This window comes from Ranitomeya imitator, chromosome 3 (genome assembly GCF_032444005.1).
Source record: "Ranitomeya imitator isolate aRanImi1 chromosome 3, aRanImi1.pri, whole genome shotgun sequence".
NCBI classification, from domain to species: Eukaryota; Metazoa; Chordata; class Amphibia; order Anura; family Dendrobatidae; genus Ranitomeya; species Ranitomeya imitator.
Window position 1 is genome coordinate 345333759 of NC_091284.1, and position 72089 is coordinate 345405847.

At 47.4% G+C, this 72089-nt stretch overlaps 1 long non-coding RNA gene across 1 annotated transcript; it reads right to left on the reverse strand.

Moving 5' to 3' along the window:
• Positions 1-28374: 28374 nt before the first annotated feature.
• LOC138672086 (uncharacterized) lies at positions 28375-32819 on the reverse strand. The gene is made up of 2 exons (XR_011319569.1): positions 32766-32819; positions 28375-29158 (listed from the first exon to the last, which is right to left on the reverse strand). It is a non-coding gene; the product is annotated as an uncharacterized lncRNA (long non-coding RNA).
• Between the last annotated feature and the right edge of the window lie 39270 nt (positions 32820-72089).

Sequence of the window (72089 nt, forward strand, 5' to 3'; positions counted from 1 at the left end):
AGGCAGCCCAATGAGCTACAGCGCTGAGGGGAAAAAAATGTAGCCTCCACTGTCCCTGCTAACAAAAGGTGGTGTTGGACAGTGGAAATCGATACAGCACAAGCGGTTTCGGGGTTAATGTACCCTGCCTAACGCTATCCATGCTTCTGACGAAGCGGCAGCAACCTCTCCCTATGCTCAGATCAACAGCAGTAAGATGGCGGTCAGTGGGAACGCCCCTTTATAGCTCCTGTGATGCCGCAGAAAGCAAGCCAATCACTGTAATGCCCTTCTCTAAGATGGTGGGGACCAGGAACTATGTCATCACGCTGCCCACACTCTGCGTCCACCTTCATTGGCTGAGAAATGGCGCTTTTCGCGTCATTGAAACGCGACTTTGGCGCGAAAGTCACGTACCGCATGGCCGAACCCACACAGGGATCGGGTCAGGTTTCATGAAACCCGACTTTGCCAAAAGTCGGCGACTTATGAAAATGATCGATCCGTTTAGCTCAACCCTACTAACTATTATTATAAAGTAAATTAAGATTGACAAGCTTCAGTAATATGAATTGATGTTTTTGGCATTAAAATAGGCACTCTAGGTGTTTTCCTGTCCTCCACTCACTGCCCACTTTGATTCCCCATTGACTTGCATTGGGTTTCGTGTTTCGGTCGGCCCCCGACTTTTCGCAATAATCGGCCGATTTCACCCGACCTGACTTTTGAGAAAGTCGGGTTTCACTAAACCCGACTCGATCCTAAAAAAGTAAAAGTCGCTCAACTCTAGATAAGGCCCTGATGCCGGTGGGCTTAGCTCACCTTCCATTTTGCGGGTGACAGATTCCCTTTAAGTCTTAATTGGTTTCATATTGATTGCCTTAGAAGTCTTTGTGTAAAATCTCTTTGAGTTTATTGAGTTTATTTTTTATGTTTAATAAAAATTAGAAAAAATGTCCCAATTGCTGGGGTACAGCAAGCCACGAATATGGAACAAAATGGAAAACGCTGTGTAAAAGCACTCGGCAGTCTCTGTAACCCCAGCTGCTTCAATAGATTGAGATCATTCAAGCTGGGCCTCTGCTCCCCTGACAAATAATTTAAGGCCGGCGTCACACTTGCGAGTTTTACGGACGTAAGAGCGCAGAAACTACGTCCGTAAAACTCGCAAAAAATACGGCAGAAGGCATTCAGCCGAAACGTACGTAGGGACTGAGCACTTATAGGTATGTGGAACCTCTTATAATTATTTAGACCTTATTTATGTCATCTATGGCGCCACTGGTGTTGGAATAGCAGCGGTTATAACAGGGCACTGTCTGCACTTTAGTGGTTTTTTTACCATCGCTGCTTTTTTCTGCTATATGAAGTTTACTAGTCCCAGTGTGGTAGTGTGCAAATACTAATAGCGGCGGTTATAACAGGGCACTGTCTGCACTTTAGTGGTTTTTTTACCATCGCTACATGAAGTTTACTAGTTCCAGTGTGGTAGTGTGCTATATTAATAGCGGCGGATGTAACAGGGCACTGTTTGCACTTTAGAGTTTTTTCACCATCGTTGCTTTTTTCTGTAGTGATATTTTTTAGTATTTCCGCAACTCATTGGCAGTTCCTAGTATATTTTATATGTTTTTGCATCTTACATGAACGTCTGGTATTACCTTTTTTTAGGGACCTAGGTTTTTTTCTACTTCCAATTAGCACTGTTGCACTTTATATTGGCACACCTTATACCTTATGTAGAGATCTGCAGTGTGGCTTTGTGCAATATAAATTCCTAGTGTTACCCTTCTATATACCTGTATTATATTAGTGGTACTGAGTGTATTATATTTGTATGTGGTTGCATAAATTTTGACCCAGGTTTAATATTATATTGGCACTGTTTCACTTTATATTTGCACATATATTTTTATTATTTTTCTTTTTTCTGTTTACTTTTTTTACATCTTTTTACAAAAAAATTTTTTTTACATAATACACTATATATATATTTTATATATATTCTCGAATTTTGTGGCACTTTTTACACATATCATAGTTGGGTAGTGCAATATACACATATCATTTATTTTTATATATAGTGGTATTTATTAATTTGGTATATATTTCTCCTTTTCAGTACTTGTAGTGTATAATATATTTTATATCTGGGTATCTATTATTTTGTTCACATCTTGTATACCAGATAGGGTCTATTTTTTGAGGTATCTTATCATACCATTATAGTGTGCTCCTATTTTTATCAGCTTTAATTTTGTATGATATTATTTGTTTATATTTTGTATTATCAATAAAATTAATTATTTTTATATAAGTCTTTGTATTGCACGTTTTCTTTGGGATGATTTATGACATATATATATATATATATAGATAGATAGATAGATAGATAGATAGATATAGATAGATAGATATATATATAGACAGTATATATATATTTTCTTTTCTTTTTGGGACACATGGATCACTTCTATAGCGGTATGTTGGTTTTGCAAGCCTGCGAGAAAACCACGCAGTACGGATGCCATACGGATTACATACGGAGGATGCCATGCGCAAAAAACGCTGACACACCCTGCCTACGGAGGAGCTACGGACCACTTTTTTCGGGACTTTTCAGCGTATTACGGCCGTAATATACGGACCGTATTGTTTTACGCTGTGTGTGACGCCGGCCTAAAAGCCTATTCTTTGGATCAGTGGTGTTCTACTGTTTGCCTAGACTGGATACAATTGTAGCAAATTCTCAGAATTAGCATGTGTGACAATAGTTGAGAAATTTAAATACAAATGTAATGTAAAGTTGCTGAACTTTTCATTATACATAGTGATTCTTTCATTTTTTTCCAAAGTTCGTTCATGTAAAGCCTCAGTCCTAATGGTCTTATTTTAGTGAACCCATGCTGACAATGACATAACCATAATGTATTTTAACACAATACATTGCTTAATAGCAGTCTTTGGAATTTTTAAAAAAAGTTTTCCTGTAATACCATGAAGTCTTCTAAGGTTGTAATCCATTAGCTCTCATTTTCTTCTTTTTATAAATATTAGTAAACGTCAGTCATAGGGTAGACTAATTGTAGGAGTTTGGAATATATGTAGCATAAACCTATATGCACAAGTTATGTAGGTGCCAGATTCCTGGTGCATTAGAAAAAATCCAGTTTGTGTATGGTTTTCACTGGTAATATTTACCATAATATGACAAAATGTCTCTATGAAGACAGTGTAAAAGTAAATTGACCTCTGGAATTGCTAATAAGTCCCCCTGTCTGGTCAGTGTCAAATCAAATGTATTTAAAGGGAACCTGTCACCCCCAAAATCGACAATGAGCTAAGCCCACCAGCATCAGGGGCTTATCTACAGCCAGGGCTGCCACTAGAAATTTCAGGGCCCCATACTGGCAAAATTTCCGGGGCCCCCTTGAGACTCCGCCCAGGCTCCACCCCAGCCCCGCCTCCACATTCCACTGTCCCACCACTCTTTCTTGGAAAAACTCCACTTTTCACCTATCACACATTAACAGTTCCCATCACCAGATCACACATATAGCCGGCAGCTTTAGTTTTGGCCAAAAGATTTTTTAAGCCACCAAAATGACAAGGTAGACACTTTTGGCCAGGCCTTACTCTACTGTAACCTATTAAATATTTGTTAAAATATGCAATACAATTTAGGTATATTTTTATTTATTTTTCAATTTTTAAAATGACCTATAATACCACATACAAGGAACAAATACCACAGCATCATGACCAGACACCATATCACCACAGTGACCTATAATACTATCTACAAGGCACGAATACCGCCACACCATGACCAGATGACATATTACCACCACAGTGATCGAATAATATCAAATACAAGGAACAAATACCACAACATCATGACCAGACCACATATTACCACCACATAGTGACTGAATACTACAATACTGATCAATAATAAAAAAAAACACAATACGATCACCATCAGTGCCATTATACACAGGAGATCTGTACTTAGTATGCAGTGTCTGTGTACAGGTAATACAGTGATCACCAGTGACATTATACACAGGAGCTCTGTAAATAGTGTATAGGTAATCCAGTGATCACTGGTGACATTATACACAGGACCTCTGTATATAGCATACAGTGTATAGTGTCAGTGTATAGGTAACACACTGTCTCACCAGAGACGTCTCTAGGTGAAGTCCTTCATCTTTCATCCAGCACAGACCGCCATCACTTCATCCAGCCAGGACTCGTCTCTGCAGGAAATAACACGGTTATCTCGAGTTCCACTTGCAGAACACATTACTTAATTTTCCCAACTTCTACATTACACCACATGAAGAAGGCGACATAGTATCACTCTACACAGTAACAGGACCGCCCCCCAATTTAGAACAGTATACTCAAAAAATAAAATAAATATATCACTTCAGTAATAATATCCCTTAATTAGCCCCTATGGTAATAATATTCGCCATCCTAGCCCCCGTGTGTCTCATTCCTGGTGTCAGCCATATGTTCTCCCATCCTGCCCTAATGAGTATCCATCCTGCCCCATATGATCTCCCCATCCTGCCCCATCTGTATCCATCCTGCCCCATGATCCTGCCCCATCTGTCTCCAATCCTGCCTCCAGTGTCTCCAATCATGCCCGTATCACCATTCTGCCCCGTCTCCAATCATGCCCTCTGTGTCTCAATTCTGCCCCATCTGTCTCCAGTCATGCCCCAGTGTCTCCAGTCATGCCGCCATGTCTGTCATCCTGCCCCCTGTGTCTCCAATCATGCCCCGTTCCTCCATTCTGCCCCTGTGTCCAGCAATCTGCCCCTGTGTCCAGCAATCTGCCCATGTGTCCAGCAATCTGCCCCTGTTTCCAGCAATCTGCCCCTGTGCCCAGCTTTCTGCCCCTGTGCCCAGCTTTCTGCCCCTGTGCCCAGCTTTCTGCCCCTGTGCCCAGCTTTGTGCCCAGCTTTCTGCCCCTGTGCCCAGCTTTCTGCCCCTGTGTGCAGCTTTCTGCCCCTGTGTACAGCGTTCTGCCCGTGTCCAGCTTTCTGCCCCTGTTTCCAGCTTTCTGCCCCTGTGTCCAGCTTTCTGCCCCTGTGTCCAGCTTTCTACTCGTGTCCAGCTTTCTGCCCGTGTCCAGCTTTCTGCCCTGTGCCCAGCTTTCTGCCCCTGTGCCCAGCTTTCTGCCCCTGTGTCCAGATTTTTGCCCCTGTCCAGCTTTCTGCCCCTGTGTCCAGCTTTCTGCCCCTGTGTCCAGCTTTCTGCCTGTGTCCAGCTTTCTGCCCCTGTGTCCAGCTTTCTGCCCCTGTGTCCAGCTTTCTGCCCCTGTGTCCAGCTTTCTGCCCCTGTGTGCAGCGTTCTGCCCGTGTCCAGCGTTCTGCCCGTGTCCAGCGTTCTGCCCGTGTCCAGCGTTCTGCCCGTGTCCAGCTTTCTGGCCCTGTGCCCATCTTTCTGCCCCTGTACCCAGCTTTCTGCCCCTGTGCCCAGCTTTCTGCCCCCCCCTGTGTCCAGCTTTCTGCCCCGTATCCAGCTTCTGCCCCCCGTGTCCAGCTTTCTGCCCCCACTGTATCCAGCTTTCTGCCCTCCTGTGTCCAGCTTTCTGCCCCCTGTGTCCAGCTTTCTGCCCCCCTTGTGTCTAGCTTTCTGCCCTCCCTGTGTCCAGCTTTCTGCCCCCCCGTGTCCAGCTTTCTACCGCTCCCCTGTGTCCAGCAATCTGCCCCTGTGTCCAGCAATCTGCCCCTGTGTCCAGCAATCTGCCCGTGTCCAGCTTTCTGCCCCTGTGCCCAGCTTTCTGCCCGTGTCCAGCTTTCTGCCCCTGTGTCCAGCTTTCTGCCCATGTCCAGCTTTCTGCCCCTGTGTCCAGCTTTCTGCCTGTGTCCAGCTTTCTGCCCCTGTGTCCAGCAATCTGCCCCTGTGTCCAGCAATCTGCCCGTGTCCAGCTTTCTGCCCCTGTGCCCAGCTTTCTGCCCGTGTCCAGCTTTCTGCCCCTGTGTCCAGTTTTCTGCCCGTGTCCAGCTTTCGGCCCATGTCCAGCTTTCTGCCCCTGTGTCCAGCTTTCTGCCCCTGTGTCCAGCTTTCTGCCCCTGTTTGCAGCTTTCTGCCCGTGTCCAGCTTTCTGCCCCTGTGTGCAGCTTTCTGCCCGTGTGCAGCTTTCTGCCTGTGTCCAGCATTCTGCCCGTGTCCAGCGTTCTGCCCGTTTCCAGCATTCTGCCCGTTTCCAGCATTCTGCCCGTTTCCAGCTTTCTGCCCCATGTGCGCAGCTTTCTGCCCCATGTGCGCAGCTTTCTGCCCCTGTGTGCAGCTTTCTGCCCCGTGTCCAGCTTTCTGCCCCCCCTGTGTCCAGCTTTCTGCCCCCCTGTGTCCAGCTTTCTGCCCCCCGTGCCCAGCTTTCTGCCCCTGTGCCCAGCTTTCTGCCCGTGTCCAGCTTTCTGCCCCTGTGTCCAGTTTTCTGCCCGTGTCCAGCGTTCTGCCCGTTTCCAGCATTCTGCCCGTTTCCAGCATTCTGCCCGTTTCCAGCGTTCTGCCCCATGTGCGCAGCTTTCTGCCCCATGTGCGCAGCTTTCTGCCCCTGTGTGCAGCTTTCTGCCCCGTGTCCAGCTTTCTGCCCCCCCTGTGTCCAGCTTTCTGCCCCCCTGTGTCCAGCTTTCTGCCCCCCGTGCCCAGCTTTCTGCCCCTGTGCCCAGCTTTCTGCCCGTGTCCAGCTTTCTGCCCCTGTGTCCAGTTTTCTGCCCGTGTCCAGCTTTCGGCCCGTGTCCAGCTTTCTGCCCCTGTGTCCAGCTTTCTGCCCGTGTCCAGCTTTCTGCCCCTGTTTGCAGCTTTCTGCCCGTGTCCAGCTTTCTGCCCCTGTGTGCAGCTTTCTGCCCCTGTGTGCAGCTTTCTGCCTGTGTCCAGCATTCTGCCCGTTTCCAGCGTTCTGCCCGTTTCCAGCGTTCTGCCCGTTTCCAGCGTTCTGCCCCATGTGCGCAGCTTTCTGCCCCTGTGTGCAGCTTTCTGCCCCGTGTCCAGCTTTCTGCCCCCCCTGTGTCCAGCTTTCTGCCCCCCTGTGTCCAGCTTTCTGCCCCCCTGTGTCCAGCTTTCTGCCCCCCCCCGTGCCCAGCTTTCTGCCCCTGTGCCCAGCTTTCTGCCCCCCCCTGTGTCCAGCTTTCTGCCCCCCCTGTGTCCATCTTTCTGCCCCCCCCCCCGTGTCCAGCTTTCTGCCCTCCCTGTGTACAGCTTTCTGCCCCCCGTGTCCAGCTTTCTGCCCCCCGTGTCCAGCAATCTGCCCCTGTGTCCAGCAATCTGCCCCTGTCCAGCTTTTTGCCCCTGTGCCCAGCTTTCTGCCCGTGTCCAGCTTTCTGACCCTGTGTCCAGCTTTCTGCCCGTGTCCAGCTTTCTGCCCCTGTGTCCAGCTTTCTGCCCGTGTCCAGCTTTCTGCCCCTGTGTCCAGCTTTCTGCCTGTGTCCAGCTTTCTGCCCGTGTCCAGCTTTCTGCCCCTGTGTCCAGCTTTCTGCCCGTGTCCAGCTTTCTGCCCCTGTGTGCAGCGTTCTGCCCGTGTCCAGCGTTCTGCCCGTGTCCAGCGTTCTGCCCGTGTCCCCAGCTTTCTGCCCCCCGTGTCCAGCTTTCTGCCCCCCTGTGTCCAGCTTCTGCCCCCCGTGTCCAGCTTTCTGCCCCCACTGTATCCAGCTTTCTGCCCCCCTGTGTCCAGCTTTCTGCCCCCCCTGTGTCCAGCTTTCTGCCCCCCTTGTGTCTAGCTTTCTGCCCTCCCTGTATCCAGCTTTCTGCCCCCCGTGTCCAGCTTTCTACCCCTCTCCTGTGTCCAGCAATCTGCCCCTGTGTCCAGCAATCTGCCCGTGTCCAGCAATCTGCCCGTGTCCAGCAATCTGCCCCTGTGCCCAGCTTTCTGCCCGTGTCCAGCTTTCTGCCCCTGTGTCCAGTTTTCTGCCCGTGTCCAGCTTTCTGCCCCTGTGTCCAGCTTTCTGCCCCTGTGTCCAGCTTTCTGCCCGTGTCCAGCTTTCTGCCCGTGTCCAGCTTTCTTCCCCTGTGTCCAGCTTTCTGCCCATGTCCAGCTTTCTGCCCCTGTGTCCAGCTTTCTGCTCCTGTTTGCAGCTTTCTGCCCCTGTGCGCAGCTTTCTGCCCGTGTGCAGATTCTGCCCCTGTGCGCAGCTTTCTGCCCCTGTGTGCAGATTCTGCCCCTGTGTGCAGCGTTCTGCCCGTGTCCAGCGTTCTGCCCGTTTCCAGCTTTCTGCCCCTGTGCGCAGCTTTCTGCCCGTGTGCAGCTTTCTGCCCCCCGTGTCCAGCTTTCTGCCCTCCCGTGTCCAGCTTTCTGCCCTCCCTGTGTCCAGCTTTCTGTCCCCCCTGTGTCCAGCAATCTGCCCCTGTGTCCAGCAATCTGCCCGTGTCCAGCTTTCTGCCCCTGTGCCCAGCTTTCTGCCCCTGTGCCCAGCTTTCTGCCCGTGTCCAGCTTTCTGCCCCTTTGTCCAGCTTTCTGCCCGTGTCCAGCTTTCTGCCCGTGTCCAGCTTTCTGCCCGTGTCCAGCTTTCTGCCCCTGTGTCCAGCTTTCTGCCTCTGTGTCCAGCTTTCTGCCCCTGTGTCCAGCTTTCTGCCCCTGTGTCCAGCTTTCTGCCCCTGTGTGCAGCTTTCTGCCTGTGTCCAGCTTTCTGCCCCCCCGTGTCTAGCTTTCTGCCCCCCCTGTGTCCAGCTTTCTGCCCTCCCTGTGTCCAGCTTTCTGCCCCCCTGTGTCCAGCTTTCTGCCCCCCCTGTGTCCAGATTTCTGCCCCCCCTGTGTCCAGATTTCTGCCCCCCCCTGTGTCCAGCTTTGTGCCCCCCATGTCCAGCTTCCTGCCCCCCCTGTGTCCAGCTTTATGCCCCCCCTATTTCCAGCTTTCTGCCCCCCGTGTCCAGCTTTCTGCCCCCCGTGTCCAGCTTTCTGCCCCCTCTGTGTCCAGCTTTCTGCCCCTGTGTGCAGCTTTCTGCCCCCCTGTGTCAAGCTTTCTGCCCCCCTGTGTCCAGCTTTCTGCCCCCCTGTGTCCAGCTTTACTGCCCTGCCCCCCCCCCCTCCCCCGGATCGCCGCTCTCAATAAAAAAAAAAAAAAAACAAGTTCTGCTTACCTGCCGCGCTCCTACTCTCTCAACGCAGCTGAAGCGTGCACTCGCCGGCGACTAACAATGACGTCAGACGCCGGCGACCTGCACGCTGCGGCTGGCGGCTGTTAACTATTGACGTGCGGGCGCGGGCCCGCACGTCAATAGCGTTAAACAGCTGCAGCGCCGGCCGCCGCTAAGGGCCCGATTCAGCCTGCGGCTGCCAGTGGGGGCCGGGTGAGCAGATAAGAGGGGGCCCGACGCGGGCCCCCTCTGCTCACCGGGCCCCATACGCCAGTCACGGCTGTAATGCCCTGATGGCGGCCCTGTCTACAGCATTCCGGAATGCTGTAGATAAGCCCCCGATGTATTCTAAAAGATGAGGGGCATCTTCCCCCATGAATAAAAGTTCATTTTAGTCAATAGATCTTTGAATAATAATAATTTCCACAATTGAATGTGTTTAATTAAAATGTCTGTACTGCACTAAATGTGTCCCTGCTGTGTACTGTATAATGGCTGTGTCTCACCATGCAGGAACATGGTCTGATCATACCACAGCTCCTGGGCAGGGAAGGAAGTAAAACAGAGGATACAGACAGGAGAGCATGGGATCACAGCTGATTCTTTCTTTGAAGGAAAATATTCTTTAAAAACATGCAGTGAAATGATGCATGATGAGAGCATTATACTGCCTCTGTACAAATCCCTAGTTAGACCGCACATGGAGTACTGTGTCCAGTTTTGGGCACCGGTGCTCAGGAAGGATATAATGGAACTAGAGAGAGTACAAAGGAGGGCAACAAAATTAATAAAGGGGATGGGAGAACTACAATACCCAGATAGATTAGCGAAATTAGGATTATTTAGTCTAGAAAAAAGACGACTGAGGGGCGATCTAATAACCATGTACAAGTATATAAGGGGACAATACAAATATCTCGCTGAGGATCTGTTTATACCAAGGAAGGTGACAGGCACAAGGGGGCATTCTTTGTGTCTGGAGGAGAGAAGGTTTTTCCACCAACATAGAAGGAAGTAGATCTGGGGATTTATTATGATGGAATATAGGCTGAACTGGATGGACAAATGTCATTTTTCGGCCTCACTAACTATGTTACTATGATTTCACAGAAAGAATTAGATACAAACCAATACTGTCCTGTCTGTATACTCTCTTTTGCTTCCTCCTTGCCCAGAAGTTGTGGTATAATCAGGCCATGTTACTGTATGGTCAGACATGGCCATTACACAGTACACAACAGGGGCACATTTATAAGATTATCTCGGCACAGGAACATTTTATTTAACACATTCAATTGTAAAAGTTATTATCATTCCATGATCTGTTGATGAACTTTTGTTTGTGGGAAACCCCCTTTAAGGCTATGCTGACACTGAGTTTTTTTTCCAAGTGTTCAAGTATCACAAGTTTTCAAGGCTTCCAGAAAACTCTCATTTTTTGAGAGGTTTTTGAAGAGTTTTTCTTTTCTTAAGGTTGTGTTCACATGTAGCGCTTTTTTCTGCTGCGGTTTTGGTGCAGAAAATGTACCCGTGCATGTGATTTCATGAAAACTCATGTACCACACTGGGCATCTAAACATGCTGTTGAACTGTGCATTTGTAATTGTTTTTATTTTCCTCTGTAGGCTTCTATAGGGAGCCTGAAAGTAAATGCATGTAAAAATTTGCATATAAAAAATGCAGTTGATTTTAAGCGCAGAATTAAATATTTTCTGTTTTCTGTCATTTAAAAACATTTCTTAAATCTGTACCAAAAATGGATGAAATATGTGAGAAAATGCAATGAAAATTCAGCAAAAAAGAAACTAATAGAGAAGATGGTAATTGTAGTTTTAAGCAGATACCTTTAGAAATCCTGCTCATAAAAAAACAGCTGAATAAAACACAACATTTATGCTATTTTTATGCATTTGATACTATTTTGGAAGAGTTTTTTTTTCCTGAATAGTTTTAACAGCTTTATAATAATACAGTGCCTGCTTTGGGGAAGTTTCCTTCAGAATTCTCATAAGGGATTGCTCACTCTGCATTTTTGCAATAGTCTTTGGTACAGAATCTGAGCAGAAATTCTCCAAATCCTGCTCAAAACTCAAAAACGTGAAATTTTCACTCAGCTTTAATTCCACAAATTCAGCAAAAAGATCAAAACCTACTTAAGGAGATATACTGTATATACTTGAGTATAAGCCTCTTTCACACTTCCGTCTTTTGTCTTACGTCGAAATCCATCAAATTTTGAAAAACATTTTCTGCAGGATCCTGTTTTTTCCCATAGACTTGTATTAGCGACGGATTGTGATGGATGGCCATCCGTTTCATCCGTCGTGCACAGGATCAGTCGGAAAATAGCGGTCCGTCGTGGAGAGAAAACGTTCAGAGGAACGTTTTTTCTGCACATTGTAAAATCGCTCAGCGACGGGTCCTGTGCTGTCCGTCGTCAGCTATAATGGAAGCCTATGGGCGCAGGATCCGTCGCTGACGGTCACACACAGGAATCCAGCGACGTATCACGTTTTTTCCCTCTGAGCATGCCTAGAAGGATTTTCAAGGCAGGGAAAAATTCTCTCTCTCTCTATTTTCACAAAGTCCATCGATGCATCATTCCACTGCACTATGACGCACATCCAACGACGGAAATGTGAAAGAGGCCTTAGCCCCTCTCGGCTTATACTCGAGTCATTCCCAGGGGAGGGGGAGCGGCAGCTGTCTAATCATACTCACCTGCTCCTGGCACGGTCTCTGCACGCCCCTGGTTCTCCGGGCGCCGGCAGCTTCTTCCAGCATTGAGCGGTCACATGGTACCGCTCATTACAGTAATGAATATGGGCCCGACTCCACTCCCATTGGGGTGGAGCTGCATATTCATTATTGTAATGAGCGGTACCATGTGACCGCTCAATGCTGGAAGAAGCTGCCGGCGCCCGGAGAAACAGGGGCGTGCAGGGGCCATGCCAGGAGTAGGTGAGTATGATGGGGCAGTGCGCGATATTCACCTGTCCCCCGTTCCACCGTCAGGCGCCGCTCCATCTTCTGCATCCTTTGCAGTGATGCTCAGGTCAGAGGGCGCGATGACACCCTCTGCCTGAACAGTCAGTGCAGAGGACGTGGAAGACACAGCGGCGCTTGGCGGTGGAACGCGGACAGGTGACGGTGACTATAGCACGTGCCGGGGGCCTGAGAGATGAGATGTGAGCATGTCTTTTTTTTTTTTAATCGCAGCATCAGCATTTGGGGCATAATAGTCTATGGAGCATCTTATGGGCCATAATCAGCATTTGTGGAGCATTATATAACGCAAATGTCTGTATGGAGCATCTTATGGGGCCATAATCAACATTTGTGCAGCATTATATGGGGCATATTTTAATATGGAGCATCTTATGGGGCCCATCATAAACTGTATGGAGCATTATATGGGGCTCCTGATTCAATATGGATATTCAAAAACACTTAACCTACTGATGTCTCAATTAATGTTACTTTTATTGGTATCTATTTTTATTTTTGACATTTACCGGTAGCTGCTGCATTTTCCACCCTAGGCTTATACTCGAGTCATTAAGTTTTCCCAGTTTTTTGTGGCAAAATTAGGGGTCTCGGCTTATACTCGGGTTGGCATATACTCGAGTATATACGGTAAGTTAAAAAAAAAAATAGCAAAGTGGATTTCCCATAGAAATAGATTGTAAGACTCCAGGTTTAGCACACGTTTTTTACAGGTGGTTATGTACCGTAAACCACCTGAAAAAGCACTAAATTAACCAACGTTCGTGATCATTTGTGTTGTATTGTAATAATGACTTGCATATACACATATGTTCAGTCTTTACAGCTTCTTTTACCTGCTTTATATTTGCAAAGATGCAAATCTTTTAAAACACATTACCTGAAAAAAAATCTCATCCTCGCATTGAATACGGATCACTGTTCAGGAACTTTTCTGCGTATCTTGGCCGTAAAAAACGGACCGTATTTTTATACGTTAGGTCTGACCCCGGCCTTATAAAAACATGATAAAAACTTATGTAAAGAAAATGCACACAAAACGCAATTAAAAATGCAAGTTAGCTAATTTACTAATTAGATGTAGAAATGGTGCAGAAATTCTGCATCATCAAACATGTGATGTGCAGTCAGATAACTGAGTAAACCAAATCCTGCGCTGCATTGAGCAGTGGGTTGGACACGATGACCCTTGAGGCCCCATCTGACTCTTAACATCCTATGATTCTATGATAAATCATGTGTGCTTTGTTCATCTTGCTATTGAAAATTGCTTATTTATTGCAAATAGATTATTGAAATCCAGATGCAAAATGCTTATTTGCTGCCAGAAGTTCCAGTAATTTGCCAATTAAACTAGTCATATGGTACATATTATGTGAATAGTTAAGTGCTAATCTTTAGTCCTGCACCCAAAGGCCCGGAAATCCAGATGGTCTAGTATTTGTGACATAATCTCAGGGTCCAGAGGAAGAAATCGAAGCTGCAAGAATTGTGGAAAGCGTTACAATGCATCTTGAAAAATTGACGTCTCCAACACAATTGACATCATTGTAACAATGAAGGGAAATGTAGAAACTGGGATTTCATAAATCAATCCTTTACACAATTACTAGCAAGGAGCTTTATCCTCTTTGTCTTAAAATAGCCCTTTATACACCCTGTTACGATTAGGTAATTCAGAACCACAATGGACCTTGAAGTTCAGAGCACACAAAGTGACCTGACAACAACCAAAAGACATAGGACGAGCTCTGCTGACCGCAATCCCTAATCCTATCCAACCACACTAGAGGCAGCCGTGGATTGCGCCTAACGCTCCCTATGCAACTCGGCACAGCCTGAGAAACTAGCTAGGCCTAAGATAGAAAAAAAAGCCTACCTTGCCTCAGAGAAATACCTCAAAGGAAAAGGCAGCCCCCCACATATAATGACTGTGAGTAGAGATGAAAATACAAACGCAGAGATGAAATAGATTTAGCAAAGTGAGGCCCAACTTACTGAACAGACCGAAGATAGGAAAGATAACTTTGCGGTCAACACAAAACCCTACAAACAACCACGCAGAGGGGCAAAAAGACCCTCCGCACCGACTAACGGTACGGAGGTGCTCCCTCTGCGTCCCAGAGCTTCCAGCAAGCAAGAAAAACCAATAAAGCAAGCTGGACAGAAAAAATAGCAAACAAAAATAACACAAGCAAAACTTAGCTTATGAAGAGCAGACAGGCCACAGGAACGATCCAGAAGGAAGCAAGATCAACACTAGAACATTGACTGGAGGCCAGGAGCAAAGCACTAGGTGGAGTTAAATAGAGCAGCACCTAACGACTTCACCACATCACCTGAGGAAGGAAACTCAGAAGCCGCAGTACCACTCTCATCCACCAACGGAAGCTCATAGACAGAATCAGCCGAAGTACCACTTGTGACCACAGGAGGGAGCTCTGCCACAGAATTCACAACAGTACCCCCCCCCTTGAGGAGGGGTCACCGAACCCTCACCAGAGCCCCCAGGCTGAACAGGATGAGCCATATGAAAGGCACGAACAAGATCGGCAGCATGGACATCAGAGGCAAAGACCCAGGAATTATCTTCCTGACCATAACCCTTCCACTTAACCAGATACTGGAGTTTCCGTCTCGAAACACGAGAATCCAAAATCTTCTCCACAATATACTCCAACTCCCCCTCCACCAAAACCGGGGCAGGAGGATCAACAGATGGAACCATAGGTGCCACGTATCTCCGCAACAATGACCTATGGAATACGTTATGGATGGAAAAAGAAATTGGAAGGGTCAAACGAAAAGACACAGGATTAAGAACCTCAGAAATCCTATACGGACCAATGAAACGAGGCTTAAACTTAGGAGAGGAAACCTTCATAGGAATATGACGAGATGACAACCAAACCAAATCCCCAACACGAAGTCGGGGACCCACACAGCGTCTTCTCCTGGGACAAGGTCAAATTGTCCACTACATGAGTCCAAATCTGCTGTAACCTGTCCACCACCGTATCCACACCAGGACAGTCCGAAGACTCTGCAACCTGCCCTGAAGAGAAACGAGGATGGAACCCAGAGTTGCAGAAAAACGGCGAAACCAAGGTAGCCGAGCTGGCCCGATTATTAAGGGCGAACTCAGCAAAGGCAAGAAGGACACCCAATCATCCTGATCAGCAGAAACAAAGCATCTCAGATATGTTTCCAAGGTTTGATTGGTTCGTTGGGTCTGGCCATTAGTCTGAGGATGGAAAGCCGAGGAAAAAGACAAATCAATGCCCATCCTAGCACAAAAAGCTCGCCAAAACCTCGAAACAAACTGGGAACCTCTGTCAGAAACGATGTTCTCTGGAATGCCATGTAAACGAACCACATGCTGGAAGAACAATGGCACCAAATCAGAGGAGGAAGGTAATTTAGACAAGGGTACCAAATGGATCATCTTATAGAAGCGATCACAAACCACCCAAATGACCGACATTTTTTGAGAGACGGGGAGATCCGAAATAAAATCCATAGAGATATGTGTCCAAGGCCTCTTCGGGACCGGCAAGGGCAAAAGCAACCCACTGGCACGAGAACAGCAGGGCTTAGCCCGAGCACAAATCCCACAGGACTGCACAAAAGAACGCACATCCCGCGACAGAGATGGCCACCAAAAGGATCTAGCCACTAAATCTCTGGTACCAAAGATTCCAGGATGACCAGCCAACACTGAACAATGAACCTCAGAGATAACTTTATTCGTCCACCTATCAGGGACAAACAGTTTCTCCGCTGGGCAACGATCAGGTTTCTTAGCCTGAAATTTTTGCAGCACCCGCCGCAAATCAGGGGAGATGGCAGACAAAATTACTCCCTCTTTGAGAATACCCGCCGGCTCAGACAAACCCGGAGAGTCGGGCACAAAACTCCTAGACAGGGCATCCGCCTTCACATTTTTAGAGCCCGGAAGGTACGAAACCACAAAGTCAAAACGGGAGAAAAACAGCGACCAACGAGCCTGTCTAGGATTCAACCGTTTGGCAGACTCGAGATAAGTCAAGTTCTTGTGATCAGTCAAGACCACCACGCGATGCTTATCTCCTTCAAGCCAATGACGCCACTCCTCGAATGCCCACTTCATGGCCAGCAACTCTCGATTGCCAACATCATAATTTCGCTCGGCAGGCGAAAACTTCCTGGAAAAGAAGGCGCATGGTTTCATCACCGAGCAATCAGAACTTCTCTGCGACAAAACAGCCCCCGCTCCAATTTCAGAAGCATCAACCTCGACCTGGAACGGAAGCGAAACATCTGGTTGACACAACACAGGGGCAGAAGAAAAACGACGCTTTAACTCTTGAAAAGCTTCCACAGCAGCAGAAGACCAATTGACCACATCAGCACCCTTCTTGGTCAAATCGGTCAATGGTTTAGCAATACTAGAAAAATTACAGATGAAGCGACGATAAAAATTAGCAAAGCCCAGGAACTTTTGCAGACTCTTCAGAGAAGTCGGCTGAGTCCAATCATAGATGGCCTGGACTTTAACAGGGTCCATCTCGATAGTAGAAGGGGAAAAAATGAACCCCAAAAATGAAACCTTCTGAACACCAAAGAGACACTTTGATCCCTTCACAAACAAAGAATTAGCACGCAGGACCTGGAACACCATTCTGACCTGCTTCACATGAGACTCCCAATCATCCGAGAAGACCAAAATATCATCCAAGTATGTAATCAGAAATTTATTCAGGTACTCTCGGAAGATGTCATGCATAAAGGACTGAAACAACGATGGAGCATTGGCAAGTCCGAAAGGCATAACTAGGTACTCAAAATGGCCCTCGGGCGTATTAAATGCAGTTTTCCATTCATCGTCCCGCTCAATACGCACAAGATTATACGCACCACGAAGATCTATCTTGGTGAACCAACTAGCCCCCTTGATCCGAGCAAACAAATCAGATAGCAGCGGCAAGGGGTACTGAAATTTGACCGTGATTTTATTTAGAAGGCGGTAATCTATACAAGGTCTCAGCGAACCATCCTTCTTGGCCACAAAAAAGAACCCCGCTCCCAATGGCGACGATGACGGGCGAATATGACCTTTCTCCAAGGACTCCTTTACGTAACTCCGCATAGCGGCGTGCTCAGGTACAGATAAATTAAACAGTCGACCTTTAGGAAACTTACTACCAGGAATCAAATCGATAGCACAATCACAATCCCTATGCGGAGGTAGGGCATTGGACTCTCATCAAATTGGCTCATCAAATACATCCCGGTAATCAGACAAGAACTCTGGGACCTCAGAAGGGGTGGATGACGAAATAGACAGAAATGGGACATCACCATGTACCCCCTGACAACCCCAGCTGGACACAGACATTGATTTCCAATCTAATACTGGGTTATGGACTTGTAGCCATGGCAACCCCAACACGACCACATCATGCAGATTATGCAACACCAGAAAGCGAATATCCTCCTGATGTGCAGGAGCCGTGCACATGGTCAGCTGGGTCCAGTACTGAGGCTTATTCTTGGCCAAAGGCGTAGCATCAATTCCTCTCAATGGAATAGGACACTGCAAGGGCTCCAAGAAAAACCCACATCGCCTAGCATACTCCAAGTCCATCAAATTCAGGGCTGCGCCTGAATCCACAAATGCCATGACAGAATAAGATGACAAAGAGCAGATCAAAGTAACGGACAAAAGAAATTTTGACTGTACCATACCAATGGTGGCAGACCTAGCGAACCGCTTAGTGCGCTTAGGACAATCGGAGATAGCATGAGTGGAATCACCACAGTAGAAACACAGCCCATTCTGACGTCTGTGTTCTTGCCGTTCAACTCTGGTCAAAGTCCTATCGCACTGCATAGGCTCAGGTTTATGCTCGGATAATACCACCAAATGGTGCACAGATTTACGCTCACGCAGGCGTCGACCGATCTGAATGGCCAAAGACATAGACTCATTCAGACCAGCAGGCATGGGAAATCCCACCATGACATCCTTAAGGGCTTCAGAGAGACCCTTTCTGAAAATAGCTGCCAGCGCACCTTCATTCCATTGAGTGAGCACGGACCACTTTCTAAACTTCTGACAATAAATCTCTATCTCATCCTGACCCTGACACAGAGCCAGCAAATTTTTCTCTGCCTGATCCACCGAATTAGGTTCATCGTACAGCAATCCGAGCGCCAGGAAAAACGCATCAATATTATATAATGCAGGATCTCCTGGGGCAAGGGAAAATGCCCAGTCTTGAGGGTCGCCACGTAATAAAGAAATAATGATCCTAACTTGTTGAACTGGGTCACCAGAGGAGCGAGGTTTCAAAGCCAGAAACAGTTTACAATTATTTTTGAAACTCAGAAATTTAGCTCTATCTCCAGAAAACAAATCAGGAATAGGAATTCTTGGTTCTAACATAGAATTCTGAACCACAAAGTCTTGAATATTTTGTACTCTTGCAGTGAGATGATCCACACATGAAGACAGACCTTTAACCCCTTCCCGACCCATGACGCCACATAGGCGTCATGAAAGTCGGTGCCAATGCGACCCATGACGCCTATGTGGCGTCATGGAAAGATCGCGTCCCTGCAGATCCGGTGAAAGTGTTAACTCCCATTTCACCCGATCTGCAGGGACAGGGGGAGTGGTAGTTTAGCCCAGGGGGGGGTGGCTTCACCCCCTCGTGGCTACAATCGCTCTGATTGGCTGTTGAAAGTGAAACTGCCAATCAGAGCGATTTGTAATATTTCACCTATTATAACGGGTGAAATATTACAATCCAGCCATGGCCGATGCTGCAATATCATCGGCCATGGCTGGAAATACTAATGTGCCCCCACCCCACCGATCGCCCCCCCAGCCCCCCGATCTGGCCGGTACACTGCTCCGGCTCCCCTCCGTCCAGTGCTCCTCTCCCCCCGTGCTCTTGTCCGCTCCCCCCGTGCTCCAATCACCCCCCGTGCTCCAATCACCCCCCCTGCACTCCGATCCACCCCCCCCCCGTGCTCCGTTCCACCCCCCCGTGCTCCATTTCAGCCCCCCCGTGCTCCGTTCCATGCCCCCCGTGCTCCGTTCCACGCCTGCCGCGCTCCGATTCTCCCCCCATGCTCCGATCCCCCCCCCCGTGCTCCCCCCCACCCCATCATAATTACCGATCCTGCCGGGCTCCGTCCGTCTTCTCCCTGGGCGCCGCCATCTTCCAAAATGGCGGGCGCATGCGCAGTGCGCCCGCCGAATCTGCCGGCCGGCAGATTCGTTCCAAAGTGCATTTTGATCACTGAGATAGATTATATCTTAGTGATCAAAATAAAAAAAATAATAAATGACCCCCCCTCCTTTGTCACCCCCATAGGTAGGGACAATAAAAAAATAAAGAATTTTTTTTTTCCACTAATGTTAGAATAGGGTTAGGGTTAGGGGTAGGGTTAGGGGTAGGGTTAGGGGTAGGGTTAGGGGTAGGGCTAGGGTTAGGGTTAGGGGTAGGGTTAGGGCTAGGGTTAGGGCTAGGGTTAGGGCTAGGGTTAGGGCTAGAGCTAGGGTTAGGGTTTCGGTATGTGCACACGTATTCTGGTCCTCTGCGGATTTTTCCGCTGCGGATTTGATAAATCAGCAGTGCTAAACCGCTGCGGATTTATGGCGGATTTACCGCATTTTTTTCTGCGCATTTCACTGCGGTTTTACAATTGCGATTTTCTATTGGAGCAGTTGTAAAACCGCTGCGGAATCCGCAGAAAGAAGTGACATGCTGCGGAATGTAAACCGCTGCGTTTCCGTGCAGTTTTTCCGCAGCATGTGTACAGCGATTTTTCTTTCCCGTAGGTTTACATTGAACTGTAAACTCATGGAAAACTGCTGCGGATCCGCAGCGTTTTCCGCAGCGTGTGCACATACATTTAGAATTAGGCTATGTGCACACGGTGCGGATTTGGCTGCGGATTCGCAGCAGTGTTCCATCAGGTTTACAGTACCATGTAAACATATGAAAAACCAAATCCGCTGTGCCCATGGTGCGGAAAATACCGCGCGGAAACGCTGCGTTGTATTTTCCGCAGCATGTCAATTCTTTGTGCGCATTCCGCAGCGTTTTACACCTGTTCCTCAATAGGAATCCGCAGGTGAAATCCGCACAAAAAACACTGGAAATCCGCGGAAAATCCGCAGGTAAAACGTAGTGCCTTTTACCCGCGGATTTTTCAAAAATGATGCTGAAAAATCTCACACGAATCCGCAATGTGGGCACATAGCCTTAGGGTTAGGGTTGGAATTAGGGTTGTGGTTAGGGTTGTGATTAGGGTTATGGCTACAGTTGGGATTAGGGTTAGGGGTGTGTTGGGGTTAGTGTTGGAGTTAGAATTGAGGGGTTACCACTGTTTAGGCACATCAGGGGTCTCCAAACGCAACATGGCACCACCATTGATTCCAGCCAATCTCGTATTCAAAAAGTCAAATGGTGCTCCCTCACTTCCAAGCCCTGACGTGTGCCCAAACAGTGGTTTACCCCCACACATGGGGTATCAGCGTACTCAGGAGAAACTGGACAACTTTTGGGGTCCAATTTCTCCTGTAACCCTTGGGAAAATAAAAAATTCTGGGCTAAATAATTATTTTTGAGGAAAGAAAACGTATTTATTATTTTCACGGCTCTGCATTATAAACTTCTATAAAGCACTAGGGGGTTCAAAGTGCTCACCACACATCTAGATAAGTTCCTTTCGGGGTCTAGTTTCCAAAATGGGGTCACTTGTGGGGGGTTTCTACTGTTTAGGCACATCAGGGGCTCTGCAAACGCAACGTGACGCCCGCAGAGCATTCCATCAAAGTCTGCATTTCAAAACGTCACTACTTCAATTCCGAGCCCCGGCATGTGCCCAAACAGTAGTTTACCCCCACATATGGGGTATCACCGTACTCAGGAGAAACTGGACAACAAATATTGGGGTCAAATTTCTCCTGTTACCCTTGGGAAAATTAAAAAATTCTGGGCTAAATAATTATTTTTGAGGAAAGAAAACGTATTTATTATTTTCACGGCTCTGCATTATAAACTTCTATGAAGCACTTGGGGGTTCAAAGTGCTCACCACACATCTAGATAAGTTCCTTTCAGGGTCTAGTTTCCAAAATAGGGTCACTTGTGGGGGGTTTCTACTGTTAAGCCACATCATGGGCTCTGCAAACGCAATGTGACGCCCACAGAGCATTCCATCAAAGTCTGCATTTCAAAACGTCACTACTTCACTTCCGATCCCCGGCATGTGCCCAAACAATGGTTTACCCCCACATATGGGGTATCAGCGTACTCAGGAGAAACTGAAAAACAACTTTTGGGGTCCAATTTCTCCTACTATCCTTGGCAAAATAGGAAATTCCAGGCTAAAATATCATTTTTGAGGAAAGAAAAATTATTTTTTATTTTCATGGCTCTGCGTTATAAACTTCTGTGAAGCACCTGGGGGTTTAAAGTGCTCAATATGCATCTAGATAAGTTCCTTGGGGGGTCTAGTTTCCAAAATGGGGTCACTTGTGGGGGAGCTCCAATGTTTAGGCACACAGGGGCTCTCCAAACGCGACATGGTGTCCGCTAACAATTGGAGCTAATTTTCCATTCAAAAAGTCAAATGGCGCGCCTTCCCTTCCGAGCCCTGCCGAGTGCCCAAACAGTGGTTTACCCCCACATATGAGGTATCGGCGTACTCGGGAGAAATTGTACAACAAATTTTATGATCCATTTTATCCTACTGCCCATGTGAAAATGAAAAAATTGAGGCGAAAAGAATTTTTTTGTGAAAAAAAGTACTTTTTAATTTTTACAGATCAATTTGTGAAGCACCTGAGGGTTTAAAGTGCTCACTAGGCATCTAAATAAGTTCCTTGGGGGGTCTAGTTTCCAAAATGGGGTCACTTGTGGGGGAGCGCTAATGTTTAGGCACACAGGAGCTATCCAAACGCGACATGGTGTCCGCTAACGATGGAAATAATTTTTCAGTCAAATGGCGCTCCTTCCCTTCCGAGCCTTACCATGTGCCCAAACAGTGGTATACCCCCACATGTGAAGTATTGGTGTACTCAGGAGAAATTGCCCAACACATTTTAGGATCCATTTTATCCTGTTGCCCATGTGAAAATGAAAAAATTGAGGCTAAAAGAATTTTTTTGTGAAAAAAAAGTACTTTTTCATTTTTACGGATCAATTTGTGAAGCACCTGGGGGTTCAAAGTGCTCACTATGCATCTAGATAAGTTCCTTGGGGCGTCTAGTTTCCAAAATGGGGTCAGTTGTGGGGGTGCTCCAATTTTTAGGCACACGGGGGCTCTCCAAACATGACATGGTGTCCGCTAAAGAGTGGAGCCAATTTTTGATTCAAAAAGTCAAATGTCGCTCCTTCCCTTCCAAGCCCTGCCGTGCGCCCAAACAGTGGTTTACCCCCACATATGAGGTATCAGCGTACTCAGGACAAATTGGATAACAACTTTCGTGGTTCAGTTTCTCCTTTTACCATTAGGAAAATAAAAAAAATTGTTGCTAAAAGATCATTTTTGTGACTAAAAAGTTAAATGTTCATTTTTTCCTTCCATGTTGCTTCTGCTGCTGTGAAGCACCTGAAGGGTTAATAAACTTCTTTTATGTGGTTTTGAGTACCTTGAGGGGTGCAGTTTTTAGAATGGTGTCACTTTTGGGTATTTTCAGCCATATAGACCTCTCAAACTGACTTCAAATGTGAGGTGGTCCCTAAAAAAAAAGGTTTTGTAAATTTCGTTGTAAAAATGACAAATCGCTGGTCAAATTTTAACCCTTATAACTTCCTAACAAAAAAAAATTTTGTTTCCAAAATTGTGCTGATGTAAAGTAAACATGTGGGAAATGTTATTTATTAACTATTTTGTGTCACATATCTGTCTGGTTTCACAGAATAAAAATTCAAAATGTGAAAATTGCGAAATTTTCAAAATTTTCGACAAATTTCCGTTTTTATCACAAATAAACGCAGAATTTATTGACCTAAATTTACCACTAAAATGAAGCCCAATATGTCACGAAAAAAAATCTCAGAACCGCTAGGATCCGTTGAAGCGTTCCTGAGTTATTACCTCATAAAGTGACACTGGTCAGAATTGCAAAAAACGGCAAGGTCTTTAAGGTCAAAATAGGCTGGGTCATGAAGGGGTTAATGTCCATCACTACACCTGTGTCCTGAACCACCCAAATGTCTAGGGGAAAAAAAAGGCAAAACACAGTGCAAAGAAAAAAAAATGGTCTCAGAACTGCTTTTTTCCCTCTATTGAGAAGCATTAGTACTTTGGGCCTCCAGTACTGTTATGATTAGGTAATTCAGAACCACAATGGACCTTGAAGTTCAGAGCACACAAAGTGACCTGACAACAACCAAAAGACATAGGACGAGCTCTGAGACGTGGGAACTCTGCTGACCGCAATCCCTAATCCTATCCAACCACACTAGAGGCAGTCGTGGATTGCGCCTAACGCTCCCTATGCAACTCGGCACAGCCTGAGAAACTAGCTAGGCCTAAGATAGAAAAAAAAGCCTACCTTGCCTCAGAGAAATACCCCAAAGGAAAAGGCAGCCCCCCACATATAATGACTGTGAGTAGAGATGAAAATACAAACGCAGAGATGAAATAGATTTAGCAAAGTGAGGCCCAACTTACTGAACAGACCGAAGATAGGAAAGATTACTTTGCGGTCAACACAAAACCCTACAAACAACCACGCAGAGGGGCAAAAAGACCCTCCGCACCGACTAATGGTACGGAGGTGCTCCCTCTGCGTCCCAGAGCTTCCAGCAAGCAAGAAAAACCAATAAAGCAAGCTTGACAGAAAAAATAGCAAACAAAAATAACACAAGCAAAACTTAGCTTATGAAGAGCAGACAGGCCACATGAACGATCCAGAAGGAAGCAAGACCAACACTAGAACATTGACTGGAGGCCAGGAGCAAAGCACTAGGTGGAGTTAAATAGAGCAGCACCTAACGACTTCACCACATCACCTGAGGAAGGAAACTCAGAAGCCGCAGTACCACTCATCCACCAACGGAAGCTCATAGACAGAATCAGCCGAAGTACCACTTGTGACCACAGGAGGGAGCTCTGCCACAGAATTCACAACAACACCCCAGATCAACACCTAAGAAACAGTTTGCAGCCCTTCCAGCGCTGCACGTCTACAGTGCCTGCTCCCATCATTTTTACGTGATGCTCAGCGGCTCTCTGCTGTCCATACTGAGGGGCGACACGCACAGCTGTAGACGTAAAAACAAGAATTACTGAGCATAGCATTCATTTTCAGTAATGTAAGGGTCACAGTAATGAGAAATTGTACATAAATCTATACATCAAAGGCTTAAAATCATTCTAACAAGGGATATGTTGAAAAAAACAATAAAAAGCAATAAAGTTAATACTCAAAAGATGAGAAAAATTCTGGTAATTTTAAATTTTAGCAAAAGGTTATCTGTACACTTGTCCAGTTTTGAATAGTGGTATAAAGTTATGGAGTGAGCTATGCGACATACAATAACACCATAGAGCACTGTGGCACGAGCAGCATAAAGAAAATGTGCTGCCCCCCTCCTTTGTTCCCCATTTACACAATATTCCACATGGATTCTTTACACAGCCCAGATACATCCCCTATGTGTTTTTTAAAAGAGCTTTAGGAATATGCCACACACTACAAGTCGTGCCTTATTCAAGATATACATAACCTGCTTTCATGGTGGGCTCCGAGAAATTGATGCTGAAGTTAATCAGAGCCATTACTTCATGCTTATTCTACCACTTTAGAAGTATTCTTTTCTGATCCATAATCCAAACCAAATAAAATGTGCCTAAATTTAATCATATCTCCCTTCTTTTACACTGAAAAAGTGATGCACAAAAGTGGTGCACGTGTTTCTATTAGGGTACGTCTCCACGGGCCGTATTGTCAGCGCTTTGGATGGAGCGGAAACCCCGCTTCGTCCAAAGCGCCGCCCCCTTCTGTACGTGCGGTGATTCTGGTTGTGTTCAGTAAACACATCGGGAATCGCCGCACCCCATACATAGGACCCTGTTATTTACCTTGCGGAGACGGAGCGTCACCGCAAGGTAAACATATGCTGCGGTCTAAAAAGACGCGCCGCATGTCCGGAAACTCAGGGCCGCCGGATGCGTGTTCACACGCATAGTGGAGACGGGATTTCATAAAATCCCCTCCACTATGCTGTAACATCTGGCCGCTGCGAGTTGAACTCTGCGGCTCTATGCAGCATTCAATCGGCAGCTAATCCGAATGTAAACCGACCTGTGGACACATCCCCTTAGACTTTTGATTGTTACACTCATGATTTCGGCTTAAAAATACTGATGTAAAATATTGACCAAATACTCAAGATGTACACTTGGCCTAACACATACTCACTACATTACATACACATATACCCACATTTAGAGAAAATCGAGTTCATGGGAGTTCTTTAAAGGAGCCCTCCCACTAAACTTTTTATTGCCTAAACCTGTGTAAAAGCATATATTGTATAGTGTAAATGCAGCAATATACCCACCAATCTCTATCTTCTCCAGTTGTTAGTGCTACTACTATTCTATTCTGGGTCATGTGACTGAAATTCCTACTTGCCTGATCACTATGAGGTTTATGTGACAACCGGAAGTCGCTTTTACAATGAAATTATATGCAGCGTCAGAACAATGCTCCATAGGTTTACATTGTAAAATCAGCTTCCATTTCACAGATAAACCCCAGTGTGATCTGTCAGAGTCTTATCCGAGTGTCATCTTGCTGTGATCCAATTCTTTCGCATGAGAGAATTGTAGCCCAGGTATGGAGAAGAACTTAATTTATTCATCTTTTTCATTTTCTCTGTGTGCTTACAGCGGACTGCACTCGGATGACATCCAAGTGCAGTCCCATGTTTTACATGCACCCATAGACTTGCATGTGCACTTGCATGTGTGATTGTTTTCTCATGCCAAATCAGTGTAACGTCTAAAATCATTGAACTGCACAGTTCCATAGTATAATACTAGTCAAAGTGTTATCCATTAAAACATCTGCTAGCACTCGTCGAAATTATATGCTAGTGTGAGCGAACCTTTAATTTCAGCCACACAAGGCAGAAGAGGACAGCAGCGGTACTGGAACCTGGGAAATATGTCAATCGGGGAGTATATTACAGCACTTACACTACACAACATATACAAGTTGAGGCAATAAAATGTTTTGTGGGAGAGCTGGTTTAACAAATAAAAGAGCATATTTCATTAAAATAATACAAAAAAATATGCAAAAAAAGCCATAGACCATGACATAATACCTTCAGAATATCACTGCGAGTTATCTTGAATTTCACAAATGTTGTCTGGGAACCCACTAATTTGGTCTTTGTACCAGACCCATTCATGTCTTATAGCGGCCCTGAGGCCAAGTCAGCAATCTTTAATTAATATATCACTAGCTATCCACAATGAGCATAGCAATAATGACATGGGTTCTATTATTATATTTTGCTAATTAAGTCGGCAGATAATCATGTGGAGTCTGAGCCAGGAGACTGTCAAGGGGACAGGTCATCGGACACAAGATCTTCTTATGTAGAAAATTAAACAGTATTGATAGAAAAATAATTAATAATGCTATTATGAATATTTGCTTCTTGAACTAATTAACAAATGTGAAAAAATATCAGTGACTTTTTTTTTTTACTGATTTCACAAAGGTTGATTCTTCACTAGAGTAGTGTAGGACTTCCTCAGGGTCATAATTAACATTTTTTGTTGTTGTGAAATTACTGAATAAACCTTTATAATCTGTTCAATCATAACCTGCAGACTGCTTTCATATTTGGATAAAATAGTTCTTTTGTGTGTGTAAGAGGGTGGTGCTGTTATGGACAGTGTTGTGAATTCTGTTGTCAAGTTCCCTCCTGTGGTCATGAATGGTACTTCGGCTGGTTCTGTCCATGGGCTTCCTCTGGTGGTTGTGAGTGGGGCTGCGGCTTCTGAGTTTCCTTCCACAGGTGACGAGGTTAATTCGTTAGCTGGCTGCTCTATTTAACTCCACTTAGATCATTGCTCCATGCCACCTGTCAATGTTCCAGTATTGGTCTAGTTCGCTCCTGGATCGTTCTTGTGACCTGTCTTCCCAGCAGAAGCTAAGTTCCTGCTTGTTTTTCTCTTGTTTGCTATTTTTCTGTCCAGCTTGCTATATTGATTTTTGTCTTGCTTGCTGGAAGCTCTGGGACGCAGAGGGAGCGCCTCCGCACCGTGAGTCGGTGCGGAGGGTCTTTTTGCACCCTCTGCGTGGTCTTTTTGTAGTTTTTGTGCTGACCGCAAAGTTATCTTTCCTATCCTCTGTCTGTTCAGTAAGTCGGGCCTCACTTTGCTAAATCTATTTCATCTCTGTGTTTGTATTTTTCATCTTACTCGCAGTCATTATATGTGGGGGGCTGCCTTTTCCTTTGGGGAATTTCTCTGAGGCTAGGTAGGCTTTATTTTTCTATCTTTAGGGCTAGCTAGTTCCTTAGGCTGTGACGAGTTGCATAGGGAGCGTTAGGAGCAATTCACGGCTATTTGTAGTGTGTGTGATAGGATTAGGGATTGCGGTCAGCAGAGTTCCCACGTCTCAGAGCTTGTTCTGTATTATTAGTAACTATCAGGTCATTCCGTGTGCTCTTAACCACCAGGTCCATTATTGTCCTAACCACCAGGTTATAACAGGACAGTAAGGGACATGCTGTCACTTTAAGAGACTGCACCCCCTTGTCTGGTGTGATGGAAGGTTGTGCTTCTCCCCTGCAAGAGACTGTGTGAATGAACTGGACTGTGCAGAGGGTGGGGGTGGAGCCTGGACAGCGTGTGTGAGCTGAGGCTGCTGCAGAGAGAACTTTGTGCTGTTTTCTGCAAGAGAGGACCCACAGCCTGTAATAGAGTGGATTTGTGAGATTTGACAAACTTTTCCAGGTGCAGCAAGAGTGGCTGTCCTGTGTGAGTTTGAGAAGCCATGAAGATACAGAGAAAGGGATTTACAGTTTCCAGGAGAACCTCCAGGAACCAGAAGCAAGGAGAAGACCATGTTTCATGGAGCTGGCAAAAAGCTATGCGCACCACCGTACTAGACTGTTGGGGGCCCCCGGGACTGGATCTGAGTTCCTAACATCACTGTGCGTTTGTTCCTGTGTTGTGCACATGTTAGGGCCTAGTATAGGCTTCAATAGTCAGTACACGGGAGCCGTGTGGCCTGCTTAGTAAAGGTCAGGGAGGTTATACGTAGAGTAGCATCATTATTTGTTTATTGTTTGCATTTACTTGTGTGACATATATTGAGTCTGTAACAGTTGGAGCACCGTGCTATTTTACGGACAAGCTAAAGAATATAACTCTTAGAAATTATCTTTTGCCATTGCATACCCCTGTTTGCATCTTCCTCATTCACTTCATTCCTTGCCTTCCAATAAATGTACCCTTTATTGTTTGCACCTCATCTTGTGTACAGTAGTCTTCCTGCACCGTGGTGGTCCCCCGGCCATCGCTTCATGTGACTTGCTACTTTAGAAAGTCAGAATCCAAAAATTTAGACTCCATTTATCCCATGCCAGCAGCTCCAACAGTTGTAGTATATAAGTGGTGTTAGCATATTATCTGAGTATGTATCAGCGCAGCGTGTCAGGCCTGAGTATTCAAGATATTAAAAGAGTTAATCCCCCACCCAGAGGCAGTGAAAATTGCCGCAAACTTCTTAGTAGGGAAGTCTTTTGGATCTTCTTACTTGATTCTCATATGCCAAAGGGTCAGAAAAAAAAGTCATGATCTTATACTTTAAGATAGTGTGCACACGTTGCATTTTTATCTCGTTTTTGTTGTGTTTTTTTCTGTGTAGATTTGTCGCAAATTCTGAAGGGTTTCCTGATGCCAGCAAAATGGATGAGAATTTTGAACTATCCTGCAAACGTTGCTTATTTGTGACTTGCAGGTTTGGTGCAGATTTAAATTTACACAATGCCAATTCTTTAAGTGTTCTTGCTACAGATTCCACCCGATGAGTGGGGAAAAACCTGCAATAAAAATGCATGTAAAAAAATGAGTCAAAACGGGGCAAAAATGAACGTATTTTACGCTGCGTTTTTCCTGCCAAGAGATGCAGAAATGGTGCAAATCTTTCTGCACCAAATATTAAACGTGTGCACATACCCTTATAGTCTAATATACTCTAGTAAGGTAGACTTTTTATAGTGACATATATTCTCAAACAATTTGTATCCATCTAATATTTGCAATGTCAATTTGTATTTGTCTTGTGCCCACATAATCATACACGTGTGTGATATACAGCTTGATTGATTAGCGGAACAGAGTTTATTCATAAAACATATATTCAGTTTGCATCTTTGCTATGATACAGAGCACGCTATATTCCTTGCTGTACTGCAAGTGTTTTGGCTCTAATTGCTGTTAAAGCCAAAATATTAATGAAATGTGGAACCCCTTGTTTCCAGCATTGAAGCCACTTTTCAGCTGATTCCTCCATGCAATCATAAAATCAAAGATTATTTTCAATTTCTACTAATCCCACAATATAGTGACCAATATCACATTGGAAATCAGGGCCCCCATCAGGGCATTACTACCCTTACTGGTATATGGGGTCCGGAAAGCAGAAGAGAGGAGGCCCCCTCGGCACACTGGGCCTCAGGGGCTGGATTCTGTCGATTTCAGTAATGTTCGTCCTCGGATGCACGTTCAGTTAAAATCTATATTGCCGTGTGAGAAGGCTTCCTGCACAGCAATATAGATTTTAACTGAATGTGAGTTCAATAGTTAACAGCTGCCAGCCAATCACAATCCAGCAGCTGATGTCAGCAGGCACGTTGCCGGCGTATGACATCATTGCCATGTGCCGGTGTGTCCGCGCCACAGATGAATTGGGGAGAGGAAGCCGCTGGACCATGGCCAAGTAAGGAGAAACTTTTTTACTTTTAACTTTTTTGTTTTGTAATGCCGCAGTATGAAAATACATGGGGGCAGAATGAAGAGACATGGGGCAGAATGGTGAGACACGGAGGCAGAATGGAGAGGCGTGTGAGGCAGAATGGAGAGACATGGTGGCAGAATGGAAAGACATGGGGGTAGAATGGAGAGACATGGAGGCAGAATGGAGAGACATGGAGGCAGAATGGAGAGACATGGAGGCAGAATGGAGAGACGTGTGAGGCAGAATGGAGAGACGTGTGAGGCAGAATGGAGAGATGTGTGAGGCAGAATGAAGAGACATGGAGGCAGCATGGAGAGACATGGAGGCAGAATGGAGAGACATGGAGGCAGAATGGAGAGACATGGAGGCAGAATGGAAAGACATGGAGGCAGAATGGAGAGACATGGGGCAGAATATAGAGACATGAGGCAGAATGGAAAGACATGGGGCAGAATGGAGAGACATGGTGGCAGAATGGAGAGACATGGTGGCAGAATGGAGAGACATGGTGGCAGAATGGAGAGACATGGGGCAGAATATAGAGACATGAGGCAGAATGGAGAGACATGGAGGCAGAATGGAGAGACATGGTGGCAGAATGGAGAGACATGGTAGCAGAATGGAAAGACATGGGGGTAGAATAAAGAGACATGGAGGCAGAATAAAGAAACATGGAGGCAGAATGGAGAGACATGGAGGCAGAATGGAGAGACATGGGGCAGAATATAGAGACATGAGGCAGAATGGAGAGACATGGAGGCAGAATGGAGAGACATGGTGGCAGAATGGAGAGACATGGGGGTAGAATGGAGAGACATGGAGGCAGAATGGAGAGACATGGAGGCAGAATGGAGAGACATGGAGGCAGAATGGTGAGACATGGAGGCAGAATGGAGAGACATGGAGGCAGAATGGAGAGACATGGAGGCAGAATGGTGAGACATGGAGGCAGAATGGAGAGACATGGTGGCAGAATGGAAAGACATGGTGGCAGAATGGAAAGACATGGTGGCAGAATGGAAAGACATGGGCGTAGAATGGAGAGACATGGAGGCAGAATGGAGAGACATGGAGGTAGAATGGAGAGACATGGAGGCAGAATGGAGAGACATGGAGGTAGAATGGAGAGACATGGAGGCAGAATGGAGAGACATGGAGGTAGAATGGAGAGACATGGAGGCAGAATGGAGAGACATGGAGGTAGAATGGAGAGACATGGAGGCAGAATGGAGAGACATGGGGGTAGAATGGAGAGACATGGAGGTAGAATGGAGAGACATGGAGGCAGAATGGAGAGACATGGAGGTAGAATGGAGAGACATGGAGGTAGAATGGAGAGACATGGAGGCAGAATGGAGAGACATGGAGGTAGAATGGAGAGACATGGAGGTAGAATGGAGAGACATGGAGGCAGAATGGAGAGACATGGGGGTAGAATAGAGAGACATGGGGCAGAATGAAGAGACATGGAGACAGAATGGAGAGACATGGGGCAGAATGAAGAGACATGGAGGTAGAATGGAGAGACATGGAGGTAGAATGGAGAGACATGGGGCAGAATGAAGAGACATGGAGCAGAATAAAGAAACATGGAGGCAGCATGGAGAGACATGGAGGCAGAATGAAGAGACATGGAGGTAGAATGGAGAGACATGGAGGCAGAATGGAGAGACATGGGGCAGAATGAAGAGACATGGAGGCAGCATGGAGAGACATGGAGGCAGAATGGAGAGACATGGAGGCAGAATGGAGAGACATGGGGGCAGAATAAAGAAACATGGAGGCAGAATGGAGAGACATGGGGGCAGAATGAAGAGACATGGAGGCAGAATGGAGAGACATGGGGCAGAATGAAGAGACATGGGGAAGAATAAAGAAACATGGAGACAGCATGGAGAGACATGAAGGCAGAATGGAGAGACATGGGGGTAGAGTAGAGAGATATGGGGCGGAATGAAGAGACATGGGGCAGAGTGAAGAGACATGGAGGCAGAATGGAGAGACATAGAGGCAAGATGGAGAGATGTGTGAGGCAGAATGGAGAGAGGGAAAAATTGGGGAATTTGATCTACATAGCTGTGCTATTTTCTGCAGAGAGGAGTCCTGTTTGGAAGAAGTGATAGTGGAATGTCACCCAGTGACAGTATGTGATTAGGGAAAGGGGCCCTGAATTGACCCTAGGACTGGGGCGCTAACTATCCCTGCTTCCAAAAGTTACCGCTAATGGTGAGGAGGTTTGGGCCACCAGCTTTACTGTTCTCCTTTTATTCCCTAAGCTGTCACCTCTCCCTCCCCATGGAGGCCTGGGACAGAAATGCTAGTGTATTAACATATTATAAGACAGACAGGGATAACAGAAAGCAACAAATATACAAAAAATATTGCCTATCTGGTGTGGCAACGTTTCGGTTGTGAACTACCTTTCGCAAACAGTGAATGTATATAAACAGGAAGTATATATAACAGCATTACATCATATTGTAATTACAAGCTCATTAGTGTAAGTACAGTCAAAACAAAAGTGTCCAATACAATAACATGTGAGAGTGATACAATTCATAATATATGTATTATGTAGAAAAGCGTAAAAAGCTATAAATATATGGTAACAGTCACCGTAGCACAAAGTGCAAAATGCATTAATTAGATTAAATTAAACACATGTGGCATTAAAAAGAAGTTGGACTCACCCATAATGATTTTATCTGACATATACATAGACTGCCAAAACCGGCGTCTGGAAATGTGCATCTGCGCATGTCTGTGAGCTTCTTGTCCATGTGGCTGAACAAGTAAAGCACCCATTTCGAGAATGCAGACGGGCTGGTTATACCAGGGGAAGTTCTCCTGAAATAGGAACTTTAAAAAGGATCATGTTTATGTTTCAAAAGTTGATATCAATATTCAGTAAAAGTTTTTAAAAAAACTCTAGCTTTAAGTTATTTTATTTTGGACCGGGAGGTAAAAACCAGCAGGGGCCAAGTAAGTATTGGAGTGGAAGCTGCTGGGACCAGTATTACTACTTTAACTTGTGTGAGCCCTTTTACAAATAATTACATCTCCTGGAAAATCTAATTAACTACACAGATACAATGAAGGAGAAATTATTACTATATTATTACTTTATCGATACGTTACGCAATAATAAACCTTTTTGCCCACAAGCCTGAGTGTAATTAATGGTAAAATTATTAAATTATTAAATGATGAAATACATGAGGAATAGTACTAGAACCCCTTTTTTTAAATATTTTTTCATGATGATATTGAATGTAGCAAAAACTTGCTATAAAGTTACTATAAAGTGTTTAGGCAGACGTGAACGGAAATATATCTACGGAGTAATGCTACCATCTACTGGTGAAATTACAGTATGCAACTAAAGGAAAGTAAACTACTAAGGCCGGCGTCACACTCAGCGTATAAAAATACGGTCCGTAATTTATGGCCGTAATACGCAGAAAAGTCCCCAAAATAGTGGTCCGTATCTCCTCCATAGGCAGGGTGTGTCAGCGTATTTTGCGCATGGCATCCTCCGTATGTAATCCGTATGGCATCCGTACTGCGAGATTTTCTCGCAGGCTTGCAAAACCGACATACGGACATACAATGGATCCATGGGCTCAAATAATCGTAACATCATATATACTGTATATATATTTATATATGTCAGTGAGACACATATATATATATTAATATTTCATCCAGCGTGAGATAGCTTTAAAGCCGGTAATTCAATTACCGACTTTTGTGATCTCCTTCCTAAACCCGACATGATTTGAGACATTGTTACCATCTCATATCCCCACTTTGTTTTGCATATTCCACAATACTAATGTTAGTAGTGTGAATGTGCAAAATTTGGGCGCAGTAGCTATTAAATTAAAGGGTTAAATGGCGGAAAAAATTGGCGTGGGCTCCCGCGCAATTTTCTTCGCCAGAGTAGTAAAGCCAGTGACTGAGGGCAGATATTAATAGCCTGGATAGGGTCCATGTTTATTGGTTACCCCCTCCCCCCTCCCCCCCCCCCCCCCCGGCCTCAAGGCTGGGAAAATATTCTGAAAAGTTCCCACGCTTGAGGTCATATGAAGACAACCAGCAGAGGGCGCCTCACCGCGAATGAAGGTAACTACAGGTCATTGACCTACTTTCCATTCATTCGCTGGGGTTTAAAAAATGGTGATATGAGATGGTTTACTGTATGTAAACCAGGTCTCATATCATGTCGGGTTTAGGAAGGAGATCGCAAAAGCCGGCAACTGAATTACCAGCTTTAAAGCTATCTCACGCTGGATGAAATATTAATATATATATATATATATATATATATATATATATATATATGTGTCTCACTGACATATACAGTATATATATATATATATATATACCGTATATACTCGAGTATAAGCCGAGATTTTCAGCCCAAATTTTTGGGCTAAAAGTGCCCCCCTCGGCTTATACTCGAGTCACGGTAGCGGTGGGGTCGGCGGGTGAGGGGGTGAGGGCGCTGAGGCATACTTACCTAGTCCCAGCGATCCTCGCGCTGTCCCTGCCGTCCCACGGGCTTCGGCGCTGCAGTTTCTTCCTCTCTTCAGCGGTCACGTGGGACCGCTCATTACAGAAATGAATAAGCGGCTCCACCTCCCATAGGGGCGGAGCCGCTTATTCATTTCTCTAATCAGCGGTGCCGGTGACCGCTGATAGAGAAAGAAGCTGCGGCACCGAAGACAGGAGGGGACAGCGCGAGGATCGCCAGGACTAGGTGAGTATGTTATATTCACCTGTCCTCGTTCCAGCCGCCGGGCGCCGATCCATCTTCCCGGCCGGCGCCTCCATCTTCCCGGCGTCTCTGCTCTCTGACTGTTCAGGCAGAGGGCGCGATGACGCATATAGTGTGCGCGGCGCCCTCTGCCTGATCAGTCAGAGCAGAGACGCCGGGAAGATGGAGGCGCCGGAACGAGACGCCGGGAGCTGCAATCAAGGGAGGTGAGTATGTGTTTTTTTTTCTTTATTGCGGCAGCGGCGGCACAAATTTATGTGGAACATCTATGGGGCACAGTGAACGGTGCAGAGCACCGTATATGGCACAGCACAGCTATGGGGCACAGTGAACGGTGCAGAGCACCGTATATGGCACAGCACAGCTATGGGGCACAGTGAACGGTGCAGAGCACCGTATATGGCACAGCACAGCTATGGGGCACAGTGAACGGTGCAGAGCACCGTATATGGCACAGCTATGGGGCACAGTGAACGGTGCAGAGCACCGTATATGGCACAGCTAGGGGGCACAATGAACGGTGCAGAGCACTATATGGTTCACACCTATGGGGAAATATGAACGGTGCAGAGCACTATATGGCACAGCTATGGGGAAATAATGATCTATTTTTATTTTTTAAATTCACCGGTAAATGCTGCATTTCCACCCTAGGCTTATACTCGAGTCAATAAGTTTTCCCAGTTTTTTGTGGCAAAATTAGGGGGGTCGGCTTATACTCGGGTCGGCTTATACTCGAGTATATACGGTATATAAATATATATATATATATATATATATACACAGTATATATGTTTTTATGATTCTTTGAGAACATGGATACATTGTATGTCCGTATGTCGGTTTTGCAAGCCTGTGAGAAAATCTCACAGTACGGATGCCATACGGATTACATTCGGAGGATGCCATGCGCAAAATACTCTGACACACCCTGCCTACGGAGGAGCTACGGACCACTATTTTGGGGACTTTTCTGCGTATTACGGCCGTAAATTACGGACCGTATTTTTATACGCTGAGTGTGACGCCGGCCTAATAGTTAATATGAAATTCTAATTAAAAGGTATCACAACAATCTGTTTAAATGTCAGCATGCTGCTTTTCAGTTTTTTTCTGAAGATTGTTGTCTTTGAAAAGGTTACAATTGCAGATTTGATAAGAAGAAATTACCAGAAACTAAAACTGAATGAAGCAAAAAAAATAAGCACCTTATTTATGGTTTTTCCACAAAGTACATTTATTACCCATCCACATGATAAATGATTGATATTGGTGGGTGGCACTGCTGGCACTCGCACCAGTCACTAGAACAGAGCAATCTACTTCTCATCACTGCATAACAAGTTTAAAAGAATAGGTGGGCTTCATGTGATTTTTCAAGGATCTGAATACCACAGACTGTGCAAGGTGTCACTGTCAAGTATTTAACCAGCAACTGCCTTCTTATGTTGGTATAAGCACTTCCCTTAATCCACCTCTGGGTACCTGCTAGTCCCATCCATAATAACATAATGGGTACGTATCTAATTCAAGCTGCCTGAACCATGGGCAGCATGAATCAGAGGTAAGTCCTGTTATATGGTTTACTCTGAGTCCTCATATGAACTCTAGCATTGGAAAATATTCAGAAAAATTTCCACGCTAGAGTTCATATGAGTTTATGCCACCCGGGGGTGCATCACCGCAAGTCTACGAAGCTACGTTCCCCTGCATTCTATTCATTCCCCACTTTTTACAGCCAGGGGCAGCTGCATTAGCAGGCTGCTGGTTGTAAAATTATTTGACCCCTTCAGATGGATTTATATTGTGGGACATGACTGTACGGCAGACAGGTATGGGATATTGTTGCTTTTTTATTTTCCCATTTTTTCAGATGACAAAGGTCGTCAGTTCGATTGAGCGTAAAATAAAGAGGTTAAAACCCCATGTGTATTTATTTCATTAAAATATTTTATTCATAATGTGTGTGTGTTTTTTTAACCCTTTATTACTATTGGATTAATAGTGGATAGGTGTCTTATTGACATCTCTCCATTATTAACCTGGCTTAAAGTCACCTTACAATAGCAAGGTGACATTAACCCTTTATTACCCCATATCTGTTATGACCTGGTGGTTAGAACAACAATGGACCTGGTGGTTAAGAGCACACAAAATGACCTGATAGTTGCTAATAACATAGGACGAGCTCTGAGACGTGGGAACTCTGCTGACCGCAATCCCTAATCCTATCACACCACACTAGAAATAGCCGAGGAGCGCTCCTGACCAGACCTAGGCGCCTCGACACAGCCTAAGGAACTAGCTAGCCCTGTAGATAGAAAAATAAGCCTACATTGCCTCAGAGAAATTCCCCAAAGGAAAAGGCAGCCCCCCACATATAATGACTGTGAGTAAAGATGAAAATACAAACACAGAGATGAAATAGATTTAGCAAAGTGAGGCCCGACTTACTGAATAGACCGAGGATAGGAAAGATAGCTTTGCGGTCAGCACAAAACCCGACAAAGAACCACGCAGAGGGCGCAAAAAGACCCTCCGCACCGACTAACGGTACAAAGGTGCTCCCTCTGCGTCCCAGAGCTTCGAGCAAGCAAGACAAATCAAAATAGCAAGCTGGACAGAAAAAATAGCAAACAAAAGAAACACAAGCAGAACTTAGCTTATGCAGGGAAGACACGTCACAAGAACGATCCAGGAGAGAGCAAGACCAATACTGGAACATTGACTGAAGGCAAGGAGCAAAGAACTAGTTGGAGTTAAATAGAGCAGCACCCAACGACTTAACCTCGTCACCTGTGGAAGAAACTCAGAAGCCGCAGCCCCACTCACATCCACCAGAGGAAGCCCATGGACAGAACCAGCCGAAGAACCACTCATGACCACAGGAGGGAGCTCGACAACAGAATTCACAACAGTACCCCCCCCTTGAGGAGGGGTCACCGAACCCTCACCAGAGCCCCCAGGCCGACCAGGATGAGCCAAATGAAAGGCACGAACCAGATCGGCAGCATGAACATCAGAGGCAAAGACCCAGGAATTATCTTCCTGACCATAACCCTTCCACTTAACCAGGTACTGGAGTTTCCATCTCGAAATACGAGAATCCAAAATCTTCTCCACCACATACTCCAACTCCCCCTCAACCAAAACCGGGGCAGGAGGATCAACGGATGGAACCACAGGTGCCACGTATCTCCGCAACAATGACCTATGGAATACATTATGGATGGAAAAAGAAGCTGGAAGGGTCAAACGAAACGACACAGGATTAAGAACCTCAGAAATCCTATACGGACCAATGAAACGAGGCTTAAACTTAGGAGAGGAAACTTTCATAGGAATATAACGAGACGACAACCAAACCAAATCCCCAACACGAAGTCGGGGACCCACACAGCACCTGCGGTTAGCGAAACGTTGAGTCTTCTCCTGGGACAATGTCAAATTGTCCACCACATGAGTCCAAATCTGCTGCAACCTATCCACCACAGTATTCACACCAGGGCAGTCCGAAGACTCAACCTGCCCTGAAGAGAAACGAGGATGGAAACCAGAATTGCAGAAAAACGGCGAAACCAAAGTAGCCGAGCTGGCCCGATTATTAAGGGCGAACTCAGCCAAAGGCAAAAAGGACACCCAATCATCCTGATCAGCAGAAACAAAGCATCTCAGATATGTTTCCAAAGTCTGATTGGTTCGTTCAGTTTGGCCATTTGTCTGAGGATGGAAAGCCGAGGAAAAAGACAAATCAATGCCCATCCTAGCACAAAAGGCTCGCCAAAACCTCGAAACAAACTGGGAACCTCTGTCCGGAACGATGTTCTCCGGAATGCCATGTAAACGAACCACATGCTGGAAAAACAATGGCACCAAATCAGAGGAGGAAGGCAATTTAGACAAGGGTACCAAATGGACCATCTTAGAGAAGCGATCACAAACCACCCAAATGACCAACATCTTTTGAGAGACAGGGAGATCCGAAATAAAATCCATAGAGCTATGCGTCCAGGGCCTCTTCGGGACCGGCAAGGGCAAAAGCAACCCACTGGCACGAGAACAGCAGGGCTTAGCCCAAGCACAAGTCCCACAGGACTGCACAAACGAACGCACATCCCGCGACAGAGACGGCCACCAAAAGGATGTAGCCACCAAATCTCTGGTACCAAAGATTCCAGGATGACCAGCCAACACTGAACAATGAACCTCAGAGATAACTCTACTCGTCCATTTATCAGGGACAAACAGTTTCTCCGCTGGGCAACGGTCAGGTCTATGAGTCTGAAATTTTTGCAGCACCCGCCGCAAATCAGGGGAGATGGCAGACAAAATCACCCCCTCTTTGAGAATACCCGCCGGCTCAGGCAAACCCAGAGAGTCGGGCACAAAACTCCTAGACAGGGCATTCGCCTTCACATTCTTAGAGCCCGGAAGGTACGAAACCACAAAGTCAAAACGGGAGAAAAACAGCGACCAACAAGCCTGTCTAGGATTCAACCGTTTGGCAGACTTGAGATAAGTCAAATTCTTTTGATCAGTCAAGACCACCACGCGATGCTTAGCTCCTTCAAGCCAATGACGCCACTCCTCGAATGCCCACTTCATGGCCAGCAACTCTCGATTGCCAACACCATAATTACGCTCAGCAGGCGAAAACTTCCTGGAAAAGAAGGTACATGGTTTCATCACCGAGCCATCAGAACTTCTTTGCGACAAAACAGCCCCTGCTCCAATCTCAGAAGCATCAACCTCGACCTGAAACGGGAGCGAAACATCTGGTTGACACAACACAGGGGCAGAAGAAAAACGACGCTTCAACTCCTGAAAAGCTTCCACAGCAGCAGAAGACCAATTGACCACATCAGCACCCTTCTTGGTTAAATCAGTCAACGGTTTAGCAATACTAGAAAAATTATTGATGAAGCGACGATAAAAATTAGCAACGCCCAGGAACTTTTGCAGACTCTTCAGAGATGTCGGCTGAGTCCAATCATAAATGTCCTGGACTTTAACAGGGTCCATCTCGATAGTAGAAGGGGAAAAAATGAAACCCAAAAATGAAACCTTCTGAACACCAAAGAGACACTTTGACCCCTTCACAAACAAAGAATTTGCACGCAGGACCTGGAACACCATTCTAACCTGCTTCACGTCAGACACCCAATCATCCGAGAAGACCAAAATATCATCCAAGTATACAATCAGGAATTTATCCAGGTACTCTCGGAAGATGTCATGCATAAAGGACTGAAATACTGATGGAGCATTGGAAAGCCCGAATGGCATAACCAGGTACTCAAAATGGCCCTCGGGCGTATTAAATGCTGTTTTCCATTCATCGCCCTGTTTAATACGCACAAGATTATACGCACCACGAAGATCTATCTTGGTGAACCAACTAGCCCCCTTAATCCGAGCAAACAAATCAGACAGCAGCGGCAAGGGGTACTGAAATTTGACTGTGATTTTATTAAGAAGGCGGTAATCAATACAAGGTCTCAAAGAACCATCCTTCTTGGCCACAAAAAAGAACCCTGCTCCTAACGGTGATGACGACGGGCGAATATGACCTTTCTCCAAGGATTCCTTTATATAACTCCGCATAGCGGCATGTTCTGGCACAGATAAATTGAACAGTCGGCCCTTAGAAAACTTACTATCAGGAATCAAATTAATAGCACAATCGCAATCCCTATGAGGAGGTAGGGCACTGGATTTGGGCTCATCAAATACATCCCGGTAATCAGACAAGAAATATGGGACTTCAGAAGGGGTGGATGATGAAATAGACAGAAATGGAACATCACCATGTACCCCCTGACAACCCCAGCTGGACACAGACATAGATTTCCAATCCAATACTGGGTTATGGACCTGTAGCCATGGCAACCCCAAAACAACCACATCATGCAGATTATGCAACACCAAAAAGCGAATATCCTCCTGATGTGCAGGAGCCATGCACATGGTCAGTTGGGTCCAGTACTGAGGCTTATTCTTGGCCAAAGGCGTAGCATCAATTCCTCTCAATGGAATAGGATACTGCAAGGGCTCCAAGAAAAAACCACAGCGCCTAGCAAACTCCAAGTCCATCAAATTCAGGGCAGCGCCTGAATCCACAAATGCCATGACAGAATAGGATGACAAAGAGCAGATCAAAGTAACGGACAAAAGAAATTTCGACTGTACCGTACCAATGGTGGCAGACCTAGCGAAACGCTTAGTGCGCTTAGGACAATCGGAGATAGCATGAGTGGAATCACCACAGTAAAAACACAGCCCATTCCGACGTCTGTGTTCTTGCCGTTCAGCTCTGGTCAAAGTCCTATCACATTGCATAGGCTCAGGTTTATGCTCAGCTAATACCGCCAAATGGTGCACAGTTTTACGCTCACGTAAGCGTCGATCGATCTGAATGGCCAAAGACATAGACTCATTCAGACCAGCAGGCATAGGAAATCCCACCATGACATCCTTAAGGGCTTCAGAGAGACCCTTTCTGAAAATTGCTGCTAGAGCACATTCATTCCATTGAGTGAGCACAGACCACTTCCTAAACTTCTGACAATGTATCTCTACCTCGTCCTGACCCTGACACAGAGCCAGCAAGATTTTCTCTGCCAGATCCACTGAATTTGGTTCATCATAAAGCAATCCGAGCGCCAGAAAAAACTCATCAACATCACGCAATGCAGGATCTCCTGGCGCAAGGGAAAATACCCAGTCTTGAGGGTCACCACGCAACAAGGAAATAATGATTTTTACTTGTTGAACTGGGTCACCAGAGGAGCGGGGTTTCAAGGCCAGAAACAGTTTACAATTATTTTTGAAATTCAGAAACTTAGCTCTATCTCCAGAAAATAAATCAGGAATAGGAATTCTAGGTTCTAACATAGGATTCTGAACCACAAAGTCTTGAATATTTTGTACTCTTGCAGTGAGATGATCCACACAAGAAGACAGACCTTTAATGTCCTTCACTACACCTGTGTCCTGAACCACCCAAATGTCTAGGGGAAAAGAAAGACAAAACACAGTGCAAAGAAAAAAAATGGTCTCAGAACTGTTGTGAATTCTGTGGTCGAGCTCCCTCCTGTGGTCACAAGTGGTACTTCGGCTGATTCTGTCTATGGGCTTCCGTCGGTGGATGTGAGTGGTACTGCGGCTTCTGAGTTTCCTTCCTCAGGTGATGAGGTTAAGTCGTTAAGTGCTGCTCTATTTAACTCCACCTAGTGCTTTGATCCTGGCCTCCAGTCAATGTTCTAGTGTTGGTCTGCTTCCTCCTGGATCGTTCCTGTGGCCAGTCTCTCCTGCATGAGCTAAGTTTGCTTGTGTTGTTTTTGTTTGCTATTTTTTCTGTCCAGCTTGCTATATTGGTTTTTCTTGCTTGCTGGAGGCTCTGGGACGCAGAGGGAGCACCTCCGTACCGTTAGTCGGTGCGGAGGGTCTTTTTGCCCCCTCTGCGTGGTTGTTTGTAGGGTTTTGTGTTGACCACAAAGCAATCTTTCCTATCCTCGGTCTGTTCAGTAAGTTGGGCCTCACTTTGCTAAATCTATTTCATCTCTGCGTTTGTACTTTCATCTTTACTCACAGTCATTATATGTGGGGGGCTGCCTTTACCTTTGGGGAATTTCTCTGAGGCAAGTGTAAGATTGCTCTTACTAACGGGTAGGGGATTACTCGCTTGGCACGGGATTGACGTACTCGGGCACGATTTTTTTTCAAACAAAACAGTCCATACGGTTTATTATGGCATCATAAACCACAGAAATATGAACAATAAGCAAACAGTCTTTGCATCAATTTTCACATTAACAGGTTGCAGCAACTAATCACGCTGGTCCTCCTCTGACCAGTTGCCGTGGGTTACCACACAGTTCATAGAACACAGGTTGCAGCAACTAAACACGATGGTCCTCCTGACCAGTTGCCGTGGGTTACCACACAGTTCATAACACAATAAGGACCAACAGTCTATGAAGGTACCTTATGGGAGCTCCTGCTCCACCAGCTGACTCCTTGTCAGTCCTCTCTTCTGGAGAAGCTGCCAAACGGGGATCACCAACTTGCCTTTGCGGCATATCTCAGTCAGTCCAGACCCACCGAGGACTGTAGCTTCCCCAAGTTTCACTGCGCTGCTCAGGGATCCAGTCCTACTCCTAGGACCTCCCACGCTAGCATGTGCTTTCCAGGAAGCAACACAGGCTTCCACAGGTCACTCATACACAGGCCCATGTGACCCACACCCTGGTCACATTATATACCTTGAACAACTTCCCCTGGGTGGGAGTGTGGGTGTGTGTGGCTAGTCTGACCCGCCCATCTCTCATGACTAGCCCTGCCAATCTCCCATTAGAACTTCACATTTACTTGTGGGACTACAGGTCCCAGCACACCAACCAAACTTCAGACTGGCAGCGCAGAGTCCCCTCCTCTGCGACACATATATCGGCCATTCACCACAATGCCGGATTTTGTCACATCATCACATCCATGCCTGTGATTCCCAAGCACTCTCACGGCCTCAATGCACCTCTGTGCGCATACTTGAGAAACCATGCAGCGCCCCCTACCTGTTACAGAGGTCACTGCATCACATACCCCCTCCCTCTGTTCAAACTTGTGGGGTTGAACATTTGTCTTAACCCAGGGGCCTCGAGACCGTGTACCCAAGTCACCTTGGCCTACTAGTCGAGAGAGCCCTCTCAATCGGGTTTGGGCATCATGGACAATCTGGCGTCGCAATCGCCTTGCACCCATATGACCTGTCTGGACTGACTCTTTGTCAACACGTCCGCTACCAGGTCTTCCCCCTAAGTCACTCAGCCCTGTGCTATCTGAGGAGACACTGCATCTTTCACACAACTGGGTACTCCCACCCCTTTGTTTGTCCACATTTCGGGTCGAAAGTGGCCGCCATCTTCTTCGCCTTTCTGGCAGCTGCTTATTGACTTGCAGTCTCTCAAGTCTCAGCTGCTCTACCTCCCTTAGGTATGCCATGCGATATTCCAGGAGCATGCGGATGTTCCTAAGACTCTCTCTGGAACCGACAACCAGGAAAGGAACCATCCCATCTTCACCCATGACCTGGACCTCGTCATCAGCCGGTATCCTCAGTCTCTTCAGACCGGATTTATCCACCATCTCCTGCATCACTCTCCCATGTTTCCCAATGACTTTCGCCACCAGAACTTTTGGTACTTGGACTGTGTCTTCCACTAAGCCCAGCCGACTAAGAGCATTCCTCTCACGCTCCAAACGTCGAACGGCTTCATCAGTCTTCAAAATGATTCTCTGTTTTGTACGGAGGCAGTGTAGGTGCATATCCCTCAGGACAGCCACCCGCTTCACTGTGACTTCCTTAGTCGACAGTATGACCAATTTCTGCGTCTCAGGTGCCCAGTGCACACTACACGCCTCTACTGCCTTTCTAAAGGCCTCATGCACACCCTTCCTGGCGCACGCTTCTCGCATGTCTCCGGGTACTTTTATAATGCTCTTGAAAAGCGGGGTCTCATCTTCACGGACATCTGCCACAACCGGGTGACTGTCTTTTTCCGTTTTTAGCACGAACTCCTCCTCCGTCTTTTCTTCTGTTTGAGCCTTCGCCAAGATGGGCATTGGCAACTCCTCTGCCAGGCAGCGACACACCTCCATATTTTCCAATATGGTCCTATTCATGGTTTGACATGCCGACAGGTGATGTCTGAGCTCAAAGACCTCCCTCTCCAGCTCGTCCACTCTGTGCACAACCGCTTGTCTCAGAACTCTTTCTTGTTCGAGAGACTCTTTGAGCAGCTCTATCTCGCTTCTCCCATCCTCCGGATTGGTGGAGCATGCGTCACTTAAGGAGGTATCTACTTCAGGCACCACTTCTTTGGTGGCCTCCTCCACATCTGCACCTTCAGACGTTGCCCTGTCAGCGTCAGCCCTCTTTTGGGTCTCAGCGGTGGCATCCTTAGGTTCGTCCCGTTCCCCTGGGACTTTAAAGTACTCCAGACACTTCAAGTCCTCAACACGAGGTTTTCTGGAGCCTTCACCCTTATACCTGACCCATCAGTCTTCCTGGGGTACACTTCAGGTGACATGTCCGTAAGTTGGGCAGACTCACCTTCCCCACTGGTCAACCCGTCGTCAGCCCCAACTACTTTGGGAGAAATAAATGCTTTAAGGTATGCAACCCCACCAGCTGAGAGCCTTCCATTCTCTTGTTGTAAAGAAGCTCCCTTCTCCCACAATTCTGTGAACAACCTAGAGTCCCGGCCAATTATCACTGGGCAGGGTAAGGTTGAGACTATGGCCACATCATGGATTGCACTGTCCTTGGCAGTCTCGAGGACCACCCTGGCCACTGGACAGCCCTTGGTGTACCCATGGATGCAGGTTACACTGACTCTCCTATCAGGCATTTCAAATCTGTCAGGTGCAACCCTCACTAGAGTCACAGGGCCCCCAGAATCGACCAGTCCGTACATCTCTATCTCATGCATCCGCACGGCACACCCCCGTAAAGTTTCACCGGGGGGATAGTTCACACCGCAAACCGGACACACATAACTTATACGCCCTGGGTACCCATTTGTCTGCGGTACCTCTTTGGGAGGCTCCTCCCTCTTTTTGGAAACCACCATTTCCCCAGATTCCACCTCTTTTTGGGCTTCTACCCCACTTCGGGTTACCGCCCCTTTTTTTGGCCCTGCCCCCTTTTGGGCAAGTGCTCTGCTTTTTGACACCACCCCTGTTTGGGTTACAGGCCCCTTTTGGGATTCCACCCCTTTTTGGGCTACTACCCCTGTTCGGGTTACCGACCCTTTTTGGGACCCCGCCCCCTTTTGGGCAACCATCCCCGTTTGGGTCCCCGCCCACTTTTAGGGACACCCCCTTCCCTGGGGTACACCCCGTGGACTTCCCCACGGCACTCAGGCCCCAGTTCGCACAGTACACCACTATGTCTCTGGGCTTGTACTGGCCCTTTAAGAGTCTGCACGATCTGGGAAAGGGGAAAAAAAAAAATTTGTTCTCTTTTTTTTTTTATATGTCACTTCACCAGCTCTTGCTGGTATTGCCACAGCTCCTGCTGCAGACACATATAACCGGCACCTCCGGCTGCCGACGACACACCACAGCCACTGCAGCTCCGGCTGCTGCGGAACCTCTTGCTGCAATTGCAGCTATGCTCCACAAGGCTCTGCACAGCTCCACCGCAAACTTCGTGGACCCGCCGATCCACAGCAAGCCGCTTGTCACCTTCGTGGACCCGCCGATCCACAGCCAGATGCTTGTCACCTTCGTAACCCCGCCGAGTTACAGGCTAGACGCCATCTTCGTGGCCACACCGAGCCACAGCAATTAACTCTGTACGTGCCACCTGAAACGATGCCCGCATTTGAACGCCATATGTAAGATTGCTCTTACTAACGGGTAGGGGATTACTCGCTTGGCACGGGATTGACGTACTCGGGCACGATTTTTTTTCAAACAAAACAGTCCATACGGTTTATTATGGCATCATAAACCACAGAAATATTAACAATAAGCAAACAGTCTTTGCATCAATTTTCACATTAACAGGTTGCAGCAACTAATCACGCTGGTCCTCCTCTGACCAGTTGCCGTGGGTTACCACACAGTTCATAGAACACAGGTTGCAGCAACTAAACACGATGGTCCTCCTGACCAGTTGCCGTGGGTTACCACACAGTTCATAACACAATAAGGACCAACAGTCTATGAAGGTACCTTATGGGAGCTCCTGCTCCACCAGCTGACTCCTTGTCAGTCCTCTCTTCTGGAGAAGCTGCCAAACGGGGATCACCAACTTGCCTTTGCGGCATATCTCAGTCAGTCCAGACCCACCGAGGACTGTAGCTTCCCCAAGTTCCACTGCGCTGCTCAGGGATCCAGTCCTACTCCTAGGACCTCCCACGCTAGCATGTGCTTTCCAGGAAGCAACACAGGCTTCCACAGGTCACTCATACACAGGCCCATGTGACCCACACCCTGGTCACATTATATACCTTGAACAACTTCCCCTGGGTGGGAGTGTGGGTGTGTGTGGCTAGTCTGACCTGCCCATCTCTCATGACTAGCCCTGCCAATCTCCCATTAGAACTTCACATTTACTTGTGGGACTACAGGTCCCAGCACACCAACCAAACTTCAGACTGGCAGCGCAGAGTCCCCTCCTCTGCGACACATATATCGGCCATTCACCACAATACCGGATTTTGTCACATCATCACATCCATGCCTGTGATTCCCAAGCACTCTCACGGCCTCAATGCACCTCTGTGCGCATACTTGAGAAACCATGCAGCGCCCCCTACCTGTTACAGGGGTCACTGCATCACACAAGGTAGGCTTATTTTCCTCTTAGGGCTAGCTAGTTTCTCAGGCTGTGCCGAGTTGCATAGGGAGCGTTAGGCGCAATCCACGGCTGCCTCTAGTGTGGTTGGATAGGATTAGGGATTGCTGTCAGCAGAGTTTCCACGTCTCAGAGCTCGTCATATGTTTTTTGGTTATTGTCAGATCACTGGGTGTGCTCTGAACTTCAAAGTCCATTGTGGTTCTGAATTACCTAATCATTACAGTACTGGAGGCCCAAAGTACTAATGCTTCTCAATAGAGGGAAAAAAGAAGTTCTGAGACCATTTTTTTTTCTTTGCACTGTGTTTTGCCTTTTTTTTTCCCTAGACATCTGGGTGGTTCAGGACACAGGTGTAGTGATGGACATTAAAGGTCTGTCTTCATGTGTGGATCATCTCACTGCAAGAGTACAAAAAATTCAAGACTTTGTGGCTCAGAATTCTATGTTAGAACCAAGAATTCCTATTCCTGATTTGTTTTCTGGAGATAGAGCTAAATTTCTGAGTTTCAAAAATAATTGCAAACTGTTTCTGGCTTTGAAACCTCGCTCCTCTGGTGACCCAGTTCAACAAGTTAAGATCATTAGTTCTTTATTACGTGGCGACCCGCAAGACTGGGCATTTTCTCTTGCGCCAGGAGATCCTGCATTATGTAATATTGATGCGTTTTTTCTGGCGCTCGGATTACTGTACCATGAACCTAATTCAGTGGATCAGGCAGAGAAAAATTTGCTGGCTCTGTGTCAGGGTCAGGATGAGATTGAGATTTATTGTCAGAAGTTCAGAAAGTGGTCCGTGCTCACTCAATGGAATGAATGTGCGCTGGCAGCTATTTTCAAAAAAGGTCTCTCTGAAGCCGTTAAGGATGTCATGGTGGGATTTCCTATGTCTGCTGATCTGAATGAATCTATGTCTTTGGCCATTCAGATCGGTCGACGCTTGCGTGAGCGTAAAACTGTGTGCACCATTTGGCGGTATTATCTGAGCATAAACCGGAGCCTATGCAGTGCGATATGACTTTGACCAGAGCTGAAAGGCAAGAACACAGACGTCAGAATTGGCTGTGTTTCTACTGTGGTGATTCCACTCATGCTATCTCTGATTGTCCTAAGCGCACTAAGCGGTTCGCTAGGTCTGCCACCATTGGTACGGTACAGTCGAAATTTCTTTTGTCCGTTACTTTGATCTGCTCTTTGTCTTCCTATTCTGTCATGGCATTTGTGGATTCAGGTGCTGCCCTGAATTTGATGGACTTGGAGTATACTAGGCGCTGTGGGTTTGTCTTGGAGCCCTTACAGTGTCCTATTCCATTGAGAGGAATTGATGCTACGCCTTTAGCCAAGAATAAGCCTCAGTATTGGACCCAGCTGACCATGTGCATGGCTCCTGCGCACCAGGAGGATATTCGCTTTCTGGTGTTGCATAATCTGCATGATGTGGTCGTGTTGGGGTTGCCATGGCTACAAGTCCATAACCCAGTATTAGATTGGAAATCTATGTCTGTGTCCAGCTGGGGTTGTCAGGGGGTACATGGTGATGTTCCATTTCTGTCTATCTCATCATCCACCCCTTCTGAGGTTCCAGAGTTCTTGTCTGATTACCGGGATGTATTCGATGAGCCCAAGTCCAATGCCCTACCTCCGCATAGGGATTGTGATTGTGCTATCAATTTGATTCCCGGTAGTAAGTTTCCTAAGGGTCGACTGTTTAATTTATCTGTACCTGAGCACGCCGCTATGTGGAGTTACGTAAAAGAATCCTTGGAGAAGGGTCATATTCGCCCGTCGTCATCGCCATTGGGAGCAGGGTTCTTTTTTGTGGCCAAGAAGGATGGTTCGCTGAGACCTTGTATTGATTACCGCCTTCTAAATAAAATCACGGTCAAATTTCAGTACCACTTGCCGCTGCTATCTGATTTGTTTGCTCGGATTAAGGGGGCTAGTTGGTTCACCAAGATAGATCTTCGTGGTGCATATAATCTTGTGCGTATAAGACGGGGCGATGAATGGAAAACTGCATTTAATACGCCCGAGGGTCATTTTGAGTACCTAGTTATGCCATTCGGACTTGCCAATGCTCCATCAGTATTTCAGTCCTTTATGCATGACATCTTCTGAGAGTACCTGGATAAATTTCTGATTGTATACTTGGATGATATTTTGGTCTTCTCGGATGATTGGGAGTCTCATGTGAAGCAGGTCAGAATGGTGTTCCAGGTCCTGCATGCTAATTCTTTGTTTGTGAAGGGATCAAAGTGCCTCTTTGGTGTTCAGAAGGTTTCATTTTTGGGGTTCATTTTTTCCCCTTCTACTATCGAGATGGAACCTGTTAAGGTCCAGGCCATTTATGATTGGACTCAGCCGACATCTCTGAAGAGTCTGCAAAAGTTCCTGGGCTTTGCTAATTTTTATCGTCGCTTCATCTGTCATTTTTCTAGTATTGCTAAACCATTGACCGATTTAACCAAGAAGGGTGCTAATGTGGTCAATTGGTCTTCTGCTGCTGTGGAAGCTTTTCAGGAGTTAAAGCGTCGTTTCTCTTCTGCCCCTGTGTTGTGTCAACCAGATGTTTCGCTTCCGTTCCAGGTCGAGGTTGATGCTTCTGAAATTGGAGCGGGGGCTGTTTTGTCGCAAAGAGCTTCTGATTGCTCGGTGATGAAGCCATGCGCCTTCTTTTCCAGGAAGTTTTCGCCTGCGGAGCGAAATTATGATGTTGGCAATCGAGAGTTGCTGGCCATGAAGTGGGCATTCGAGGAGTGGCGTCATTGGCTTGAAGGAGCTAAGCATCGCGTGGTGGTCTTGACTGATCACAAGAACTTGACTTATCTCGAGTCTGCCAAACGGTTGAATCCTAGACAGGCTCGTTGGTCGCTGTTTTTCTCCCGTTTGGATTTTGTGGTTTCATACCTTCCGGGCTCTAAAAATGTGAAGGCGGATGCCCTGTCTAGGAGTTTTGTGCCCGACTCTCCGGGTTTGTCTGAGCCGGCAGGTATTCTCAAAGAGGGAGTAATTGTGTCTGCCATCTCCCCTGATTTGCGGCGGGTGCTGCAAAAATTTCAGGCTGATAAACCTGATCGTTGCCCAGCGGAGAAACTGTTTGTCCCTGATAAATGGACTAGTAGAGTTATCTCTGAGGTTCATTGTTCGGTGCTGGCTGGTCATCCTGGAATCTTTGGTACCAGAGATTTAGTGGCTAGATCCTTTTGGTGGCCATCTTTGTCACGGGATGTGCGTTCTTTTGTGCAGTCCTGTGGAATTTGTGCTTGGGCTAAGCCCTGCTGTTCTCGTGCCAGTGGGTTGCTTTTGCCCTTGCCGGTCCCGAAGAGGCCTTGGACACATATCTCTATGGATTTTATTTCAGATCTTCCCGTCTCTCAAAAAATGTCGGTCATTTGGGTGGTTTGTGATCGCTTCTCTAAGATGGTCCATTTGGTACCCTTGTCTAAATTACCTTCCTCCTCTGATTTGGTGCCATTGTTTTTCCAGCATGTGGTTCGTTTACATGGCATTCCAGAGAACATCGTTTCTGACAGAGGTTCCCAGTTTGTTTCGAGGTTTTGGCGAGCCTTCTGTGCTAGGATGGGCATTGATTTGTCTTTTTCCTCGGCTTTCCATCCTCAGACAAATGGCCAGACTGAACGAACCAATCAGACCTTGGAAACATATCTGAGATGCTTTGTTTCTGCTGATCAGGATGATTGGGTGTCCTTTTTGCCGTTGGATGAGTTCGCCCTTAAAGGGACTCTGTCACCTGAATTTGGCGGGACTGGTTTTGGGTCATATGGGCGGAGTTTTCGGGTGTTTGATTCACCCTTTCCTTACCCGCTGGCTGCATGCCGGCTGCAATATTGGATTGAAGTTCATTCCTGTCCTCCATAGTACACGCCTGCGCAAAGCAATCTTGCCTTGTGCAGGCGTGTACTATGGAGGACAGAGAATGAACTTCAATTCAATATTGCAGCCAGCATGCAGCCAGCGGGTAAGGAAAGGGTGAATCAAACACCTGAAAACTCCGCCCATATGACCCAAAACCAGTCCCGCCAAATTCAGGTGACAGGTTCCCTTTAATAATCGGGCCAGCTCGGCTACCTTGGTTTCGCCGTTTTTCTGCAATTCTGGGTTCCATCCTCGTTTCTCTTCAGGGCAGGTTGAGTCTTCGGACTGTCCTGGTGTGGATACTGTGGTGGACAGGTTGCAGCAGATTTGGACTCATGTAGTGGACAATTTGACCTTGTCCCAGGAGAAGGCTCAACGTTTCGCTAATCGCAGACGCTGTGTGGGTCCCCGACTTCGTGTTGGGGATTTGGTTTGGTTGTCATCTCGTCATATTCCTATGAAGGTTTCCTCTCCTAAGTTTAAGCCTCGTTTCATTGGTCAGTATAGGATTTCGGAGGTTCTTAATCCTGTGTCTTTTCGTTTGACCCTTCCAGATTCTTTTTCCATCCATAACGTATTCCATAGGTCATTGTTGCGGAGATACGTGGCACCTATGGTTCCATCTGTTGATCCTCCTGCCCCGGTTTTGGTTGAGGGGGAGTTGGAGTATATAGTGGAGAAGATTTTGGATTCTCGTGTTTCGAGACGGAAACTCCAGTATCTGGTTAAGTGGAAGGGTTATGGTCAGGAAGATAATTCCTGGGTCTTTGCCTCTGATGTCCATGCTGCCGATCTTGTTCATGCCTTTCATATGGCTCATCCTGGTCGGCCTGGGGGCTCTGGTGAGGGTTCGGTGACCCCTCCTCAAGGGGGGGGTACTGTTGTGAATTCTGTGGTCGAGCTCCCTCCTGTGGTCACAAGTGGTACTTCGGCTCATTCTGTCTATGGGCTTCCGTCGGTGGATGTGAGTGGTACTGCGGCTTCTGAGTTTCCTTCCTCAGGTGATGAGGTTAAGTCGTTAGGTGCTTCTCTATTTAACTCCACCTAGTGCTTTGATCCTGGCCTCCAGTCAATGTTCTAGTGTTGGTCTGCTTCCTCCTGGATCGTTCCTGTGGCCAGTCTCTCCTGCATGAGCTAAGTTTGCTTGTGTTGCTTTTATTTGCTATTTTTTCTGTCCAGCTTGCTATATTGGTTTTTCTTGCTTGCTGGAGGCTCTGGGACGCAGAGGGAGCACCTCCGTACCGTTAGTCGGTGCGGAGGGTCTTTTTGCCCCCTCTGCGTGGTTGTTTGTAGGGTTTTGTGTTGACCGCAAAGCAATCTTTCCTATCCTCGGTCTGTTCAGTAAGTTCGGCCTCACTTTGCTAAATCTATTTCATCTCTGCGTTTGTACTTTCATCTTTACTCACAGTCATTATATGTGGGGGGCTGCCTTTACCTTTGGGGAATTTCTCTGAGGCAAGGTAGGCTTATTTTCCTCTTAGGGCTAGCTAGTTTCTCAGGCTGTGCCGAGTTGCATAGGGAGCGTTGGGCACAATCCACGGCTGCCTCTAGTGTGGTTGGATAGGATTAGGGATTGCGATCAGCAGAGTTTCCACGTCTCAGAGCTCGTCATATGTTTTTTGGTTATTGTCAGATCACTGTGTGTGCTCTGAACTTCAAAGTCCATTGTGGTTCTGAATTACCTAATCATAACACAGAACTTCTCTTTTCCCTCTATTGAGAAGCATTAGTACTTTTGGCCTCCAGTACTGTTATGACCTGGTGGTTAGAACAACAATGGACCTGGTGGTTAAGAGCACACAAAATGACCTGATAGTTACTAATAGCATAGGACGAGCTCTGAGACGTGGGAACTCTGCTGGCCGCAATCCCTAATCCTATCACACCACACTAGAAATAGCCATGGAGCGCTCCTGACCAGACCTAGGCGCCTCGTCACAGCCTAAGGAACTAGCTAGCCCTGAAGATAGAAAAATAAGCCTACATTGCCTCAGAGAAATTCCCCAAAGGAAAAGGCAGCCCCCCACATATAATGACTGTGAGTAAAGATGAAAATACAAACACAGAGATGAAATAGATTTAGCAAAGTGAGGCCCAACTTACTGAATAGACCGAGGATAGGAAAGATAGCTTTGCGGTCAGCACAAAAACCTACAAAAGACCACGCAGAGGGCGCAAAAAGACCCTCCGCACCGACTAACGGTACGGAAGTGCTCCCTCTGCGTCCCAGAGCTTCCAGCAAGCAAGACAAATCAAAATAGCAAGCTGGACAGAAAAAATAGCAAACAAAAGAAACACAAGCAGAACTTAGCTTATGCAGGGAAGACAGGTCACAAGAACGATCCAGGAGAGAGCAAGACCAATACTGGAACATTGACTGGAGGCATAGAGCAAAGAACTAGGTGGAGTTAAATGGAGCAGCACCTAACGACTTAACCTCGTCACCTGTGGAAGGAAACTCAGAAGCCGCAGCCCCACTCACATCCACCAGAGGAAGCCCATGGACAGAACCAGCCGAAGTACCACTCATGACCACAGGAGGGAGCTTGACAACAGAATTCACAACACTGTTGGCTTTGCAAGGTCAGGTACAGGGTTTTTGCGGGACACAAGTGATGTTGATTTGCAAGAAAGTGCTCCTCAACCCAACACTAGCAGTGAATTGACACCTGGAACATTGGCCCACATGGCTGAGTATGCCTTGCGTATCCTAAAAAGGGACCCCCGCATTATCAACATGATGATCGAGGACGATTACTGGTTGGCCTGCCTCCTGGCTCCACGATATAAAGGAAAATTACAAAATATCATGCCACATGTGAACCTTGAGCAAATATTGGCTACCAAACAAGCAACTCTTGTAGACCTTTGGTTCAGGCATTCCCAGCACACAGCGGCAGTGATGGTTCTCACACGAGCTGAAAGGGGCAACATGGCAGAGGTGTTAGAGGTGCACAAATCCGAAGTGGCGTTGGACAGAGGGGTTTTATGACCAGGTTGTGGAGGGATTTCGCAATGACCGCTGACACGACAGGTACTGCTGCATCGATTCAAAGTGACAGGAGACAGCATTTGTCCAGAATGGTTACGAACTACTTTTCCTCCCTTATCGATGTTCTCCCTCACAGGTCATTCCCCTTTGATTACTGGGCATCTAAAATAGACACCTGGCCTGAATTGGCAGAATATGCATTACAGGAGCTCTCTTGCTCTCCTTCTAGTGTGCTATCAGAAAGAGTCTTCAGTGCTGCTGGTTCAAAACTGACCGAAAAAAGGCTACCCAGAATGTTGATTTCAAATCATTTTGCCCCACCTTCCTCTGCTAACACGTAGCTTGCCTGAAAAATGTCTTGCTTTTGGCCTCATCTTACTAACTTCTCCAATTCCTCCATTTGCAGCTGCTGAATGTCCACCATGGGCCATTTTTATACCTCCCTAAATAGGCTGACTCCCCCCACAGGGCCATGGTCACCACCTGGCGCAAGCACAGGTGCGAGTGCCGTTTGCCTGGACAGGTGGTGCGTCCACTCTTGGGCGACGGCACTGGCACAGGGTCCCTCATAGTACAATGAAGTGTCTCTGACAGTGGTGGTGCACAACCAACGTCAGACACACCGTTGTAATATGAGGGGCCCTGTGCCAGTACTGCCACTCACGACAGAGTGTTCCCCCCAGCTCGAACAGTGCTCTACCACTTGCAATACTTACCTCTCCCTGCTCCACCACTGTGTAGTCTGTGCTGTTAAATCCTTCAATGGCACTGCCAATACAAATTTGTTGAAATGATAGATGATAGTTAAAATATACAGGGGCCCTGGCCTCCATTTAGACCAGTTAATACTTTGCGCCTACTACCACTGTCTGCTACTCAGCAGAGGAGCCCACCCCTGTACCTAGCTATGCCACCTGTTTATTTATGAACTATTTTTTGGCAGACATTTAGCCCACTTTATTATTTGGGCCTACTAACTGTGTCTGCCACTCATTAGAGTTGTCCTCCACTGAACAAAGCAATGCCACCTGTTTAGTCCTGTTGCCAATTTTGAACTGCATTTAGCCTACTTTATCATTTGGGCCTACTAACTGTGTCTGTGTGTCTGCCACTCATTACAGTTGTCCTCCACTGAACAAAGCAATGCCGCCTGTTTAGTCCTGTTACCAATTTTGAACTGCATTTAGCCTACTTTATCATTTGGGCCTACTAACTGTGTCTGTGTGTCTGCCACTCATTACATTTGTCCTCCACTAAACAAAGCAATGCCACCTGTTTAGTCCTGTTACCAATTTTGAACTGCATTTAGCCTACTTTATCATTTGGGCCTACTAACTGTGTCTGTGTGTCTGCCACTCATTACAGTTGTCCTCCACTGAACAAAGCAATGCCACCTGTTTAGTCCTGTTACAAATTTTGAACTGCATTTAGCCTACTTTATCATTTGGGCCTTGTGACAAAACACTCTGGGATCGCCTTTGCTGGGGTCAAAGATCACATGGTTTGTGCATTGAATCTGAGGCGTACAGCAGGTTTTCTGAGCAGACTGACCACAGGTCAGATTTATTAACGTGAAAGCAACATGAACAAAACAAAACATAAAAATAAATCCTAGCCTGTCCGGCACTAATTAAACAAATACGTTGCTATCTCAACAACTGGGGGGGCTTCTCCCACCCAGCTAACATCACACAGATCTTTGAACACAGCTCTTCACTCACGTTTGTCTCACACAGGCAGGCAATCTGTGTGCCCCAGGCTGACGCTGGAAACCCCCAGCTGGTCATCTTTTATTCCTGCAATCATTAACCCATTAGCACCCTGAAGATACTGAGTGGCCTAATTCACATAGGACAAACACCTGGGCGAGATATACCTGCCTCCAACTACCACACCAGCATGAGTCTTACATATCCCCCCCCCCCCTTTGCTCAGACCACTCCGGTCGAGCAAGAACACTCTTGAAACAGTGCACTCGGGATAGGGCATCGGCGTTCCCCATCTGCACCTCAGGTCGGTGCTCCACCGTAAAAGAGTAAGCCTGCAGGGCAAGGAACCACCGGGTTACCCGACTATTACGGTCTTTGTGGAGGTGCATCCACTTGAGAGGGGCATGGTCTGTGACCAGCCTAAACTTCCTACCGGCCAGGTAATACTTGAGGGAGTCGAGAGCCCATTTAATGGCTAGGCACTCTTTTTCAACCACCGCATACCTCTGCTCATGTACATTCAGTTTCCGACTGAGATAGAGGACCGGGTGTTCGACTCCGTCCCTCACCTGGGAAAGTACAGCTCCGACACCAGTATCAGAGGCATCAGTTTGTACCACAAATTCGCTGCTGAAATCAGGAGTCACTAGTACGGGCTGAGAGCACAAAGCCCGTTTCAGGCTGTGGAAGGCCTCTTCAGCAGCTGAGGTCCATTTTACCATGACGGAACCCTTCCCCTTGGTAAGATCCGTCAAGGGAGTAGCCATGGCTGCAAAATTGGGTATGAACCGGCGATAATAGCCGGCAATCCCCAGGAAAGCCTGTACTTGTTTTTTGTTCACTGGTTGTGGCCAGCCCTGAATTGCCTGTATTTTGTCGATTTGGGGTTTAACCACTCCTCGGCCAATCACGTAGCCCAAGTATCGGGCTTCTTCAAGCCCGATGTGGCATTTCTTGGGGTTTGCCGTTAAACCTGCATCTCGCAGGTCATCAATCACCGCTTGTACCTTCTGGAGATGAGTTTCCCAGTCCATGCTGTAAATTACGATGCCATCCAGGTAGGCAGAAGCGTACTGTCTGTGAGGCCTCAAGACTCGATCCATCAATCTCTGGAACGTTGCGGGAGCTCCGTGAAGTCCAAACGGCATATAGACATACTGGAACAGACCTTCCGGTGTAGCAAATGCCGTCTTCTCTCTGGCCGCCTCGGCCAGAGGAATCTGCCAGTACCCCTTTGTTAAATCCAGGGTCGTAATGTATCGGGCTTTACCAAGCCGGTCGATCAACTCATCGACCCGGGGCATAGGGTACGCATCAAATTTAGAAACTGCATTCAGTTTCCTAAAGTCATTACAAAACCGGATGGAGCCATCCGGTTTAGGTATCAACACAATTGGACTGGACCAGGCGCTGTGCGACTCCTCAATGACTCCTAAGTCCAACATTGCCATCACTTCCCGGGAGACGGCTTCACGGCGGGCTTCCGGAATCCGGAAGGGCTTCACATGAACAGTGACGCCAGGCTCTGTGACAATCTCATGTTTCATCAACTTAGTCCGGCCAGGTTTTTCGGAGAAAAACTGTCGGTTCTGTAACAAAAATTGCTTAACCTCAGATTTTTGTCGTTCTGAGAGAGTCTCGGCAACCTGCACCTCCAGTACAGTAGGTGAACAAACCGGATGGGGCAGATCCGCCGTTAGGGCAGAGCGGTCTTTCCAGGATTTTATCAGATTCACATGATAAATCTGTTCCGGTTTTCTCTTACCCGGCTGGTACACTTTATAGTTCACTTCACCAACTCTTTCTCGGACCTCAAATGGGCCCTGCCATTTCGCCAGGAATTTACTATCCACCGTAGGGATTAGGACCAACACCCTATCGCCGGGTGCAAATGTACGGACCTTAGCGCCTCTATCATAACTTTGCCTATGGGCTCCCTGGGCCTGTAACATATGGTCCCTAACAATGGGCATGACAGCGGCAATACGATCCTGCATTTGTGTTACATGGTCGATCACCATTTTAAAGGGAGTGACTTGACCTTCCCAGGTTTCTTTTGCAACGTCCAGCAGTCCCCGGGGACGATGGGCGTACAACAGTTCGAAAGGCGAAAACCCTGTGGAAGACTGGGGAACTTCCCTAATGGCAAACAGCAAATAGGGTAACAAGTAATCCCAGTTCTTCCCATCTTTGTCTATCGCCTTCCGGAGCATCTGTTTTAAGGTTTTGTTGAAGCGCTCAACCAGGCCATCTGTTTGAGGGTGATAGACAGACATACGCAACGGGTCTATTTGTAAGAGCCTGCAGAGCTCCTTCATTACCCTCGACATAAAGGGAGTCCCCTGGTCGGTGAGTATCTGTTTTGGAATTCCCACCCGACTAAACACTTGTACCAATTCCTTGGCGATCGTCTTGGTAGCTGTGTTACGCAAAGGGACGGCTTCCGGGTAACGAGTGGCATAGTCCACGATGACGAGGATATGTTGGTGCCCACGTGCGGATCGGGGAAGGGGCCCAACCAAATCCATCCCAATTCTCTCAAAAGGGATCCCGATGATAGGAAGGGGTACCAAAGGGCTACGGAACTGAGATTTAGGGGCCGCGATTTGGCACTCTCGACAGGACTCACAATAGTTACGCACATCATAATGTATTCCAAGCCACACAAAACAATGCAATATCCTTTCTGTGGTTTTCTGTACCCCCAGATGTCCCCCCATTATATGTCCGTGGGCCAAATCCAGTACCTTCCGCCGATAAGGTTTGGGTACCACTAACCGTTGCACTGTGTCTTCCCCTTTTTTTTCTACCTGGTAGAGCAAATCATTTTCAAGAACCATATACGGGTACGCTAGCCTAGTGTCAGGTTCTACGGGTACCCCATCTATCATTTTTACATTTTTCCTAGCCGGAGTCAGGGTAGGATCTTTCATTTGCTCGCTGTGGAAGTCATCCACCTGGACTCCCAAATCTGGCAGGCAGGGTGCCGGATGGCTGTCTGCCTCCGCCTCTCGCTGAGGTTCCTCAGTTTCCCCCGTTTCCCCCGCCATGACGGAGAAGGGGTACTGAAGGTTAGATTCACTAACCTCCCCAGCAACATCTTCCTGTGGGGTCTCCTCTAGGGACTCGGGACCTCCAGATGGCATGGGAGAAGATTCATGGGTACAGCTACCGTGAAGGAGCAACTGATTCTCCCACAACTGCCAGAAATAGGGAAAATCTCTGCCCAGGATTACATCCTGTAACAATGCGGGAACGAGTCCCACTTTGTGCTGCACTGACCCATAGGGAGTAGAAATCAATATGACCGCTGTTAAGTACGAGCGGGTGTCACCATGCACACACGTCACAGAAAACTTGTCAGACGGACCAGACGGAAGTGCCACCAGACTAGCTTTCACCAGAGTCACCACACTTCCAGAGTCTAGTAATGCCACAACATTTTTCCCATCAACAGATAATTCACACAGGTGTTTTGCTGTATCATTTTGACCCGCATTCACACTCACTAGTTGTGTAACCAAAGACATGCGTTTTCTAGAGTCTATAACGTCGCACTGCATGGGTTCAGCGGTAACAGGACAGTTCGCATAAACATGACCCTTCTCATGGCAGCGGAAACACCTAACAGGTCCCCTACTGAGACCACCGTCCAATACTCTTGGTCTCAGAGTGCGAGCAGTCCCGGACTCCTCCCCCACAGTTTTAAGCGATTTTCCTTCACCCGTGGTCCCTGGAACAGTCTTACCGATTCCACGAGGAGAAGGCACAGACCGGGGGTTGGCGGTGTCGTCGGGAAGTCCTTCTGCCACGGAATAACGCTCGACCAACTCCACAAGTTGATCCGCTGTCGTGGGATTTCCTTGGCTTACCCACCTTTTCAGCGCAGGGGGTAGTACTCTCAGGTACTTGTCCAGGACAACCCGCTGGATTATTTCGGGTATTGTCAGTACCTCGGGTTGCAGCCATTTCTTTGTTAAGTAGATCAGGTCGAACATCTGAGACTGCGCCGGTTTATCTTGCTGGTATGTCCACTGATGTACCCTCTGTGCCCGGACAGCCGTCGTCACACCCAGCCGGGCCAGGATCTCAGCTTTCAGTTTCTCAAAGTCCTGAGCGACCTCCGGGTCCAAATCATGGTAAGCTTTTTGGGCCTCGCCGGAGAGAAACGGGGCAATCAAATCGGCCCATCGTGCCTTCGGCCACTTCTCTCTCAAAGCCGTCCGCTCAAACGTTGTCAGGTATGCCTCGACGTCATCTTCTGCAGTCAGCTTTTGCCAGTATCGACTCACATGGATCCTTCTGGACTCTGCTTCCGGGTCAGCGTCAGGCATGCTCACCAGGCGCTGCGCCACCTGTTGGAGAAGTTGGCGGTCTGCAACCGTCATGTCCACTAACTCCTTCAGCTGTGCGGCCATCAAGCGATTAGCTTCGTGCTGTGCGGCAGTGGCCTGCTGCTGTACGGCAGTGGACTGTACTAAGGGTTTCACCACGTCTTCCATACTGTCGCCTGTGCCACGGTATGCCCGCGTTCTCCACCACAATGTGACAAAACACTCTGGGATCGCCTTTGCTGGGGTCAAAGGTCATGTGGTTTGTGCATTGAATCTGAGGCGTACAGCAGGTTTTCTGAGCAGACTGACCTCAGGTCAGATTTATTAACGTGAAAGCAACATGAACAAAACAAAACATAAAAATAAATCCTAGCCTGTCCGGCACTAACTAAACAAATACGTTGCTATCTCAACAACTGGGGGGGCTTCTCCCACCCAGCTAACATCACACAGATCTTTGAACACAGCTCTTCACTCACGTTTGTCTCACACAGGCAGGCAATCTGTGTGCCCCAGGCTGACGCTGGAAACCCCCAGCTGGTCATCTTTTATTCCTGCAATCATTAACCCATTAGCACCCTGAAGATACTGAGTGGCCTAATTCACATAGGACAAACACCTGGGCGAGATATACCTGCCTCCAACTACCACACCAGCATGAGTCTTACAGGCCTACTAACTGTGTCTGTGTGTCTGCCACTCATTACAGTTGTCCTCCACCAAACAAAGCAATGCCACCTGTTTAGTCCTGTTACCAATATTGAACTGCATTTAGCCTACTTTATCATTTGGGCCTATATCTGTATTTCCTCCTTATCCTGCCCATTGCCCAGTCACTGCTAGATGAGTCTGCTGGTACATTGACCCAGACCACTACATTCCCCTTGCACTCTACACAGCCAGAATCTGACCCTGCTGAAAGTCAGGTTCCCCTTCCCGAATACTATACTACCTTACACCGGGACAAAGAGGAAGGTGCAGATGAAAGTGCAGGTTACTTCATCAGGTGGGGGGGCATACTTGTTGGCAATGGCACAGGGCCCCTCATAGTACGCAAAAGTGTCTCTGGCAGTGGAAGGCGCCACCCGCCGTCAAACACACCGCCGTACTATGAGGGGCGCCAGTGCCAACGAGTGGGCACCCCCTGCTTGCTCAGGATCACAGCACTTGCAAAGTTGAAATACCTCTCCCTGCTCCACCACCATGACATATTCCACGTTTCCTGGGCCCACGAAAATCTTGAGCCAGCCCTACCCCCCCACAACTTTAGCCAAATGACCCCCAGTTTTCAATGCCTAACTATTATTATAAATTAAATTAAGATTGACAAGCTTAAGTAATAAGAATTTATGTTTTTGGCATTAAAATGGGCACTTTAGGTATTTTCCTGTCCTCCACTCACTGCCGACATTGATTCCCCATTGACTTGCATTGGGTTTCGTGTTTCAGTCGGCCCCCGACTTTTTTAAATAATCGGCTGATTTCACCTGACCTGACTTTTGACAAAGTCGGGTTTCGCGAAACCCGACCTGATCCTTAAAAAGTAAAAGTCGCTTAACTCTACTTAGAACTTGTTGGCCCTTTTGCCTTCACTCTGCGGTCCAGCTCACCCCAAACCTTCTCGATTGGGTTCAGGTCTGGTGACTGTGGAGGCCAGGTCATCTGGCGTAGCACCACATCACTCTCCTTCTTGGTCAAATAGCCCTTACACAGCCTGGAGATGTGTTTGGGGTCATTGTCCTGTTGAAAAATAAATGATGGTCCTACTAAATGCAAACTGGATGGAACAGCATGATGCTGTGGTAGCCATGCTGGTTCAGTATGCCTTCAATTTTGAATAAATCCCCAACAGTGTCAGCAGCAAAGCACCATCACACCTCCTCCTCCATGCTTCATGGTGGGAACCAGGCATGTAGAGTCCATCCGTTCACCTTTTCTGCGCCGCACAAAGACACGGTGGTTAGAACCAAAGATCTCAAATTTGGACTCATCAGACCAAAGCACAGATTTCCATTTGTCTAATGTCCGTTCCTTGTGTTCTTTAGCCCAAACAAGTCTCTTCTGCTTGTTGCCTGTCCTTAGCAATGGTTTCCTAGCAGCTATTTTACCATGAAGGCCCGCTGCACAAAGTCTCCTCTTAACAGTTGTTGTAGAGATGTGTCTGCTGCTAGAACTCTGGGTGGCATTGACCTGGTCTCTAATCTGAGCTGCGGTTAACCTGCGATTTCTGAGGCTGGTGACTCGGATAAACTTATCCTCAGAAGCAGAGGTGACTCTTGGTCTTCCTTTCCTGGGGCGGTCCTCATGTGAGCCAGTTTCTTTGTAGCGCTTGATGGTTTTTGCCACTGCACTTGGGGACATTTTCAATTTTTCGGACTGACTGACCTTCATTTCTTAAAGCAATGTTGGCCGCTCGTTTTTCTTTACTTTTGTATTATGGCAAGGAAAAAGCAGCTAACAGTCTATTCAGTAGGACTATCAGCTGTGTATCCACCTTACTTCTGCACAACACAACTGATGGTCCCAACCCCATTTATAAGGCAAGAAATCCCACTTATTAAACCTGACAGGGCACACCTGTGAAGTGAAAACTATTCCCGGTGACTACCTCTTGAAGTTCATCAAAAGAATGCCAAGAGTGTGCAAAGCAGTCATCAAAGCAATAGGTGGCTACTTTGAAGAACCTAGAATATAAGACATAATTTCAGTTGTTTCACACTTTTTTGTTAAGTATATAATTCCACATATGGTAATTCATAGTTTTGATGCCTTCATTGGGAATGTACAATTTTCATAGTCATGAAAATAGAGAAAATACAGAAAATCTTTAAATGAGAAGGTGTGTCCAAACTTTTGGTCTGTACCAAAATATACCATAATATTTCATAGAGAGTTAGGTAGCAGAAAAGTCGGTAATTCAATTGTCGGGTTCTTTAAAATCATTGCAGAAGCCGACAGGATATGACACATGGTTTACATACAGTAAATCATTGCATATTCGTTACATTTTTATATGTCCCTGATTAAAAATGTTAGTAGTGTTTGTGTGTGTAAAATTTTGAAGCTGTAGGTGATAAATTTAAGGATTAATTCACGGAAAAAAACTGACGTGGGCTCCTGCGCAATTTTCTCCGCCGAATGCTGTGACAGTGACTGAGGGCAGATATTAATAGCTTAGAGAGGGACCATGGTTATTGCCTCCTCTCCCGGCTAAAAAAAATCTGCCCCCAGCCCCCCCAGAAAAGTCTCATCTGTAAGATGTGCCTATTCTGGCACTTAGCCTCTCTCTTCCCATTGTCCTGTGGAGGTGGCATATGGGGAAATAAGGGGCTCTTGTCACCTTGCTATTGTAGGGTGACATTAAGCCTGGTTAATAATGGAGAAGTGTCAATAAAACACCTATCCATTATTAATCCAAATAGTATGAAAGGGTCAAAAATAAACACACACATTAAGAATAAAGTATTTTAATGAAATAATGAAACACACAGGTTTAACATCTTTATTACACTCTCAGTCCAAGCTAAGCCCTCGTTCTTCTTTAAAAAAAAAATCCAAAATAAAAAAGCAACAATATCCCATACCTGTCTGCTGTACAGTCAAGTCCCACGCTGCAATCCACCTAAAGGGGTTAAATAGTTTACAACCGGGAGCAGTGCAAATGCTACCGGCCAAGCTGTAAACCACGGAGGAATGAATGAAAAGCTGCCTGCGCAGCCTCCCCACCTGACCGGACATGAACTCATTAGCGTAGGAAAGTTTCTGAACATTTTCCCATGCTGTCAAGTTCACCTCAGGTCAGGCTGTGAGTCTGCGCATGCTTGGTGACGTCAGCGGTAGTCGACCCTGTGGACACTTCTCTCTCACTAAGACACTGTCTCCAACTTGAAACTCTCTTGCTCCGGATGAGGTCTTCTCTGCATATTCTAACTCTTGTAGCATAGTTTGGACCAACCGATGTAAGATTTGCAGGCGATGATGATGTTCCCGAAACCAGGAGGACACCCCCGTCCGTGGGTAGTCCTCTTCTGGATCCAATGCCAACTCAGAGATTTGCTTTCCATCTCCACCAAACAGAAGGAAATAAGGTGTATATCCTGTGGTTCGATGTACTCGATTATTATATATCCACACCAGTTCCGAAACATATTCAGGCCACCGGGCCTTCGATCTTCATCTAGAGTTCTCAGCATTTGAATTAGCATGCGGTTAAATCGTTCACAGGTGCTATTACCTTGAGGGTGGTATGGTGTTGTGCGTGACTTGTGTGTGCGATGTAACTGATCCATTACTGTTCCCAAAAAACAGGCCCGCTGATCAGAGTGAATCCTCTTCGGACATCCATAGAGTTGGATGAAGTTGGTGCAGTTTACGTACGCAGCGGACTCTGCGGTCTGATCCCAAGTAGGAGTCACCACGCAAACTTTGTAAAGTGCTCCACCATCACCAGGCAATGCTCCTAGCCCTGATGGGCTGGGCCAATGGTCAGATAGTCTGTCATGAAGAGTTCAAGGGGAGCGGAGGTTACAATGGATTGTACGGGGGCCCTCTGCTCCGGCAGCTTAGCCAGTTGACATGTTTGGCACATTCTACAGGCCTCTTCTACTTTTGTCTTCAACTGGGGGTGATAGATGAATCATTGCAACCAATGGAAGGTTTTTTCTGGACCAAAGTGGACCCTTTGCTCATGCGCAGCAGCAGCAATCTCAGATAACAACGCTGTTGGGACTAGAACTTGCCAGGTCACGCTCGACTCAGTACATAATTGTGCTTTCTGATACAGTAAGCCTTTCTTCATCTGAAGTTGTTCCCACTGTTGAAGGATCCAAAACTCCTCTGGAGACAAAGTACCTCTTTCTGTCGAGCTGAGGAGTTTCTGGGAAGCCACTCACCCTTTCAACAAGGCCAGTTCACTATCTTCCTCTAGGAGCTGAACTGACTCATCCCGGGTTCGTCCCAGTACGCCTCCCTGGGCTGAGGTATGTATTTGCTCCTGCTTGCCACCACCGTTATGGAGGGTCTCTGGAATTTAGGGATTTTGTCATCCTCCAGTTCTTAATCCCTGTCCCGCTCTGGCTTGGCACTCCTCCTCCTGGACAGGGCATCAGCATGAGTATTTTCTGCCCCCCTTTTATAGGCAATCTTATAGTGAAACTTCGCCATTCTGGACACCCATCGCTGCTCCAGAACTCCCAGCCTCGCATTTTCCAGGTGTGCTAGCAGGTTGTTGGCAGCGCCCACCAATACTTCAGAGCCAGACAAGTACTCCTCAAATCTCTCTGTCATAGCCCACACCGTTGCCAGAAGCTCCAACTTAAAGGAGCTGTAATTGTTAGGGTTGGCGGAACGCACCAAATATATATTTTATTAAATGGAATTGGTGCGTTCGCAACCCGGGATCCACCGTGCAGGAAAGCACCTGCTGCTAAATAATGGCGGCTCTATATGGCGGTATATACCAACTCTGTTAGCTTCACAGAGTAACCGCAAGAGGCAGGCTCTGTGCCCTGTTAGACTTTCACAGAGGCACAGGCCAACTACCCAGATGTGAGCAGTGAGTGGTCATGCATGCATACACAATCTCCTCGCCGGAGGGGCCAGCATTCTAGGGGCTAATTTCGGCCGGGTCCCTGAACACACTTATACACAATCTCCTCGCCGGAGGTGCCAGCATTCTAGGGGCTTATTTCAGCCGGGTCCCTGAACACATACAAACGCATGACCACATTGGCGCAAAGCATATGACAACAGACGATACTAGCGCATGGCCGTGCGGTCATGCGCAGTTTATATAGTTGCAGCACAGGAAGCTGCTACTGAGGTTTTTGCCCTTTCAGGACCTTCCAGAAGGACCAATGGAAAGTGCTGCAGTACCTGAGCATGTTTTGCCCTTTCAGGACCTTCCAGAAGGACCAATGGAATGTACTGCAGCACCTGAGCATGTGACCGAACATGTGGCCCTCGACCTCCAATGGGAGACCCTGCCCTGGGCATGCTCAGTGTGAGTAAACAAGGACTTAGTCCCAGAGAGGCTCGCTCGCCGCAGATCAGTGCAGGGTACCATAGGAAAGCCAGAAAAGGCTGTAGTGACCCTATGCACCGAATCAGCCCCAGCGAGACGCTGGGAGCGACGTCTCCGCTGAGCAGAGCCCACTGCGGCCGATACCGAATGGGAGACCGCAGCAGACACGGATCGAGATTCCCCCTGTGCAGCAGAGGAAACTCGACTCCTAACATTACCCCCCCTCCTAGGGCCCCCCCCCTCCTTGAGCCTCACTACGCTCAAAAGCTGCAATAAGCAGCGGAGCCCGAATGTGCTCCACAGGCTCCCAGGTTCTATCCTCTGGGCCGTGACCCTTCCAGTCCACCAGATAAAATTTCTTGCCACGTACCACCTTGCACCCCACAATAGCATTCACCTCAAACTCATCCGTGGATGAACCCGATGTCCCAGCAGATGACTCGGAAAACCGGGACAAATGAACGGGCTTTAAGAGGGAAACGTGGAAAGTATCGGTGATACCAAGGCGTGGAGGAATAGCCAAACGGTAGACCACAGGGTTGACCTGTTCCAGAACCTTAAACGGGCCAATGTAGCGAGGAGCAAACTTAGTGGACTCAACTCGCAGCCTGATGTTACGGGCGGAGAGCCACACTAAGTCGCCTAGAGCAAAGACCGGAGCGGGGCGCCGGTGTGTATCAGCCGAAACCCTCATTCTCTCCTTGGAGGCCCAGATGGCATCCTGTGTGCGGTCCCAGATGTCACGTGCCTCCACCGCCCAGTCTGCCACCCTAGAATCGGTGGATGACACGGGCATGGGCACAGGGACACGCGGATGCTGGCCGTAATTAAGGAGAAAAGGAGTTTGACCAGTGGAATCGGCTATGGCGTTGTTCAGGGCAAATTCCACCCAAGGTAGCAAAGATGCCCAGTCATCCTGCCTAGCAGAGACGAAATGTCGCAAATATGTCACCAGAGTCTGGTTGGTTCTCTCCACCAACCCATTCGTCTCGGGATGGTAAGCAGAGGAGAGGTTTAACTCTATGCTGAGTAAACGGCAGAGCTCTCTCCAAAACCGAGATGCGAACTGGGGACCCCGATCGCTGACAATCTTATCAGGCATACCATGCAAACGGAAAACGTGTTTAATGAACAACACCGCCAAGGCCCGTGCTGAGGGTAACCGAGGAAGCGGCACCAAATGCACCATCTTGGAGAAATGGTCAGTGACAACCCAAATAATGGAGCAGCCACGCGACTTGGGTAGACCCACCACAAAGTCCATCCCGACCATCTCCCAGGGCCTGTCTGCCACCGGTAGAGGGTAAAGCAACCCAGCAGGCCGTTGCCGAGGAGACCGATTCTGGGCGCAAGAAACGCACGCCTGAATATAGTCCCTGACATCTCGGGCCATATGCGGCCACCAGTATGTTCTCGCCAAAAGCTCAGATGTCCTCTTGGTCCCAAAATGCCCACCCACTCTGGAGGAGTGAGCCCAAGAGAGAACCTCCGGTCGCAAGTTAGCTGGCACGAAAGTCTTGCCCGGGGGCACAGACTCTAGCGAAACCGGAGCTACAGTTCTCAGGCTCTCAGAAGGGACAATAAGCCGAGGCTCCTCCTCCTCCTCCTCAGATGACACTACGGAGCGGGAGAGAGCGTCGGCACGAACGTTCTTCTCCCCGGAGAGAAAATGGAGAGTAAAATGGAACCGGGAGAAGAACAGGGACCATCTAGCCTGGCGAGAATTCAGCCGCTGGGCCGTCTGTATATGCACCAATTTCTTGTGGTCAGTGAAGACTTGGAAGGGAAAGCGAGCTCCCTCCAAGAGGTGTCTCCACTCTGAAAAAGCCAACTTCATGGCTTGCAACTCCCTGTCCCCGATGGAATAATTCCTCTCCGCTGGTGTGAAGGTCTTGGAGAAGAAGAAGCAAGGATGCTTCCGACCTTGAGCATCCTTTTGGAAAAGGACTGCTCCAGCACCAACGGATGAGGCATCCACCTCCAAGATAAATGGTTTATCTACATCAGGGCGATGTAGGATGGGAGCGCTAGCGAAGTGTGACTTAATCGAGAGAAAGGCCTTGGAGACCTCCTCTGACCACAACTTGGGATTTGCTCCCTTCTTGATGAGGGCAACCAAGGGAGCTACCAAAGTTGAGAAGTGTGGAATGAACTGGCGATAGTAATTGATGAACACCATAAAGCGCTGCACCGCTTTAAGAGAATGGGGTTCCTGCCAGTCCATTACAGCCTGTAGCTTGGCAGGATCCATAGCCAAACCCTGGGCAGAGATAATATAACCAAGGAAAGGCAAGGACTCCTGCTCAAACACACACTTCTCCAACTTGGCGTAGAGGGAGTTTGCCCGTAAGAGGTCGAAGACTTTGCGAACATCTCTCCGATGAGAGTCAATATCTGGAGAGTAGATGAGAATATCATCCAGATAGACTACGACCGAGGTGGTGAGCATATCTCGGAAGATGTCGTTCACAAAGTCTTGGAAAACGGCTGGGGCATTACAGAGCCCGAAGGGCATCACCAGATATTCATAGGGCCCATCCCTGGTGTTAAAAGCCGTCTTCCATTCATCCCCCTCACGGATGCGAATCAGGTTGTAAGCACCCCGCAGATCTAACTTTGTAAATACCCTTGCTCCCCGTAGCCTATCAAGAAGCTCAGATATTAGGGGTAATGGGTACTTGTTCTTAACGGTGATGGCGTTAAGACCCCTGTAATCTATGCATGGACGTAAGTCTCCAGTCTTCTTCTGTACGAAGAAGAACCCAGCCCCTGCTGGTGACACTGACTTCCTAATGAATCCTCTTGCCAGATTCTCTTGGATGTACTGGGACATTGCCTCCGTCTCCGGGAGAGATAACGGATAGACTCGACCCCAGGGAGGCTCAGCACCAGGCAAGAGGTCAATAGGACAGTCATAGAGGCGGTGAGGCGGAAGGGTCTCCGCAGCTCTTTTGGAGAACACGTCTGCATAGGGCCAATAGTGCTTGGGGAGAGAGGAAAGATCTGCGGGTACCTGTGTAGTAGCAACCTGAACGCACTCCCTCTGACATCTACCCTCGCAGGATTTACTCCATCCCAAAATTCTCCCAGAGGACCACTCAATATGAGGAGAATGGTAGCGAAGCCATGGTATCCCCAACAGGACCTCATCAATTCCCTCAGGAATGACTAATAGGGAGATTATCTCCTGATGTGATGGAGACACAGATAGCGTGAAAGGAATGGTTTGGTGAGTAATCTGTGAAGGTAGTGTTGACCCGTTTACCACTCGAACGGTTACTGGCTTGGCGAGCATCACCAAGGGTATTGCGTGACGCTGGGCAAAAGCGGAAGACATAAAATTACCCTCTGCCCCAGAATCAACGCATAGCTCGACCATAAGAGTGGATGGGCCTATGGTAATTGTCCCATTGAAGGACAACTTTGAGGCAAACGTCTCCGTGTCTAGTGTACCTCCTCCAACTGCCACTAGACGCTGACGTTTCCCCGACCGCTGAGGACCCTTGGAGGCAAGATGTCCTGACTGCTGGCAAACATGATGGACCTTATGTGCACGGGCGGACTGAGACTTGGATCCCGCTCGTGTCACCTCTAAGGCCTCATGTGACTCGGACACCTGGACTGGAGATTCCAAAGGTTTGGCGAAGGTGGGAGCCAGCCGAAACCTCTGCCTACACTGGGCTCGCTCCAACCTTCGCTCGTGAAAACGAAGGTCTATGCGAGTAGATACGGCTATGAGCTCCTCCAGTGTGGCGGGAATCTCCCTAGTGGCCAAAGCGTCCTTCACATGGTCAGCCAGCCCCCTCCAAAATACAGGAATGAGGGTTTTATCTGGCCATTCCAACTCAGACGCTAATGTCCGGAAGTGAACAGCAAAATGGCTGACCATGGTTGAACCCTGAGTCAAAGCCAGCAGTTGGAGCGCTGTATCATGGGTGACTTGAGGTCCTAAAAAGACCTGTTTCAGAGTGTCTAGAAACCTAGGAACACTCCGCACCACATGATCGTTGCGCTCCCACAGCGGCGTAGCCCACTCCAACGCTCTGTCCGACAGGAGAGAGATTATGAATCCCACCTTTGCCCGCTCAGTAGGGAAACGTGCAGCCAGAAGCTCGAGGTGTATACCACATTGGCTCACGAAACCCCTACAGGACTTACTGTCCCCAGAGTATCTCTCAGGCAAAGGAAGGTGTGATAGGGTCGGAACCGAGGTGGCAGTGGGAAAAGCTGCTGCAGCCACGCTAGCAGCCTGAACAGCTATTGCGGTAACATCCACCGCCGAGGTTGCACGCTCAAGAGACGCCAACCGGCCCTCCAGCAGCTGGATGTACCCCTGCAATCGCTGTTCATCCGCCATTACTTAGCCAGATCCTGGCACTAGTATACTGTTAGGGTTGGCGGAACGCACCAAATATATATTTTATTAAATGGAATTGGTGCGTTCGCAACCCGGGATCCACCGTGCAGGAAAGCACCTGCTGCTAAATAATGGCGGCTCTATATGGCGGTATATACCAACTCTGTTAGCTTCACAGAGTAACCGCAAGAGGCAGGCTCTGTGCCCTGTTAGACTTTCACAGAGGCACAGGCCAACTACCCAGATGTGAGCAGTGAGTGGTCATGCATGCATACACAATCTCCTCGCCGGAGGAGCCAGCATTCTAGGGGCTTATTTCGGCCGGGTCCCTGAACACACTTATACACAATCTCCCCGCCGGAGGTGCCAGCATTCTAGGGGCTTATTTCAGCTGGGTCCCTGAACACATACAAACGCATGACCACATTGGCGCAAAGCATATGACAACAGACGATACTAGCGCATGGCCGTGCGGTCATGCGCAGTTTATATAGTTGCAGCACAGGAAGCTGCTACTGAGGTTTTTGCCCTTACAGGACCTTCCAGAAGGACCAATGGAAAGTGCTGCAGTACCTGAGCATGTTTTGCCCTTTCAGGACCTTCCAGAAGGACCAATGGAATGTACTGCAGCACCTGAGCATGTGACCGAACATGTGGCCCTCGACCTCCAATGGGAGACCCTGCCCTGGGCATGCTCAGTGTGAGTAAACAAGGACTTAGTCCCAGAGAGGCTCGCTCACCGCAGATCAGTGCAGGGTACCATAGGAAAGCCAGAAAAGGCAGTAGTGACCCTATGCACCGAATCAGCCCCAGCGAGACGCTGGGAGCGACGTCTCCGCTGAGCAGAGCCCACTGCGGCCGATACCGAATGGGAGACCGCAGCAGACACGGATCGAGATTCCCCCTGTGCAGCAGAGGAAACTCGACTCCTAACAGTAATTGTCAGGATTGCGTTTGGAATCGTGAAGGGACTGGCTCGCGTAAGCGATCAACCTCTCTCTTCTGCCTTGCATCTCCAACAACACAGCTCCAAGTCTCAGCAGACCTCCATCGGTGTGGAGAATGAACAGTTGCGAGAAATCTGCAAAAGCCACGACAGGAGCTTCTGTGAGTGCTCTCTTAAGATCCTGAAATACCTCTTCCTGGGACTCCTTCCAGCAGATCTTCCAGTTCTTGGCACTTGAAGATACTTTTTTCAGCAGCTCCAGTAAAGGCTTTGCCCATCGAGCAAAGTTCTGCACAAAGTGCCTGTAATATCCAGTCAGTCCCAGGAATGCCCGGATATCCTTCACAGCCTATGGAGTGGGCCATTCTTGAATCCCGGCGACCTTTTCTCTGGAGGGCACCACTCCAGCGGAAACGACATGGCCCAAGTATTCAATCTGCGTGCGAAACAAATGGCATTTTTGGGGCTTCACTTTTAGTCCATGTCTCTGAAGGCGGGCAAACACTTTTTCTAAATGCTGCAGGTGTTGCTCAAATGAAGCCGCATAGACTATAATGTCGTCCAGGTAAATGAGCGTGGATTCAAAATTCAAATCTCCCAGGCACCTCTCCATGAGACGGGAGCATTTGCTAAG